This window comes from Lepidochelys olivacea (assembly GCF_965140295.1).
Source record: "Lepidochelys olivacea isolate rLepOli2 genome assembly, chromosome: 1".
NCBI lineage: Eukaryota > Metazoa > Chordata > Testudines > Cheloniidae > Lepidochelys > Lepidochelys olivacea.
In genome coordinates this window covers 257,330,017-257,402,105 of record NC_140411.1, presented here as the reverse complement: position 1 = coordinate 257,402,105, position 72,089 = coordinate 257,330,017, and the positions used below count along the sequence as shown (strand labels likewise).

General features: G+C 45.7%; 1 protein-coding gene across 1 annotated transcript; it reads right to left on the bottom strand.

Moving 5' to 3' along the window:
* Positions 1–28,804: 28,804 nt before the first annotated feature.
* ISX (intestine specific homeobox) lies at positions 28,805–61,056 on the bottom strand (the record flags this gene model as incomplete). The annotated part of the gene is made up of 4 exons (XM_084631908.1): positions 28,805–28,945; positions 32,049–32,200; positions 52,864–53,109; positions 60,879–61,056. The coding sequence occupies 4 exons, from the start codon at positions 61,054–61,056 to the stop codon at positions 28,805–28,807; spliced, it is 717 nt and encodes a 238-aa protein (XP_084488034.1).
* Between the last annotated feature and the right edge of the window lie 11,033 nt (positions 61,057–72,089).

Sequence of the window (72,089 nt, the reverse complement as noted above, 5' to 3'; positions counted from 1 at the left end):
AAGCACTGTAGATAGCTCTCCTCAGGAAGCGGAGTGTATACATGATTTTCTGGTTTGGTGGCTGAACCAAAAACAGAAACAAAAGTCATTTTGGGTCAACCCAAAACATCAGTGGGGGTGGGGTGGGGTGGTGGTTCCCCTCACCAAAACGAAGAATGATAAAAATTCATTTCGGGTTGAACTAGCTGTTTCATTCTAAATGAAACATTTATGGGTGGTTTTTGTCCCTTTTAAAGAGCTCAATCTAAGTGAATTTAGAACATTTTGAAAAGTTGAAACATTTTGTTTTGAAAAACAAACTTGTGGCTTTTTCAGAATTTCTTCCCCCTCCTCATTTTTTTTGGTCCAGGACTATGTTGCACTTGACTTGAAGTCATAAGATTTCAGTCAACTGCATTTTTTGGCAAATAAACTATTTGCTGAAAATACTTTGCCCAGCTCCATTTCTGAGTGCAGCTCAGTCATGAGAATGATTAAAGGATTAGAAAACGTACTTCATAGTGATAGACTCAAGGAGCTCAATCTATTTCTCTTAACAAAGAGAAGGTTAAGGGATGCCTTGACTACAGTCTGTAAGTACCTACCTGGGGAACAAATATTTAATAATAGGCTCTTCACTCTAGCAGAGAAAGATTAACACAATCGAATGGTTGGAAGCTGAAGCTAGACAAATTCAGACTGGGAATAAGGCATACGTTTTTGACAAAGAGTAATTTACCACTGGAAAAATGTACCTATGTTTGTGGTAGAGTCTCCATCACTGGAAATTTTTAAATCAAGATTGGATGCTTTTCTAAGACATCTGCTCAAGGAATTAATTCAGGGAAGTCCTACGGCTGATGCTATCCAGAAGGTCAAATTAGATGATCACAATGGTCCCTTCTGGTCTTGGAATCTATGAAACCCTCCACCCTACCCTCACCAAAAGTCTCCATCTTCCATTGCACAGCACTCCCTTGCGGTCACGGCAAACCTGGATTTCAGACACCTGGAAATTAGCTGGCTTTGTAACAGTGAATCTGTTCTGACCCTTTTTCTATAGGTCTTCTTCACACCTGCTCGCAATGGGAAAATAAAAACCCCTAAGATTTCTCTCTTAGCTGTCACTCCCTTTTTCTCCTGTCCATTATTTTCTCTGCTATTTGGAAGACAAAAATTACAGGCTTTTAGATTTCCTACTGAGAGCAGATATGATGGGACCCCATGATGTGGGGGCCTCCTATGACTGGAGGTTTGGCTTTGTCTGAACTAGCCTAAGGGCTTGTCTACACTTACAGAGGCACAGCTTAGTGAAGATGCTATCTACGCCGACAGGCGTGCTTCTCTGCCTCCCCGAAAGGCAGTAGCTATTCAACGGGAGAAGTCCTCTCATTGACAGAGTGCGGTCTACACCAGGTGTTAGGTCGATATAACTACAGCCTGGTCTACGGAGTTAGACGGGTGTTTAATTTGTAATGAAAGAGGTGCCAGGGCTCAAGCAATTAGGTGCTGGGGCTCAAGCAATTTTTTTTGCTTTCATAACGGACACAGCAAGCCCACAGGTGCTGGGACTATGAGCTGCCAAGCCTAGAGGTATCAGGGCTCAGCCCTTGCTCAAATTAAGCACTGGAGTTAGGTCAATGTAAGATGCCTTATGTTGGCCTAACTCTGTAAGAGTCTACACTAATTTGTAGCTCCCACCAATGTAACTCGCCCACTACACAGATTTCACTCTAACTTTGTGAGAAGCCAAGCGCTTAAGTTGATGCAGGTAGGTTGACACAGTGTCAGCGTAGATGCTGCATTGCTTAGTTTATTGCTGCCTTTCAGAAACCGTCCCACAATGCCCCACACTGGCAGTTAAATCGGTGCAAGCACTCCTGGTGAGGACACACACCACTGACACCAGGAGCATAGTGTGGATGTGTAAAACGGATTCAATTACTGTGATGGCTGTATGTTGACGTAACTTAGATCAACTTAATCTGGTTGTGTAGACTTGCCCTTTGTCTCTCTACACCCCTGAGCAAAGTGGATACACCGACATAAGTTGGTCACATAGACCAAGACTATGACTATGGCAGTGGGAAATTTTTCTGATTGTGACAGGATCCCCCTACATGCTTTGTCAGCATTACCCAGCATCAGACAGAGTCTTTGGATGAGGAAATACATAACTAAAATCCCTCTCCATTTAGGGTAAGTTGTGAATGGCATAAGCAGCGTTAACCTAGGGATGACAGTTTCCTAGGCAAAGGCCAAAGGACCAGTCCTCTGCTGTAAATAGATGCAGCTGCACTGAAACCTTGGCCTCACATCTTCATCCTTCCTGTCAAATTCTTATTACTTTGAATCAGGAATCTTTCTCCAGGACCATTCACCTCCTGTTACTCACTTGCAGTTGGCCTGTCAGCCCTGTTTCAGTCTCTCTCTCACACTGTTGCTTTTGCTCTGGGCCTGTTTTTTCTTCCAGGTTGTGACTGGATTCCTGAATGAAGCCAGAAGCCCAGAGACACCCCTCCCACCCCACCCGAAGAAGAAAAGGAGTGCCATGCTGTATGTGCTCCTGGCAATAAGATGTTAGCTTTCAGCAAAGTTTGCATTTGCCTGGGATCCCTGAATAGCCTGATTCCTCCAGGCTGCCTCATCTCATTCAGTCCTAGGGTCAGCCCTGACCAAACAGCAGTCATGACAATACAGTTCCTGCTGTTTGATGAACACTACCCAGGAAGCAAGGTATGTCATTGAGCACAGTAACTAGAGCACACAAGGCAAATGTTTGTATAACAAATTTAGAGCAGAATCAAACTGATTAGCATTAAATAGCATTTATACACCTCTTACCATCTTTTATACATACTCCTGCTCCTTAAAGCTCTTCACAAAAAGAACGAGTGAGCTGCTGGAAGGGCAGAGGCTGTGCAGGCAGAGAGGTCTACCCTTAAGCTCGGCAATAGCTCCCATCTCACCTTGTATGTTAGAACGTGGATACTGAAATTGGAAACAATATCTATGACATTGGGACTCTCTCTTACTATCTCTCTTAGTATGTAAAGTACCCAGGGATCTTTAGCATCCACATGGACTCTGGAACGACACATGTAGGTAAAGGAGATTTTAATGTGCTCAGGTGTACACTTCATGCCCATGATTGTGAGGGTCTTTGCAGTTAGTAACATGAATTACTATGCCAGGTCAGACCAGTAATACAAGTTATTTATCAGGCCCCATCTCTGTAGTATCTGAGCGCCTCACAGTCTTTAGTGTATTTCTCCTCACAACATCCCTACAAGGCAGGGCAGTGCTATTCTCCCCATTTTAGAGAGATTGAGGGTATGGCTACACTTAAATGGCTAGAGCAGCACAGCTGCACCACTCTAGTGCTTCAGTGTAGACACTAGCCCCACCAGTGGGAGGGGGTTCTCCAGTTGGCATAGGCAAACCGCCTCCTCCAGGGCTGGTAGCTAGAAGAATTCTCCTACCCGCCAAGCACTGTCTACACCAGAGGTTAGTTACATCAGGGTGTGGATTTTTCATACCCCTGTGAGACACAGCTATGCCGATATAAGTTCCCAGTATAGACCAGCCCTAAATCACAATCACAAGATTAGAAAGGATTGCAAAGGTAATCTAGTCTAGTCCCTTGCTAAGACTCAGGATGTGTTTTATCTAAATGACTTGCCAAAGGCCACACAGGAAGTTGAACCCAGGTCTTTTAAGCCTCAGGTTACAACTCTAACCACTGTGTCATCCTTCTTCTCCAGTCCAGTGTCCTATCTCTAGCAGTGACCAGTAAAGTTCAGAGGAAGTTGTAAGAATCCCCTAAATGGGCAATAATGGAATAATCGACCCACAGGGCAAGTTCCTTCCTACCCCTGTCAATTAGTGGTTGTCTATGTCCTGAAGCATGAGGGTTTATATCCCTTATATTTTGTATCCTATCTAATGTGACTAGGGATATTCTTACATCCAACCAGCGACTGTCCTTTTTTGAAGACATGTTTTAATTAGGTTTTAGATTTAATTCTTTGAGATGTATAACTTTAAAGACACATGTATGATTTTTTGGAAAAGGAAGCTTAACAAAATATGAATGGGCACACTGAGGGGTGTTTCTTGGGTAATTTAAAATAATTGCCTGTTGCTGTATTAGGGGAGTTGAGACAATCTTTCAGTTTTCCACAGAGCTATAGAAATTAAAAAGGGAAAAGTGCTACAGTGTTAAAATACATCTTGGCATTAGTCTCAGCACTGGCCCCAAAGGTTGGTTCCTTTACAACACATTCTCCACTCCAGTACTTTGTCCACTCTAGATTTAAAGGACTTTTGAGGCACTGATTTCATCCATCCTAAAAATGTGAGACTACCCTCTTGATCAGCAGAAATGGTGGGGAATAGCTGATGAGGGGTGATGTTATGGGATCATTTGCAAATAGACACTGCAACATAGATTAAGATTACTTACAGCAATGAAAATTTCTTTTCCCTTAGACAGGCTATGTTATGGTGGTGGATCTCTCCCTCTCAAGGTGGAAGCTTAGGGAAGGGCCTTTCAGGTTTAAACTTTGCCTTTCATTACCAGGTTTCCTCACTCAATTCCACCCCCCCATTTTCAGTCCTGCCAACACCCATTCATGGTTTATGGCCTTCTTCAAATAACATCTTAGGACTCTGGGGTTGATAAGAGCTATCACATAATTGCCTGGGAGCTGTAAATGATTTAAATTGGTTAGGATTCTAATTACTGCTAACTGACTTGATTGTCTCTCAGAAATAGCAGGGTTGTTCCCTCCCAGCCCTTGTAGGCTCATGCTGTAGCAGCAGGGGTCATACAGTGGTCAGGGCACAGGTGGTTGATAAAGTATGTACCAAGACAGTTGGCCGGCCAGCCAGCCTGGTCTGTGATATGCCTATTGTCTGGGGAAGTGCCAAGGAGTGGAATCAGGGTGGGGCACTTTGGAGTTGGCAGTGGGGGTAGTTGCCCAGCGAGAGTGGGGAGCATTGGAGCAGAAGTACAGCATGCCCCCTACAGACCCCATACTACACACAAAACACATTTGCATTTTAAAACTTTTATTGCTTGATAACGCAGCACTGCCAATGAGCCTTAACCACAGCATAATGTTAACTGTGCACTAAAGGTCACCGCTACATTGCTCCCTCTAATTAGAAATCATTCTGGATGATTCACTTCCTTTCCTGCAAGCCTCTTTCTCTTCTTCCCACCTCTCCCTGCAAATAGGAGGCATTGTTTCTTTCCCACGGATTAGGCTTGTGATATGCACCCCACTCGCAGTGGATGTTCTTAGAAAGGACCAGGCTGGCATCTTGCAATCTGACCTGAGTAACGAGCAGAGCAGATTTCAGAGTGGCAGCCGTGTTAGACTGTATCAGCAAAAAGCACAAGGAGCACTTGTGGCACCTTAGAGACTAACAAATTTATTTGAGCATAAGCTTTCGTGGGTTAAAACCCACTTCATTGGATGTACGCAGTGGAAAATACAGTAGGAAGATAGAGAACATGAAATGATGGGTATTGCCATACACACTATAACGAGTGTGATCAATTAAGGTGAGCTATTATCAGCCGGAGAAAAAAACCTTTTGTAGTGATAATCAGGCAGAGTTATGCTGCCCAATGAGCAGAGGAGGGGCTGGCTTGTGGCTGAATTACAGTGTGATTTCTACTTTCCCTTTGCTCCCTAGGGGAAGTAAATTGTGCCAGCCCTATGCCTGGAATAGCTTCTCCTTCCCCCCAGCTCACACTGACCAGTATTGCCTCATTGTTCAGTGTACTCCTCCACCTGTCTCTAGCCACCTGTGGTCTCTGGTCTTATACTGAGCCTGGAAGCTCTTTGGCACAGGGGCCATTGGTTTGTTCTGTGTTCGTACAGCACATGGCACAGTGGGGTCTCGGCCCCGAGATGGAGACTCCTTGACGCTCTTGTAATAAAAATAAATAATGGTGGACTAGGAGGGAGGATTCAAGCCTACCTGTGCAGGAGTGGGAGTTGTGCGACTACTCTCTCCCGGATTGTCACCCACACTGGGGGTAGCATGCACAGGGAGAAAAGGGGCAGCCTACAGCTCCTTACTCCCTTGCAAAGGCTTATAAGCCAGTTTGTGCCTAAGCCTTTGTAAACTAACCCAGGGCCTTACTGTGCAAACCCTCTGGGTGAGGGACCCTCAGTGAAGTCCATGGGTGTTCTTTGCACAGACAGTTTAAAGGATTGGGCCTTTATCTTCAGGGCAGGGTTATTTCTGTCTGGAAAACTCCATGCATGTGGTGCTGTGTCAATAAATAATAAGAGTAATTAATGATAGGAGGCAAACCAGGCAAGAGAGAGCAAGCAGCAGCCTTTGAACTATTCCCATCAAATGCTGGAAGGCTGGGGGTGTAGATATTGGCTCTTTCTCATCATTTACTACGGTGTATACAAAGTTGTTGCGCACAGTGCTGTTAAGGGCTTGCCTACCCTAGCAAAATTACACATTAGTGACAACAGGCATTAGCAATGGGTGCAACTGGCCTGATGCTGAATGTGGTTTACCTGCAAGCGTATTCATAGAATCACGGAATCATAGAATATCAGGGTTGGAAGGGACCTCAGGAGGTCATCTAGTCCAACCCCCTGCTCAAAGCAGGACCAATCCCCAACTAAATCATCCCAGCCAGGGCTTTGTCAAGCCTGACCTTAAAAACCTCTAAGGAAGGAGATTCCACCACCTCCCTAGGTAACCCATTCCAGTGCTTCACCACCCTCCTAGTGAAAAAGGTTTTCCTGATATCCAACCTAAACCTCCCCCACAACTTGCAACTTGAGACCATTGCTCCTCATTCTGTCATCTGCCATCACTGGGAACACTCTTGATCCATCCTCTTTGGAACCCCCTTTCAGGTAGTTGAAAGCAGCTATCCAATCCCCCCTCATTCTTCTCTTCTGCAGAAGACTAATCCCAGTTCCCTCAGCCTCTCCTCATAAATCATGTGCTCCAGCTCCCTAATCATTTTTGTTGCTCTTCACTGGACTCTTTCCAATTTTTCCACATACTTCTTGTAGTGTGGGACCCAAAACTGGACACGTTACTCCAGATGAGGCCTCACCAATGCTGAATAGAGGGGAATGATCACGTCCTTCAATCTGCTGGCAATGCCCCTACTTATATAGCCCAAAATGACGTTAGCCTTCTTGGCAACAAGGGCACACTGTTGATTCATATCCAGCGTCTCGTCCACTGTAACCCCTAGGTCCTTTTCTGCAGAACTGCTGCCTAGCTGCTCAGTCCCTAGTCTGTAGCGGTGCATGGGATTCTTCCATCCTAAGTGCAGGACTCTACACTTGTCCTTATTGAACCTCATCAGATTTCTTTTGGCCCAATCCTCTAGTTTGTCTAGGTCCCTCTGTATCCTATCCCTGCCCTCCAGCGTATCTACCACTCCTCCCAGTTTCGTGTCATCTGTATTACTAAGTTGAGCTCAGTTTCAGACAACCATAGTTAAAATCTGCTAGGAGACCAGGCTCCCAGGACTCTGACAAGGAAGCCAACACTCTTCCAACCCTCCCCCCCCAAATGTGGTAAGCTATTTGTTAGGCTAATTCTGCCCCCGCTGCACAGAAGTGAAATCTCAAGGTGACAAAGTGCCTGGCTTCCAAGTTCCCCTTGTGTTTGTGTAGCACTGCAGTGATAAAACCTAGCAATGCCTGCCGTATGCATAGACTTCAACCAATCAGTTTAATGAACTCTGAACCTCCAGAACATCACAGAGCCTCCAAAATTAGCAAAATCAAAGGAGGTCATGTGGAGGAGGGGGGCTGGGAGGCAGTGGGGTGGGTTCATTCCCTCACTTCACCAAATGAGTGATGAATTACATCATTTCTGTGGAATCCAACGGGCTATGTGCTGGTTTTGCATGCACTGGTAACTCTACTGTAAGGGACAGGGTACTGTGCTGTGTGTGTGGCACCACCCCCCTCCCACTCCCAGATCAGGAAGTAATTCGGAGAGGAAGTTCTAGGGAGTGTTTATGCTCCCTGCCTTTTGGAGGAAGGGGGAACTGTATGTAACTGCGAAACCCCAGCAGCAGCAGGGAAGCTGCCTCTGTACCCTCCATCCCAGTAATAAACCAGCTGCCGTTCATTTGTGAAATGCATGCCTGGTGGCCTTATTCAAGGGACTGGGTCTGCCTGTGCTGGCTCACCAAGAAAGAGACTGTGAGATCACAGAACTGTATTTACATGAAGAAAAGGAGTACTTGTGGCACCTTAGAGACTAACCAATTTATTTGAGCAAGTCCTCCTTTTCTTTTTGCGAATACAGACTAACACGGCTGTTACTCTGAAACCTGTATTTACATGGTCTCCCCCCAGCATGTTAGTTTCATCTGTGTCATGCTTTGAGTTTCTTCCTGGTTTGTTCCAGTCTCAAAGCACAACTGTAACACCAACCCGCGTGAACGGAAAGACAAACATGCTTTGCGGGAACTTCCTTGTGGGCTGGGTTTTGCACACAGCTCTACCCTTCACGTTTCGTGCGGGCTGCTGGCTTGTGGCTCATTGTGATGCTTCACAACTGCTTCAGGCCATGGCAAGATAAATCATTTTAATCACAAAACTAGTGGAGAATGCTGCTGCCTCCCCTCAGATTTCCAGGTGACCAGGGTGTGAAAGTGAAAGAGAGAATCCCTTGAAAGGGCTCATCGCTGCTTTTACAGCAAGATTTAATACACCACGAGATAGAAATATATAGGAAGCATCTGTCAAAGTGTCTGTGGTTTAAAACCAGGGGAAAAAAATACACCCAAGCAGATAAAAAAAGCCTGCCTCAGCAAGACCAGCATAGGCATTTCCTTGCTTTTACTTTAGATTTCCCAAGTCATGAACTGCCTTTCTTCTGTCTTTGTGATTCCCCCTGATCCTTGTTAACTCCTTAATACTCCCCAGTGACCTATGCTTGAAAGGCCAGAGGCACATTTACAGCTGGGAAATCGCTGACTCGCAGGAGGCTCTGTAGAAACCTGCAAATGGATCAATGGGTCCCAGATACTTAAATACTTTGATTAGGAGAGAGAGCCCTTTATGGAGATAATTGAGCAGAATCTACTCCTTTGGAGCCTGGAGTGGCATTTTTGAGCCAACTGGTCAATGCGCATGAACAGTGACCCAATCAGGAGACAGGGGGAGTGCACTGGTGGAATAACACATCGGCCCATGGAGCCTCGGCGAATTTGGGGTCTCCAGAAACTGGGGGGGGGCACCAGTGTCAGAACGGTGCCCCTGCCCCTGCTCTTCTTCCTGGGGCTCTGCCCCCTGCTCCTTCTCTCCCCCTCTCGAGGGCCTGCCCCCTGGCCAGGCCAGAAGCTGGAGTCGAGCTGTGATAAGAGCCACCCAGGGAGCCCGGGCTGCTGTGCAGAGCTCCTGATTCTCCACCTGCCCTGGTCGGGGTGCCAGGGTGCCCGCGAGCAGTCCCTGGTCCATATCCCCCCGGGGCACACTGCCCAGTGCAGATGGAGGGTCCAGGGCTCCCACAGTGTCCCAGGCTCCCTGGGTGTGTCTTACCACGGCCCAGCTCTGGCTTCCAGTCTAGCCAGGGCCTCAGGGAGAGAAGAGGAGCAGGGGCGGGGCCCCATGGTGAGGAAGTCTAAGGCCCACCTCAGCCCCCTACTGGGAAGAGGCTGGCAGTGCTAGAAGGGGCTTCACTTCATGGCAGAGCTGCTGATCACCCCCCGAAGCACAGCCCCTGCTGCCACTTCTCCATGCCTGCACAAGGCTACTACGCCCATGTTAAAAAGTGAGCAGGCATGACTCCTCTGGCCCTCTGGTTCTGGCATCCATGGGCTCCCTGGAGTGTGGGGGGCCCAAATGTTCTTTGTGCCCAGGGTCCCAATACATCTTAATCTCCCTCTCAGGGAGTGGCTTGGTAACCCATGCTCTCCACTAAACAAAGTCATTTGTGCCAGCTTTGGGTGAAGCAGGATTGCTTGGAGGGGGAAGGGGAAGAACCCAGCATTTGCATAGTGCAAAAAGAGTCAGCTCATAAATATATTATAACCTTTCTTGGTATGTCCGTGCTCCACTTATGCTGAGGAGAGCTGGTGTCTGAGAATTTGAGTGGTGCCAAGAACTTCCCCTAGCATGTCCCAGGTGGAAGCTCTGCTCCTTTGCAAAAGAATTCCACAAATAAAGGGACAAGGCACCAAGGAAGTCCAACAGTATCCCAGGGAAGTCTATTGAAAACAAACACATAAGCCTATCCCAGGAAGAGGCTAATAGAAGAGCGTGTACCCAGTTACCCCCAACTGGGATGTTTTGGGAGTCCTGAAACATCCCCAACTGGGATGTTTTGGGAGTCCTCATACACCAGCCATACATTATCCCTTTGGGTTCCTGTCTTTTTTGGAGAAGCTGCCCCTCTTCTAAGCTCTTCCTTTGGCCTTCCGGCTGCAGACTCCCTGGTGGGAAACACGTAAGTGACCAATCGTGTGGGGGAGAAGCTAGATCCTGAAGGAGCCATCCATGGAAAGAAGACCATGTCCTCCTTTATCAGGTCTTCCATCGATCTATGCACTGTCAGAGAGCTTTCTGCCTGCCTTTGTACCAGACAAGGCAAAATTCAACTCTATCCAGAGGGCAAGTGCAAGGCACCACTTAAGGCACCACTTAAGCTCTCAAAATATGACTTGCTTAAGTGGGACTTACATAGCGCATTGGCCTTGAACTGCTGCCTGAACAGAGGTGAAATTTATCCTCCCTAAGAAGAGGAGCTAAAAAGGGGTAGAACTGTCATGCATACTTACTCTGGGATGACAATAAGCATGAACAGTGAGTTTCACTCTGTGCCACGTCTTTCTCTGGGAAGGTCCAAATGTTCCGTCTGGCATTTTTGAGCTGTATCAAGAGGTCCACATCCAATGAGAAATTAGGATTTTTGTGTATGAGTCTGTTGTTTTTGGCACATCAAGAACACTCACAAAGAGTTTAGGTCCAGATCCTCAAATTCCTCCATGGGAATTGGGTGCCCGAATAGCTTTGAGGGGTTGGGCCTTCGAGTTTCAAAATTTTCAGATTTTTAAAGGCAGCTCTTCTTCTTCAGGGGAAGAGAAGAAACAAAGATGAACCAAATAAACCAACAAGGATCTGAAAAGCTCCGATTGCTGGAATCACTGTTTCTTTGATAGTATTCAAAAACTCTTTTCACGGCTTCTTGGACCTGTGCCCAGATGCAGACTGTGCGTAATGCTGAAAGCACTAGGCAGGCAAATTAGTTATTTTATTAGCTGTATTTTGCAGCCCGGTATGTTTGTACGGTAAACACATATTTTGTATTAAGCCACTGGCTGAAGTCCTGCTTTTTAGCATGGTGTGCTATTTTATTTTATTTTTATTTTATAGCTACTTTTCTAAGCACCAGCATGGAGCATTTGTTGGTGTCATTATCTGCGCTTTACATTGGTGTGTGTAGTAAGAGAAGCGTTAGAACGCTTTGTATTGTGGAAGGGCTGTCACAGCTATTTAAAAGAGATGAAGCTGCACTTTGAACATTATTCACTCAGCATTTGTGGCATTGGTAACGTTCAGTGCAATTTTATGGCATTGGTAAAATACTGTGATTTTAAGGCATTTGGAAAATGCTGTGATATCTATGAAAAATGGACTCGCCTGGTTTCAATATAAGGATTTTCCAAGGGTGTGGGGAAAAAACAACAACAAATTCCAAGCACAGAGGAAAAACTTTTGAGAATAACAGCAATTAGAGGGGGTTTTGCCCTGGGCTTGCAAGTGGGATTATTCCTTTTGTGGCAAACAGCATGCTTGCAGCTTTACGTGATATGTACAAGAGAAACATTAGAGCCAAAAACCCCTGTATAGTTAAAAGAGCTTTCATAAAGCAGAACCTACAGGAAATACATATTTTGCAAAGGAATCATGATATTCAGGAACTGCTGAGACCCTTCTTTCAATAACGGTGAAATTCCACCTCTGTGCAAGGGCCAGCAAAAGGTCCCTAGGTGCATCCCACTTGAGTACCTTTTTGTTAATTAGTGCCTGTTTGCAACATGTAGTGCTCCTCTGTGTAAAGGCGAAACCTTATTATTATTTATTGTAGTTGTTTTTGTTTTTGAGGTTTTATAGCCCTTCAACAACTGCCTCCCCGCCCCATCCTGCAGACTCCACTCTTATTGCATGCTTGGAGAAAGAAACAGAAAGGGGCTTGAGGTGAGATCTGTTAAAGTTGCTAATTAGCCAGTGCCATAGCATTAGAATTAAAGTACACTCTCTAGGACTCTTGAGTCTTCTTTCCCTGCATCCGAGATGCATGCTGGATTTACCGTCCGAGAACAGTGGCAAGTGAGTGATGTTGATAACCTCTGGTGCTCTGCTTGACAATCTGGCTGAAAATGGATTGGTATGAGAGCCTGGCTGGAACTGAAGATTCTGATCTAATCTTTAAAGTTTTTAACAAAATTGCCAAACTAATTCAACTAAATGTGAAATCTGATCAGGAAAATTCCCCCTCCGGAGCCCTCAGGCTGGGGAAGAAAAGAGAACAACAGCAGCACTGTTGATGACAAAATTCAATCAGCGTTGAACTGCCATTGATTGCTTTGGTTTGGTGTGTGTTTATCTTTTAATTAAGCCATTCTAATCTGTTTTATTTTGTTTATTTTTGTCCTCTTTCCCCATGCCTAGTTTGGTGGCAGCTGTTCTGTGGGCCTGACCAACTAATTCTACAGCACTCTAGCTCTTATATATAGGCTTGGAATGATTAGATTTTTTATCAGTAAATGTCAGCAGATGTCGATTTCACCGTAGACACACAACCAACAAAAAATATGTCCATCTACAATAATCAAAATTTACAGCTAGGCAAAGTAAGAAAAATGCTGTTTAAGAACTTATTAGAACTTGATTTAAGGATATGTACTTTGTATATTTTGACGTGATGTTGACAATTTGTGTTTTTATCACTTATAAAGCTTTGGTTTTGAACCTCCATATTTACTATGATCATATAATTATTGTCTGACATCACCACCCCGTAATTTCTCGCAAACGGTGTGAAAATCTGAATAAATCAAAGGAGAAAAAAAAATGCTTAAACCCCATAATTTCCTGCAACGCTGAAAATTTGAATAGATAAAAATTGAAATAATAAAAAAATAATAATAGAATTTGGACAAGTTTACTGATAGATCAGTGATTTTCAACCTTTTTTCTTTTGCGGATCCCTATAAAATTTCGAATGAAGGCATGGACCCCTTTGGAAATCTTAGATATAGTCTGCATTCTACGGCAGAGGTGAGCAAACTGCGGCCTGCGGGCCCCTCCTGTCTGGCCCTTGAACTCCTGGCCGGGGAGGCTAGCCCCCGGCCGCTCCTATTCTGTCCTCCCTCCCCTGCAGCCTCAACTCGCCGTGCTGCCAGCATGCTGGGCAGTGGGGCTGCGAGCTCCTGCCAGGCAGTGTGGCTGCAAGAGCTGCCGGCCTGCCCCGGTGCTCTGGACTGCGCGGCGGTGTGGCTGGCTCTGGCCAGGCAGTGTGGCTGCCAGTGCTGGTGCTCCGAGAAGCATGGTAAGGGGGCAGGGAGCAGGGGGGTTGCCTAAGGGGCAGAGGGTCCTGGGGGGCAGTCAGGGGACAGGAAGCAGGAGGCGGTTAGATGGGGCAGAGGTTCTGGGGAGGGCAACCAGGGGATGGGGACCAGGGGGGGTTGGATAGGTGTGGGAGTCCTGTGGGGCCTGTCAGGGAGCGGTGGTGTAGATGGGGTAGGGGCAGTCAGGGGACAGGAAGCAGCGGGGGTTGAATGGGGGTGGGATCCTGGGGGGGTGTTTAGGGGCGGGGGATCCTGGGAGGGGGTGGTCCGGGGACAAGGAGCAGGGGGGAGGTTGGATGGGTCTGGAGTTCTGAGGGGGGCAGTCAGGGGGCGGGAAGTGGGAGGGGGCGGATGGGGGGGGGCAGGCTGTTTGGGGAGGCACAGCCTTCCCTACCCAGCTCTCCATACAGTTTAGGAACCTCAATGTCACCCTCAGGTCAAAAAGTTTGCCCACCCCTGTTCTATGGTAAAGACAACCTTTTGTGGACCTCTTAGACATAGTCTGCTGACCTCAGGTTGAAAACCACTGTCGTAGAGCATGCTGTAGGGGAGATACAATGGTAATAGCGGTCTCAGAAGAAGACAGATATTATTAATATTAGTTATGGATCTCACAGTAAGCGCTAGAAGTCTCACCTGAAATCGGGGGCCTTATGCTATGCACTGTCCAAAGAAGTACTATAGCTCTTGCCGCAAAGAGTTTATATCTACATAGACTAGACAAAGAATGGGAAACAGAGGGTCATGCAACAGGTCAGTAGCAGGGCTGGGAATATAGCCCAGGTGCCTAGAGTGCCCGTCCAGCTCTATCAGCTGAAAGCAGAGTCACAGAGTTTAAGGCCAGAAGGGACTACCAGATCATCTAGTCTGACCTCCTAGATCGGGCTAGATGCAGATGCCCACTTTATACACTTCCTTTCCTTGATGAGGCTGCCATGCCATGATTAAAACTTTGTTTCTTTTCTGTGTCTGGCATAAGCCTCTGCATACAGAATTCAGCCGGAAGCGTGGAATTTCACTTCATATAATCACAGTCTGTTTCCTCATGGAAAATTGCAACAATGAAGAGATTGTGAGTGGGATGGATGGAGACCCGAGCTCTACTGCAGGTTAGGTCAAAAGTGTTGCAAGTCTGGCACGTTTCAGTCTAGTACCAAGAGGTGCTTGTCTGCATCATAATACCACAACACCAGGGGTTCTCAAACTACATCTTAATAGAGTAATAAGGGACTGAGATGTTACTGTCACACCTACTAGTCGCAATTATATACACTTAAATTGTTAGCTCTCAGGAGCAGGGTTTGTCTTTTTCTTCTGATTGTACTGGCCTAGCACAGTGGGGTCCTGGGCTCTGACTAGAGTTTCTAGGCACTACAGCAATACAAATAAATAGGAATAATAATATAGACCAGCTCCCCCTTCATTCAAGGAACTGCATGTAGCAGGCATTGCTCAAATGGCAAAGTAATGTTAGGGAAATATTTGATGTGCTTGTAGCTGTCTTTTAATGCCATGTTATAGCTGGGAATAATGAAGAGGAACCAGAACCATATGACCTGCCATTTCTTTCTAAACGATCACCAGGCTCTGCATGGATCACAGTTGGAGAACTGCTGCACTAGCCAATTTAGTATCCTGGGCTATCGATCCGCTGGAAGAGGCCCTGGGCTGAGAGGACAAGGGGTGTTGTAAGTCAGGTTTGAAATGACTTGTGTGGAGGGAGCTTGCACAGCACTGGACATTACTGTGACAAGCACTAGCTATTTCTAACAATCCATCAGTTTTAGGAGCACGAAATTCACTTTGTTTCTTTAACAAACAAGCAATCATACCAAACAACTAAGGCGGACAGGTCTGCAGAGAAGAGAAGCCCAAACATCATGTAGAAAGTACAGCGAGGAGACAGAGGTGGGGGTAAGGTCTAGGTGGGAAGACAGATAAAAGGGAAGTTGCTGCTACATGCAAAGGGACCAAATTGCACCCCTGGGTGTGTATGCGCAACTCCAGTTGAAGTCAGTAGGAGTTGCGTATTGTAACCAAAACGCAGAAAACCCTTTAATTCACTTTCCATTTCAGTCTATTGAGATCAGCCGTGGGTGTTAAATAAATACCAGGTGATAATTAAAAGCATTAAGGAGTAAAAGCTGTGTCATTCTCTAATAGTCAACTATTAAAAGAATTAAGTCCTGACTTGTAATGGGCATGGTATCTAATATCGTTGCTGCTGCAGCATTAGCCTTTATGTCGTTTTGTGTTTCTAATAAGCAGGGATGCTGCTTTATTATGCAATGGCTAATCTTTGCATATGTTTTTAATCATGACTTGGCATTTATAATCCAGTGTTGTATTAAACCTAAAGCACTGAATTAGAGAGGTATGTTTGATTTGAAAATGATGTGATGTTTTGGGGATGGAGGAAGGAGTTCTTCTAAGATTTCCCTCCTTCACTCCTCCTTTATGTCATGGTGAGTGAGCCTCTCTCTGGAACATGACACTGCTGTGCTGCGTGCTGGCCAGTGGAAGCTGCCTGAGAACAGGGTGCAGTGCTCCCTTCTCCCATGGGCTGACTACAGTGACTTTGTGGCACCCTAGCCCTTGATAGGCTTGGATCATCCACACAGCTCCTCGAATCAATCCTCAAGGCTGGCTGAGCTCTGCTGGGTGTAGAACATGAGAGGGACTGGAAGTGGGGGCAAAGTTGGCTGTATGTCAACTTTGAGCTTCCCATATACCTATAGCTGTCACTTCAGCCCTTAGCACAAGTTAGAGCAGCCTCAGCGATGCTCTAACTTACGATAGACTTCAGTGCCACCAAAGGTCCATTGACAGGAATGTCCAGAGCATGGTGCTACACCATGGTCCTGCTGCCCTCCCTGACATGGGGGCTGGTTTATGCCAACTAGGGATTTCCCTCACATCAGGGAAATCCCCAGCTAGCCACTTTGAAGGCTCCTATGTGCTGCCAGTGGTGCAAAGCAGCCTTGTCAAGGACAAACCTGGCCCCTAGATGTGATTATTTGACCATTGTAGAGATATGGAATTGGTGGGGTTTTTGATTTAAGGTTTAGTTTGGGCCTCTCTCTAGTTTTCAGTAATCACTGTTTTATTTTTAATAGCAAATCATAGCTCAAAGTGTTGTCACATAAACCTATTAGAGAAATCCATTGTAAATGAAACCACCTCGCCAGAAAAGACAATGAAGCAGGAAAGGACGAGTCAAGTAGGATATCACCTGTCCATGTTTTGCCAGCATTCTCTCTTTTTTTGAGGTAGCTGTCCCTGGACATCTCTCAGGGTGCTCCATACACACTGCCAGCTGTTCAGTTTTATGAGCTCAGGACATTTCTGAATGTCCTGGTTTTTTGTACCTCAGAGGTGGCAACCCTAGGCGCAAGTGAGCAGTGTGAAAAGGCCCAAAATCAGTTAGACTTCTTCATGAAAAGATCTGAACGTTACTGAGAGTAAACTGGGGGCCAGTGACTCCTGTAAACCTCAGTATTTGAGGAGAAGCCAGAGCTATTTCCTTGCTTTCTTGCTGTCTTGAGCCTGTTTTTTAAAAAGCCACCAGGGTGCAGGGCTCAAAATCAAAAGTCTGGAGTGTTCTGCAGCAACTTTAATGCTAGGCCACAATAAATTGGATGGAGGGACATTAAGGCTCTTATCCTATATGGGTGCTCCCACAATGTTCTCAGTGTAGGATCAGGGCCAGAGGCTGTAGCTCCGTTTAGTGAGCAAGCACTAGGGTTGCTTTTCTCTCTCAATAGGTCCAGAGCTGCTCCCACTGAAGCCAATGGATATTTTGTCATTGAGGACCAGCACCTACATGTGCATGGATGTGAGTAGGAATAGAGCAGAAAGAGACTCACAATTCAGCAACCTGGGAGTGGAAGAGGCTGCAACTGAGAACCTAAAGAGAAGTGGGGAAATCATGGAGAGAGCCATCACAGTCTATCTCAGTTTCTGGCCTATGATGATTGAGAATGGGCACAGCCAACAAGAAATGCAGCGGGGAGAGAGAGGCTGCCATGGGGAAACAAGGGCATGTTCAGTTGTTTACATGAGCCAACTAAATACACAGCGTACTAGCACAAAAAAAAAACAAAACCAACAACCCATGGAGGAACAAGGCATTCCAATGTGTGATTGAAAAACATTGCTTAAATCATTTTATAAATGAAGGCTCCCATTCTGCTGTCCTTCCTCACACTGAGTGATACCTTACTCCACGAGCAGTCCCTTTACATGCAGTCACTCTACATGTGAAGTAAGCCACTATTCAGCTCGAGGAAGGGAAGCAGAATTGGCACCATCTCCCATGCAGTGGAGGCCAAGTCCAGGCTAGTAGGGTGCATTTTTTAAAATGGATTCTTCCAGCTCTAAACAGCAGAGACTCACACCATGGAGCCTAACCATAAACAGGTCTCTTCATGCACCCAATCAGCTACCGTACCATTTGCTCTCTAATGGGCTTGTGTGCAGAACCTACACTGCATTCCAAGTTTTTCCCCCTTGCCCCTACTTTTATCATGCGGCAGTGGAAGGATTGAGTTAAAAGAAGCAATTAAGTATTTAACCGTTGGAAAAACTTCCCAGATTTCTACAAAAATAGGCAATTTTACTAACAGGATCAACTTTTGCCCAAAAGAACATGAAGGGTCCCTTTAAGGAAAAATATTTATGAAGAACCAGTCATAGAACTGCAGATAGCATTGGAAAATACCTTCTGAACCGGCCAGCCCAATCCTCTGCATCTGAGTCAATGACAGTTGAGGGCACTCAGCACCTAGCTGGCTCAGGATTCATTTCCATGCTCTTTCACTGTCTTTTACACACATATTACATTAAAAGACCACTAAGGTTGCAAAGTCAAGCACTCGAAAGTTAGGAATGCCAGCATGAAGGTTGCCTGTGCAACCTTAATTTGGCCTCCTAGTGCTATGCATTATGATACAATCTTTACCTACACACTCTCAGCCTGGCATATCCTGCAGCAGCCCAGAGCTGCAATTGCCAGGAGAAATCCTGCTCAGCCCCAGGCTGGAGCCTGCCCCATCTGGACAGAATCTTTGTGGATTTTAGCTGCTAACATCTAGGAAGTCTCTACTCAGAGGTACAAACTATGATTTTTCACAGGCTTATAATTTGGCCAAATTTGGGCAGCTTTTCATGAGACCAGAAAAAGGCACATCGCTGACACAAAGACTGCTTCCTTCTAGGTTTCAGTCATTGTTCCATCCCTGGGGAGTGCTAAATTTTTTCAAAGAAAAGGTCACCAGACTTTTTTTATGCAGGCAAATGACCTTCTTGGAAACAGCTAAATCATTTTGGCTGACATTTTCAAAAAAATAAATGCAGCTTCAGGCAGACACCTGGCATGGAAAATTTCAGCCTGAAGAGTTAAAGTTTGACAAAGTCATAAGCAACTGAAAGGGGATCTGATAACGGGAAGTGTCAAACTACCTGCCTTTTATAATTAAATCCCACCAGTAAGGGGTCAATTGTGGCTTTATGAGAGGCTGTGGGGCAGCGGGGAGTTGTGCTGCTCCAGGAGCAGACTAGGACACAGATTGTGATTTGAGGACTCACAGTCTACATACTGGTTTCCTCGTGCCCCAGCAGGGGGAGGTACCCAACCCCCATCTCACATCTGGTGCAGCGTGCAGCCCCTGCTGCACTGGCCAGCATGCTGGGGATGAGAGTGCCACGGCTCTGCCTCTTCCTCCCCCACAGGCCACTTCTTCCCCTCCCACAGGTGATCATAGCAGCTTTTCACGGAGGTTGTTCTCCCTTCTGCATAGCTACTGGTGATATGGGTAACCACTGCAGGGGAAGAAAGGGGTGGCTTTCATCCCCTTACTCCATTGTGTGCGCATGCAGGATGGCCACAATCCCACCCTGAATTTGAAAGCAGCAGAAGATATTGGACAAGCAAAGTAAGTCAAGGAAAAGCAGCAGCTGCTCTGTTAACGCGTGTGGTAAACCAGAGACAGGCGAGAGCACTGCAGGGCTGCTAAAGGCCCAGACTAGAAAATTGGTGACAGACAAGGTTGCTATTACTGAGAGTCCCAAATGATTTCTTTGCCTCAGCAGACACACATGAAGCAGCAGGTAACATCCCAGACATAGAAACGTGTTTCCTGGCGAGAAAGAGGGAGAACTGTTAAATTGGCTCTTCCTATTGTACTGGAGCAGATGAAATGGCCATTACAGCTGATAGAACCATTCAAAACCTCCAGAAACTAACAAAGACCCAGGTCAAGAGGGCTGCAAATAGCAGTGCCTATATTTAATCCAACAATAAGGAAGGATTCAGGGAACTGCTGCCATAAACTTGACATCAGCTGTGTGGCAAAGACACTGGAAGTAACAATGAATGAAATTATTAGCTCGCATGGCAATGCAGCAGTCAGAGTCAGTCACTGTGGATTCCTGGCATGAAGACCCTGTCCGATCACCTGTCCGATTCTTTTCATAGGCCACAGGATAGTTCAAGTATCCCAGCATGGACCACTGAAATGCTGGTCTCAGGAGGGGCCAGTGCAAGCTAATCCATAGGGGGCATTCTATCCCTGGAACATTTATGAAAACAAGGATCATAATGATGAATTCTTGGCTATATTGAGACCTGGGATTTATCTGAGATGATAAAGAAGTTGATTTGGTTTTTTCTTTTTAAAGCATTTAATCTAAAATCTCCTGTAGATTTGACTCTAAGTTCATTTTTTGATCATAGAAATGAAACAATTCTGGACTTTGCTCCTTTCAGAAACTACTGACTCTGAAGAGGTAGAATGAAAGCCATTCCCCTTCCCCACCTCTTATGTTCTCCTCAGGGTGACCAGATAGCAAGTGTAAAAAACTGGGACAGGGGGTGGGGGGTAATAGGTGCCTATATAAGAAAAAGCTCCCAAAATCAGGACTGTCCCTATAAAATCTCGACATCTGGTCACCCTAGTTCTGCTGGCTTTCAAGAATTCCACAGAGGCTAGTTTAGAATGCTGGTCACTTGAGATGACACTAGGCTGGATGGCTATCCTTGGACAGACACTGGAAATGACCAGTTTCAGCAAAAATCAAAGGGAAGAAAGTTTGACATCGTATGGAAATGGGTTATAAAAGTGAGTGAGGGACAAAGAGCATCAGAAAAAGGGAAGTCAGGTGACACAGAATGGAGGAAGCGCTGCAGGAGGCTGTATTGGAACTAGTTGCTTGCCTTTGCCAAATTCTGCTCCCAGGGACTGATCAAAGCCCATTAAACAATCCCATTGGCTTTAGTAACCTTTGGATCAGGCCCTCATTTGCATGCATTCAGCACTGATGACCTCCATGGGGAGTATAGGCAGGGCATAATCTGGCCCCTTGTCTATAAATTGTGTTTGAAGGTGGTATAATTTTCTGATAGCACAAAAATTGGCCAATGGCGACTAAAAGGAACGGAGACAGCAAACACCATGACCTGCTGTACAGACTGAGGAATTCAGCGTGGAGGAGAAACGTAAGGGAATAATAACTCTATCTATCTCTTATAGAGCATTCCTTAGCAACAGCTCCCAAAGTAGTTTACAAAGGGAGGTCAATATCATGATGACACCCTTTTACAGATGGGAAACTAGACACAAAGAGGGAAAGTGACTTCGACAGAAGTGGGTATAGAGCCCAGGTCTCCTCTGTTCCAGTCTAGCCTCTAGGCTAGGGCCTAGAATGATAGTATACACCGACTCATGCATTGCAGGTCAGAGCACACACCAGGAAAGAGACTGGGAGAGTGCTCTTCAGTGGTAGCATAAAGCAGGCAGTGCTGTATAAAGTGCAAGGGATGACGTCCTCAGCTGCTATAAATTGTAGCTCCATTTGGCCCAAGGCTTCAGTGAGTACATATGGGTTTAGGAAGCAGGCAGAAGCCTCCGCAGCATCCTGATCGTGTTTGTGGGTAGTAGAGTGGACAAAAATGGAAATAAACAAGCCCTCTGGAAACCACAATGCTCTTTGGCTTGGGCTCTAAAAACTCCAGCTGTGCAAAAAGTTTCACGCATAGACTGAAAACCATCACTGCACACATGCCTTCCTGCTCAGCCCACTGCTGTGAATTTCAGGTTGAGAGACAGCATGTTTTCCACCTTAAATTGTATAACAAAGGCCTGGTCTACACTGAGGAGGAGAGGGTGGGAGAGGAATCGATCTAAGTTACGCAACTTCAGCTACGTGACTAACGTAGCTGAAGTCAAGGTCCTTAGATCGACTTACCGCGGTGTCTTCACTGCGGTGAGTCGACTGCTGCCGCTCCCCCGTCGACTCCGCCTGCGCCTCTTGCGGCAGTGGCGTACTGGAGTGACAGGAGAGCGCGTGGGGGTTGATTTATCGTGTCTAGTCTAGATGCGATAAATCGACCCCCGTTGGATTGATCGCTGTCCGCCGGTCCGGCGGGTAGTGGAGACATACCCTTTGACACAGACGGGCTCTGTTTTTATCTGGGTCCCTTTTTAAGTCCAGTCTTCCTTTTCTGATACTGGCATGCCTTTTCCATGTTCTCTGCATGCTTACAGTGCACTCCCTCTTCTAAGTGACCAATGTGTCAACAAAGCTGGCCCCCAAACCAAACCCTGCCACAATCTGCTCAGCCCATTCATCTTCCTGCCTATTTACCACCCTATGTGTGCTTTGGATTGGCCCCTCCCTCCTGATTTGTGCTTATTTACTGCTGTTCTCTGACCTTGGTCAGCAGTCCAATAGTTTTTAATCCAATTGCAAATGTCACCTTCAATAGGCTATGCACCAGATGGATTTATGAGCAAAGATTAAGGGAACTAGATATACAGATTAGTTAAACAACAAATCAGGAGAACATGATAACTTTCAAGTATCTGTGGAGTGTAAACACCAAAGGCATGATTCTGCCTTCCTTTTGCTGTAAATGAGCAGCCCCATTGAACCAATGAGTCTGTTCCCAGAGGCAGGTGTTATTCAATGCAAGGATGGAATAGGTGGGTCAGGAATTGTTCAGGGTGCAAAGGGTTTTAAATAGGATTAAAAGGATGAAACTGACAAATGGAACATTTAGGCTGAATATCAGGAAAAGTTGCCTAATTCTGAAAACGATTAGATTGTGGAAGAGTCTCCCTATGTAGGTGGTGGGAGCATTTTAAAACCAGGTGGGACAGAACTCTGAAGAATATGCAACGGGGAATGGTTCTGCATTCCCAGGGGACTGGATGAGGTAACCTCTGAGCCCTTTCCATCACTCATTTCTGTGACGCTATTAGAATAATGTAACCTGGTATCTAGTACCGCAGCAAAAACCTTTCAGGAAGTCCAACTGTATCATGTCTGCAGCTTCATCCCTGTCATCTCTCATTGTCATTGCCTTGGAGAAGTTAATCAGAACTGCTAAGAGAACAGATGTTATTGTTGTCAGTTTCGAGTCCATGTTCTCTGCCAGGCCCTTTGGGTAGATTTTTTAGCCATATTTTATCCTAGAAGTAGTTTGAGATGGCTGAGATATTTCAAAGAGTAATTTCCAGCTGACATAAGCGTAGGACAGCTTCAGGGCAATCAGCCGGATGAGTTTACTGTGAGGCAGCATGGTGAGACAAAGGGACTGGGAATCAGGAGACCTGGCTCCTGATTCCCAGCCACTGACTGAATGAGGCAAGTCATTGAAACACTCTGTGCCTTAATTTTTCCTATCTGCAAAACAGGGATAAAACCAACCATCCATCTTGGTAAAAGACTTTTAGATCTTCGCACAAAAGTTGTTATATGAATGCAAATGACACATTAATTATTATTAATAGGAATGCCTCAGACAATTACTCTGAAATTAGGACTAAACAATGGTTGCATTATAATTAGGCAGCTTGCTGATCTCCCCCGAATGGTGGTTGCCATCCTGCCTCAAACACCTCCTTCCCCTGACAGCTCCCTGACAGCCAGTGTCAAGGCGCATTTAGGTCCAGTGCAGCACTACAAGCCTGAGACATTCCATGGAGTCCGAAGCACCCCAAAGTTCCAGTTTCACACAACCTGGCCTGTTCCTAAAACACCAGAGTGCACAGCCGTTCAAGGGAAAGTGCCATATCGGGGCTGAGCACAGACAGGACACAACTGGGCCTCTTTCCCTCTTACTTTGAAGATAGGTAAGGGCTGTAGGGGAAGGGGAGAGTTTCATAGTAGGAGGCGGCGGAGGCCCAGGGGATGGAAACAGGAAGGCCAGTGCTTGGGGCGGTGTCATAAGCAGGCCTCCTCCATTCAGCGCCCCCCACACTGTAGCCTCCTAGAAAGAGCAGTCCCCTACCTGATTCCATTACTAGACAATAAACCGGGGTGGCCAAACTACAGGCCACATCCAGGCCGTCAGACCATTTAATCCGGCCCTCAGCTCCTGCCAGGAAGCGGGGTAGGGGTTTGCCCCACTTTGGCACTCCAGTCAGGGAGCTCACAGGAAGCAGCCGGCATGACCGCACTCCGGCTCCTACGTAGTACACAGAGGCATGGCCAGGTGACTCTGCATGCTGCCCTGTCTACAGGTGCCGTGTCTGCAGACACCGCCCCCACAGCTCCCATTGGCTGGGAACCACAGCCAATGGGAGCTGCAGGGGTGTCACCTGTAGATGGGGCAGCGCGCAGAGCTGCCTGGCTGTGCCTCAGAGCTGGAGTGGGGACATGCTTCTGGGAGCTGCTTGTGGTAAGCGCCGCCCGGAGCCTGCATCCCTGAGCCCCAGTTCCCTGCCACAGCCCTGATCCCCCTCCCCCCCTCCAAACCCCTTGATCCCAGCCAAGAGCCCTCTCTTGTACCCCAAGCTCCTCATCCCAGGCCCCACCCTAGAGCCCGCATCCCCAGCCAGAGCCCTCACACCCCTCCTCCATACTCCAACGCCCTGCTCCATCCCAGAGCCCTCATCCCCCATACCCCAACCCAGAACCCCCTCCTGCACCCTGAACTTCTCATTTCTGGCCCCACCCCATAGCCCTCACCCCCAGCTGGAGCCCTCACCCCCTCCCAAACTCCTATCCCCAATTTTGTGAGCATTCATGGCCCGCCATACAATTTCCATACCGTGATGTGGCCCTCAAGCCAGAAAGTTTGCCCACCCCTGCACTAAACCCTATTTCATGACAATTTTAAGAAAGGAATCCCCTCCATAGAATCTAGTCACTTTTGGCTTGACCAGGGAAAGGCTTATGTGGTAGAAATATTACCTATAGACTACAAAGATCCTGTCACAGGATGTCCCTTAAAGAGAATCCTACATGACTAATTGGCTGCCTCCCGGGTGATGGACCTGAGGGCAGGGATCAGATGATAGCCTGCAGGCCACCTGGTCTTTAAAATAAAAGGCCAACAAGAAGCTCAACTGAGAGTGAGACCTGCAGGAGCCAGAGCAGGTACCTGGACTGGATCTTGCTTTATTTATGTTGAACTGGTTTGATTTGGAGAAATAAAACTCAGTGCTGAAGAGAAACGACAGAAGCCCTGCTGCTTCTGGGAGTGTTGTTGATGCACTTGCCAGTGAGTTGGCCGGCTGGCTTACATATCTCAATTTCAGTCTCAGCCCATATAGTGAGCCTAGCTACTAGACCCAGAATGCTTCTGATTAAATGTGATCTAGCATGTGGTCACCAGTCAATGGACAGAAGAAAACGGAAATGCTCGTGGCATCTAGCTATTCACAGGCATTTCTCAAATAAATGCTCTGCTTGGGATGACCAACTTATCTGCAAGCCCATGAGCATGCTACAAATTACCCAGCAAACCTATGGGTTAATGGCTCCCATTACTTCTTAGCTGCCATTTTGAATAGTGTCACTAGTGAGTGATAGTTCTGGGAGTGAGGTCACAACTCCGGCCAATCAGTATTTTCCACCTCCAGGGTGTAACCCTTATGGTAGCCACAGCACTGAAGATGGCTGTAACAGAGTTCTTCGTGGTTCCTCCCTCGGGGGTGGGCAAACCTAGCCACACCCAGTTATCTACACTGGATGGTCATAACACCAGCCCCACTTCCCTACTATTTGCAAGGGGCTGTGTATGTGTGTATTCTTCTCTTGCTGTGCTTCTGTAAATATCTCCAGCTGGGGGATCAAAATGGAAGTCACAGACCCCCATGTCTTCAGAAATACTCTCTCCCTTTGGTCCCAGCAGAAAGGGGCAAGGTGGCAAGTCTACAGTCCTGCCATCAATCCAGCCCCAATATAACAGGTCTAGGGAAATTGCTCTGGCTGGGTCTCTGAGACAGGCTCAGCCTGTCTGTCTTACCCTGGGAGTCTGCTGTATTCTCCTCAGGGCCGGGGTTAAGGTCTCCTGCCTAAGAGTTGCCTCTGCAGTGTCAGGAGTCTTCTGCAGTCTGCTGCTTAGAGCAATCCTGCTCCTTTCCTCCTCCCGCTGACTGCAGTTTCCTCCCTTTTACAAGCCTCCTCCCTATCGTCTATGATTGACAGATGAGAGGGGTGGGGCTAGCCCCCACTGCCAGGGCCGCTCTGGCCCCTTCCTCATCTGTGTGGGGCCTATACACCCTGTCACAGTGTTGCTATCTATTAATCTGGCAGGGAGTTCAGGGAGTCCTGCACCCTGCACCACTGATTTGCCCCTGGAAGTTTTGCCATTGATTTTAATGGAAGCAGGACGATACACCTAATAAGCATGAAAACCAGCCATATCTTAGATGTATAGTTATATTATGTACAGTGTGTATGAATATGTAATATGCAATGGTGTTGTAGTCTTGTTGGTCCCAGGATATCCTAAAGCTTTGCATAAGATCAAAAACTCATCTCTCTCAACAACAGAAGTTGGTTCAGTAAAAAATATTATCTCACCCACCTTGTCTCTCTAATATCCTGGGAGCTACAAAAAACATTGCCTACAACCATGCTATTCTGTCTAGTAGATTAACCAATTAGCCTGTGTCTTTTTAAGTGTTGTTCTTGATGGGATTTTAGTGCTTTCTTAATTCAGGTGAAAAAAGAGAGGTTTCCTCTTAAACATTTTAATTAACCATCTAAAGAAATCTCTCAACCCCAGAGGCTATGTTATCAAATATTCAACTCAATATGGATATCCCTCTCAGACTGTTATGGTCAAGCACAAGTTGTATTCATCCTCTTTTATTCAAGTCAAAATACAACAAGCAAATCAAACCCTTCCATTCCAGAGAAAACAAGTTAAGGTTGATCTTTGACCAAAATCTTCTTCAACCCAGAGAAACAGGACCAATGTGAAATTTGCAAGGAAAGAGACTCACATCTGCTGGGGTCAGCCATTTTGGTCAGTGGAATAGCCATGGTTTTTGTAGTGACCATCACGACATGCGCCTCAGCACCAGGGCTGGCTCTAGGTTTTTTGCCGCCCCAAGCTCAGGTGGGGCTGGGGCACGCAGGCGGCGCTGGAAGTGGAGGGAGTGATGTCACCTTCTCCCAGAGCCTGCAGGGGCTTTACCCCCTCCTCCACCCGGCTGCGCAGAGAAGCCCTGATATAAGGGGTGGCACAAGGCAGCGCAGCAGCCAGTGCGCAGATGAGGCGGTGCAGCCCCGGCTCCCCGGCAGGTCTCGCCCTCTCCTCCCCAGGTCGAGGCTGGGCCCTAGCAGCTCAGCATCCCCGGGCTGGGGCTTCCCCTTTCCGCTGTGGCCGGGGGTGCAGCGCCCTCGCCCCGTCTAAGTGGCGCAGCTCCGAGAGCGCAACTGCCCCCCAAGAAAAGGACGGCCGGAATGCCGCCCCTGGAAATGTGCCACCCCACGCACGTGCTTGCTTTGCGGGTGCCTAGAGCCGGTCCTGCTCAGCACAAGAATTCCCCTGCTAAAATCTCAATGCCTCAGATCATCCCTGCAACAAGATCATCCGGTGTTTTCTCAGGGCTGGAGAAAGCTTCAGCTCTTCACCAGGACTGCTTAGTGCACTATCCCATTAGGTACATGACCTCTGGAAAGTCATATTGTTTCAAAGTACACTCTTCTTAAGGATGATAATAGAGCACTTTCCAAGGGCCAGCAGTGCTCTATGGTGTTAGCTTGGCTTTGGCTTTCCACTACAATATTACTGCTATGCCAAGCTGGCTTCGCACCACACGCCATCCAAAGGCTGAGCAGCCCTGTTCCAAAGAGAACCCTACCTGCCCATGAATACGATCTGTCAGAAATGACCAAAGGATGCCTCCAGAGTCTCCCACTCCTGCTCCTCCTCTTTTATGTGGAACTGGCACAAATACTGTTCCATTCAGTCTTCTGGGGCAGAGGGATGCCATATGGAGGGAGGTAGTCAAAGAACAGATAACATTTAGGGAAGGGCAGCGGGTCCAAGTGTGTGGGTGCAAAAGGCAATGTGTTGGGCAGCCAGGCTGACGTCAGATACCCTTGGGCTGGTGAGAAATACTCAATGGCGGGGCCTGCAGCACAGATGTTTCTGGGCATCGGGCTGGAACCCTGTCATAAGTGGGGGAAAAAACAGAAGAAAATTCTTAAAAAAAAGTCAGTGCAGACCTTCAGTTAGATGTAATTTACGAGCAGCCCAGGAATCACCTAATGAATTTTCCCAGTGTTTAGCAATGAAAACTAAGGACTGTAGACTTTAATGTCAGAAGGGACCATCTTGATCATCTAGTCTGACCTCCACATTGCAGGCCACAGAACCTCACCCACTCCTGAAATAGGAGAGAGATATCGTGTGTACCAACCTGGATAATGCTGTCCAGTCTAAGAAACAGTACCAGGGCAAACAAGCACAGATTAACACAGCAAGGGGTGAACATAGCAAGAATTTTGTGTAGAAATGAGGTGGTATGGTTGCCTACACTGAAGTCCTTATCTAGTTCTCTTCTAACCTATGGCTTCTACAAGGTGTTCCTCCTCTCAAATGGTTGCTCAAAAACTGATATAAAAACGGTGAGGGCCCCAGAGACAACATATTCAGCCTCTGAAGGGATGAAGTGCATTGTATTACTCTTGATTGATCTCCATGTGTCTAATTAAAATACAGCTGGAAGGACAGGTTGGTCCAATGCAGGCTTTTTGGGGAAAGGGCTTGGAAATAAAAGGGGGAACGATATTTCAGCAGAGAGACACCTCCCCAAATATGCACTGAATAGACTTAGTTTCAGGAAGAATGGCACAATGTCTCTCTCTGAGAAAAACTGGTATTCTTCTGGGTCACAAAGACTCATTCTTTCTTTTCTTCCCCCTCCCTCGGGTAACACCTATACAAGGGCATGATACTGAAAAGGGTGAGTCTCTCCGTCTTGCTCACTTCCTTTACACATGGCCTTCAGTACTCACTGTGATTTCCAACTTTGGAGCCGGAATGAAATCGGCTTCAGTCAGATGCTGGAGGCCACCGAAATAGCCAAATTTTTCATGTTTCCTCCACTTTGCTCGCTGGTTCTGGAACCAGATCTGGTTGCAGGAGAGGAAGGAGGGGAGGCAAATGAAGGCATGGCAGGAATAAGACAGGTCAAAAGAAAGGTTCACATCTGTTTCAAAGAGCTATTTCTGATACTCTTTGAAGACTTGATAGAGAGTGACAAGCGTCCAGGGTGGAGAGGCCTGTATGGCCAATGGCCCAACCTAAAGAAAATAATTTGTTTTCACAATACACCTTTCATACTATAGCTAATGGACAGGCTGTGTAGTATCTTTGTTTGGACAAACATGGCAACCATTGTTTGATCAGCAATAGCTCACACTGAGTGAGGTCTGTCAGCCAGGATACGGGGGCTTTCCATTATCCTTTTGAGAAAGTGATAAGGGAATCTATAAACAGCAATCAGAGACATATTGAAGGGTCCTTATTTTAATGCATTTCCTGAAGGGCATAGCCCCTAGTACAACACTGCTCCTTTCCCCAGCATGGGAGAGCAGTTTCAGCAGTGGACATAACGATGAAAGGCCTGGTGGAGGGTTCAGTTGGATGATCTACTGGCTCATGGTGAAAGTGTTACCAACTGAACTATATTGATGACACTTCTTTCTATACTACCAGCTAAAATTTTTGAAAGCACTAGAATGATTTAAGGAGTCTGTGTCTCACTGGGACCTGAGCTTAGGTCACTCAAGTGCTTTTGAAAATTTTACCCATAAAACCTGCCCTAGCTAAAAAACTCCTACTTTTCTCCAAGGAACATCTGTCTGCCAGGTGACTTGATCTTTCTGGCTAGTTCCAGAGACATAGCTAAATTTTTACAGACTAACCACTACAGAGGTGTATCATTGGTTGCATTGCTTGGTCAAAGGTAGCAGCAGGCATGACCCCCCTCTGGCTCCTACCATGGTTCCCAGTCAATGGGAGCTGCAAGGGTGGTGCCTGCGGACCGGGCAGCACGCAGAGCCACCTGGCCGCACCTCGGAGCCAGAGGGGGACATGCTTCCGGGAGCTACTTGCGGTAAGTGCTGCCTGGGGCCTGCACCCCTGAGCCTGCCCTGTGCTCCAATCCTCTGCCACAGCCCTGATCCCCCTCCCGCCCTCTGAACCCCTCGATCCCAGCCCAGAGCCCCCTCTTGTACCCCAAGCCCCTCATTCCCAGCCCCACCCCAGAGCCCGCACCTCCAGCCAGAGGCCTCACCCCCTCATGCCCCAACAGCCTGCCCCATCCCTGATCCCCCTCCTGCCCTCTTAACCCCTCAGTCCCAGCCTGGAGCCCCTTCCTCCACTCCAAACCGCTCATCCCCAGCCCCACCACAGAGGCTGCACCCCTATCCCCAATTTCATGAGCATTCATGGCCCGCCATACAATTTCCATACCCCGATGTGGCCCTCAAGCCAAAAAGTTTGCCCACCCCGGCCTATATTCTTTGTTCCTAGCTGCATACATTTACATTTAGCTGTATTAAAACACATATTGTTTCCTTGCACCCAGTTTACCAAGCGATCCAAATCGCTCTGTATCAGTGACTTGTCCTCTACAGTATTTACTACTCCCCTGGTCATTTTGTCATGTGCAAACTTTATCAGCAGTGATTTTATGTTTTCTTTTTGGGTCATTGATCAAAAGCGCAGGACCCTGCAGGACTCCACGTGAAACACCGGCTCAGAGATGATTGTACAATTACATTTTTAGACCTGTCAATTAGCCAGCTTTTAATCCATAGACTAGGTGCCATGTTGATTTTACATCATTCTAGTATCTTAATAAAAATGTGCAATGCCAAATCAAATACCTTCCGGAAGTCTAAGCATCTCACTGTTACTGTTATCCACCAAACTTATAATCTCATTTATATAATGGATGCAAGTGCATCAGTGCTTGAGTTAGGAAACTGTCATCTATAATTATGAGAAATTCTAAGAATGTTTTAGTGTTGGCAGCATGAAAGCTCCATTATATGCCACTCAGACTGAAGTACTCCATGACAATGCAGCTGTTTCCCTACACATTCTAGATAGGTAGTTAAGCAGCCGGTCGTCCTGTTCTCTAGTGTGATTTGGTGGTCTACAGCAGACACTAAATAGTCCCCCTTCTTGTGCTTTATATATTGGTCGGGCATTGTGAGTAAACTGTCCCTGCCGATGGCTGTGCTATGGCCGTTCCATTCTAATGCCTTCTTGTCATCTAAACATTAGGCAATAAAACTATAGCTTGTTGAAAATTAGTCCCAGTCATATAAACTGTCCTCTGTGTTAAACGTCATGTATTATACTGGGATTTAGTTATACTGATGCCTCATAGTATGGAAACCCTTTCCACACAGTAGGAGAGAGATCCCAGAACCAGCATCGTGCTGAATAGATTACCCCTGCAGATGGAAGATTTACATTCAGAATTGGGCTAAGCATGTTTCAGTTATAAAGTACGTGGCATTCCCCTCTAGTGTCTTGTAAACAGCATCCGAATCTGCTGCACGCTCATATATTTTAAATGTAATAGAACTCACATGCAGTAAGGTTATGGCGTCAGATCCTCAGCTGGCATAAATTAGCTCCATTAAAGTCCAGGGAAGATATGCTGATTTATGCCCCCTGTGAATGTGGCCCACATATAGTATCAAACAGAGAACTACCAAAGGTAACAGACTGTGTTTCCATTTGGGCTAATTTTTGAGATGGCGGGGAACAGAAATGTGGGTCACAATTCATATTGAATGTACGTAAGTAGTTTGTAAAGGATTGATAAATGATGAGTAGATATTTTAATAAGTGGCCAGTCAGTTGTTATAGAGTCCAGCAGGTTGCTTATTGCCATTTATAACACATTACTTATGTCTGTGATATGCTGCTTATTACATCTGTTATTTATTAACCATTTGGTTAATCCCATCCAGGGTGAAAGATACTTTTCCCTCCCATCTGTAAAATGGGGATAATGATACTGAGCTCTATTGTGAAACATTTTGAAATCTAAAGATGAAAAAGTACTGTATAAGAGCCAGGAATAATAATAATAATGATTAATAATAAATAATAAACAATTTATAAATGTACCTTCAATAGAAGGTATGGCTGCAGTGTGTGTGTGTTTGGGTTGGTGTGATGCATCTAGCATTTTAGGGGCACAGACTGTACCTGGACCCTGGCTTCGGGGAGGTTGATCTTTGCTGCCAGTTGGTTGCGAATGTGAATGTCTGGATAGTGAGTGACCTGGAAAATCTTCTCTAGCTCCTGGAGCTGCTCTGCTGTGAATGTCGTCCGAATTCTCCGCTTCCCTTTCCTCTCATCTGTACAAGCAGTGAAAGATCAGTCACGCTGTATTAGAAGGGTACATTTATAGATAGTTTATAAAGGGTTAATAAATTATTACTGTAGATGTTTTAAAATCGTTAATCAGTTGTTACAGAGTCCAACAGGTTGTTTATAACCATCTCTACACTACTTTCTAATAGTGTGCTTATAACCATCTATATCACATAGCGCTCGAGTATAACATGCTTGTAGTATATATTGATGTAAAATGACTGAATGATTCATTCACGCAGCATCCTTTTCACCTGTCCTTGTGCCCATCATAAAACCCAATCACAATCTCTCTGTTACCCAGATGGTCTTCCAACCCTAAATTTACCAGTCAGACTCATCTTGCTGTAATTATCTATGGCCTTCTGCTCTGAAAATAGAATACTCCCATTAAGGGAGTCTGAGCATACAGGTTTACCTACTTGTTTAATTTGAAACAAGCATTCAAAGTTCTCCCCTGACTTAAATTAATTTCTCTGTTGACCAGGAGATCTTGAGTCAGGCTGAAGAAAAGTGGCACAATGCATGAATGCAGTAGCCAGTTGCCTTTGGTGAACTGTGTTTAAATCTTGTTTTAAGGTCCTGGGTGAAGTTTTTTTGCTGGTCTCAGCTTAGTTCCTCTGTTTGTCTACTACACAAAACCACTGCACACAATGAGGCTGCTGTGACTGCTATGTCTACTGATTCGTCAGTTTCATTGTTAATTTGTGTTCCCTTGGTTTGTCTGACCTAGCTTCCTGTTGCCATTTGTTTTTAAACGTAGGTTAAGCTATTTTGGGCAGGGACCATCTGTTATGTTTTTGTACAGTACCTAACGCAACGGGGCTCTGGCCTCTAGGGGCTACTGAAATATCTACGATAAATAATAATAATAATAACCACCAGTTGGAATATTTGTCTTACAAGCTCGATTGTATGCATGTTTATACGTTTTTAGAAGTTACAGGTCACGTGGATGACCACTCGGCTTGATTCTGACTTTATACTAGTTTTGCATCAGTGTAACTCCATTGAGTTCAATGGAATCACTCCTTATTTACTCCAGTAAGATCAGAATTCTGTCCAGAGTCTACGTATGATCTCCTGTTGGCGGTGCAAGCAGACCCCTCCAGCTTGGATCACTTGTTCCTGCTCTTTCTATACCATTCTTTCAGCATTACATACCGCTAAATAGAAGTCTTGCAACTAATAATGAGCAGGGTATTTGCTGAATTTTTAAAAAGTCACCTTGCGGAAAGCCACGTAGTGAACAGTTCTTCAGAACACAGCCATATCTGTTTCTAGACATTGTAATGGTAAGTCAGATTCATGGTCAAACGCCAAGTTACATGGTCAGATATTCTGTTATGGTGTGGCTACTATGTGCCAAACTGCCAGCACAAAGTCGTCTTAAAGCCTGCATAACAGCCTCAGGAAGTGTTTGTTTGTGGCGTAAGTTAGAGTAACCCTCAGGCTGCTCTAACATGGCACAAGGAGGCAAGCCCTGCACAGAGCAGCGGCAGCAGGATCAGGGGTCTGCAACAGTCAGTTTTGAGCCAGCTGATTTGCAGTATGTGCAGTTGGACCTGTGGTTCACAAATGGAGAACTCTCCACCTAAATAGGATGTTGTTGACCGATCAGCTTGAGAAGATACACCCCAAGTATTGCGATTCATGTTTTTTTTCTGAACTTGTAAAATTGAAGCATGATAAGAACATACCATTTCTAATCTCACGAGTGACTATGATGATCTTGCTACTCTGACCTGAGGTGATTGGCAGTGAGAGCACTGGTATAATGCATGTTGCTGGAGGAAAACAACCTATCTGAATAGTAGCTTTTGATCTTCCATGGTCTGGTGACAACTGCCAATTTAATTATAAGCAAACCCCTCCTAATGGGAAAAGTTATCTGGAGAGGGCTACTGCATTCTCTCAAAAACAGTTACTTTTTCTGCTTTGGCTGAAGATTTGACTGTTAAAATAAAACTTACCTCTTTGGGGCTAAAACATTTGGAAAGATGTGATACAGCTTCCTAACTAACATAATTGTTCTCTGAGCTACAGAAAAAAAATTGCACAGAAATGGTCTGAACTGGAATCCAGTGTACTGCCTTGTCACCATGCTGACATAGAAAACCAATGAGTAATCAGTTCTGAGACCATACCCTGGCAGAAAGGCTAATGGGAGATGAGGGGATTTTTGAAAGGCTAATGGGATATAGTTTTTGGAGACTGGTAAGTGAATTATTCCACTTGAAACATGGCAGTTTTTTTGGCACATTTCAGGTACTTTAAAAATGGATCCAGTTATGCAAGAATATATGAGAAGCATCAGTTGTCATGAACTCTGCATCTCATTCAGAATGAACTAATACAGCTCCCATCTCAAAGAATTAAATCCAAACGATTGGACTTTTCACGAGCATATCAGCCACCACTCATTAGACTGCATCCTTGACATTAGCCCCAAGGAGCAAATGTCATTTACACTGAGTCTTTTTGACATTATTGGGGCAGTGATCTGAAACGAGAAACACTTTTGTGCACATATGTTGCAGGTAGCAGTAGTCAAGATCTCACAGAAGCCCTGATTATAGCATTGCATCAACTTGGAGTCTCCATGGAAAATAGCTGCTAAAAGGGATATAACAGCAATGGTTCAAGCATGAAGAGGGAAAAAATATGGGTGTTTTGTGCTGAGAATATGAATCTCTAGGCATTTTATGTTCCATGTGGATGTCACAGTTTGAACTTAGTTTTTGGATTCTCATTGGAGGCTTTTCACCACACAACTCCATGAGCCTGGCTGGCCATCAAACCCTTGTGTGAAATACAGCAGAAAAGAAAGAGCGACAGTATTGACAATATTCTGCTAAGCCGGTGATGCTTTCTCACTCTGTAATGAATCCACATGCTACTGATATTGTCATTTAACATTTACATTGTGATAGCACCTAGACAACAGCCAGGTCAGAGCCCCACAGTGCTAGGCACCACACAAACATACAGTAAATGATAGTCCTTGCTTAAAGAGCTTATGTATAGACATCACGGTCATCACTTATACCCCATAATGTGGAACCAGGGCTAGAACCTTCAGTCCTCAAACCCCACACGCCTCTACTACTACAGCTAAAAGAGAATGGCCATATTAGCTGACCTAGTAGCGATAGGCTTTCTATTTATGTTCTCTGTGAACTGCTCCTTAGAGGATAATATGTTCACACACATTTGAGTCAGTAACATTATGACAAGAAACTGGAATTGGTGAAGCATGAAGCCTCTAGTCCTGGATGTCAGCTTAAAAAACTTCCAGGTGCTGAGTACTGTGGCTGTCTAGCATGGCATCTGGTGCAGCATTAACTGGGTAGGAGTTCATCAGCTGATCTGGACACAAGAATCAGGCAGCTACATGAACTTCTCAAAAACATCCAAAGAAACAATGCCAAGCCTACAGAGGAGGATCAGCTATAGAGGGCAGTACTGTTCCAGAATCTATAAGATTGGTTGGAACTTAAGGTTTCATTCCAGGAAAAGGAAAATGTGGGAATAGGAACGATCTGGAGAATGCTGGGCCATAACCAGAACTGGTGGAAATCGGTGTGGCCAAATTAGTGGAGCTATGTCAGTTTAGACTAGCTGAGGATCTGGCCCACTGCCTGGGATGTTTAAGTATTCTCAAACAATGCCAGCATTTGAGCAGTTGAAAGTGCCCCCCTGCAGTGTCCATTTCAATGTTCTCGGTCACATCAGCGGACGGCGAAGTGTCCAGGAGCACAGGGCCGGCCCACAACATTTTGGCACCTGAGGCGGGGAGCTCAAATGACGCCCCCATACCCCTTTACTTGGGCCAAAACTTTGAAAGGTCTGAATTCTACCTTCTTCCTGTTCTACTCCTCTCATGGTACTGCTCTGCTACCTACCCCAATAAGGAGAACTAAAACTTAAAATGCCTTGTTCAAAATTCTTAAGTAACACTTAACTTTCAAATGCCCAAACAGCAAATGTAGCTTTTCTTGTCTGCATGGTAAACACTGGCATTTTATCTGTTTGAATAATCAAAGTGGTGCTTTCTGTGCCTTCTTGGTTGCAAAGATTTGAACTGCTTCCTGAAGGTCCACAGTCTGGGCCAGCTCATGCTCTATTGAGATGGTAGCAAGGCCGACCAGCCTCTCCTGTGTCACTGTGGAGCGTAGATGAATTTTTATTAACTTCAACTTGGAGAAGCTGCATTCTCCACTGGCAACTGTTACAGGAAGTGTTACAAGTATGCACAGAGCAACAAAAGCATTTGGAAAGAGGGCGGTTATCTTATTTGTGTACATATATTCCAGGACAGCCTTTGGAGTTGATCCTGCTGAAATGTATCTTGAAGGGGCTTTCAGTTCATCACTTAAATCACTCGCATCAATATCGCACATGTCATCATGTGTCAACACTGTCTCTAGTGCCCTGCATTGCTGGTGTAGGTCTTCTTCAGGTATAGTGAGGAGTTTTGGAATATCCTACAAAATCCCAAATATACTGCTGTGTTCCTTGACCTGCATGAAACATTCTTCAGCTGACTGTATTGCACAATCTAGCACCTGGTTAAAGAATTCAACTTTGAATTGTTGTTTGGGGTCTCTTATGGGATTATCCCGTGCCTCGTAATCAAAATGTCATCTTCTTCGGTGACTCTTGTATTCTTGAATGGGTGGGAAAATAGCTTCAGTCTGAAGTTCCACTGCCACTTTCTGTGCACTCTTCAGAACGTTTTGAAATCCCTCATCTGACCGGTAAGACTGTAGGTATGACTTTGCTTTGTCCAGTGATTCCTTTGCTCCAGATATATCAAGGTCAACACCTTGGAGTCTCTTGCTTACAACATTTATTTCAAACAGTATGTCATGCCACAACACTAAGCCACACAGAAATTTGAAATTATGTATATTTCTGGTGATTCCATTTCCCTCTGCTACGGTTCTCCCATGAACAGTTCCTGTCATAGCATTATCCTCCATAATGGCAAATATGGCATCATCTATCTTCCCAATTTGGTGTTTGATAGGCTTTATTGCCTCCACTCGACTTTCCCATTTTATGGCACTCAGTCATTTCAGTGTCAGAGAGGATGTTCCCAGATGTTGCTTCAAAATTTGCCATCGATGAGTTGATGCAGAGAAAAATACATAGATGCTTTGAATTACATTAAAAAATTCAGCAGCCTCACTAGAAGCTGATGCTGCATCACTGACCACCAAGTTCAATGGATGAGAACTGCGTGGGACAAAAAAAGCTCGAAGGTTTAACTCTTGGATCCATGTCTGCACTCCTCTGTTCTTTCCTCTGATGTTGGCACTATTATCGTAGCCCTGACCCCTCATGTCAGCTATCACAATTCCTGTATCTTCCAGCTTTTTAAGAAGCACATTTGTCATACCAGCTCCTGTAGTATCATCAATGTCAATAAATTCTAGAAAATGCTCTTTGGCAGTCACCATTTCAGGGACATTTTCACTTGGTTCTGTTGTTGTTACAAAACGCACCATTAAAATCATTTGTTCCGTATGGCTGATGTCATGTGTGCAGTCCAGAAGAACAGAGTAATATCCTGATGACTTCAGATCTGCCACAATCTTCTGTTTGACTTTTGTTGCCAGTAACTGTATGATCTCATTTTGAATGGTTTTTCCAAGGTAGTGGTGTGTGTACATTTCTTGGATGGTGACTCTTCTTAGATGCTCCTGGAGTACATCATCAAACTCAGCCATCAGCTCCACAATTTTAAGGAAGTTTCTATGGTTTGGCATATACAGCTGATCTGAAGTGCCACACAGTGCTAGGTTTTGGGTAGCAAGCATTCTCACAATGCCAATGAGCCTTTTCAGAACATTTTGCCAGTAAAGATACTCTGATGCAATCTTCTCTTGATGCTGACCATCTATGGTGGTCTTTAACCTTAGTCTCATCTCAAGCTCTTTCCACCTATGGAATGCTCTCTGGTGATTTGCTGCCTTCTCATGGCATACCAGATTTCTAGCCAGATTTTTCCAGTCCTTTGTTCCTGTATGGAATATTAGACTGGAAGAGTTTGTAATAAAAACAGTATGCAGCATTCTGGGTTTTTGAGTACATAAGCCATGGCCTCTCCACTTTGTCACCATTGGGGATTTCACATCAGTAATGTGTTGGATGGAAACTTCTATTTTCATTGTCTTTGGGGAACATGAAGTTTTTCACTTGCTGTGGCCCACGCAGTACAAGGAAGTTCCTCAGGCTACTGCTCAAGTAGGTCCACAGTCCTGGATCATCTAGACTTAAGGAACTAAACTCAGCAGCAGCTGTTTCTTGCGCCTCCACCACACTCTTCTCTGATCTACACTTTTCTTCAGGAATGTGCATGGTTACATCCATTTGAGATGGAGATAAGGATGTTGCAGTAGCTGCCAGGTCACCTGCGCTCTGACTAACTGGAAGATCAGGCATCTCCTCACCTCTCTCATCCTCACTGGGGCTGAAAGGCTCACCGTGAACATTTGTGTCTATGTATCTCAGGAGAGCTCCTTCCTGCTTAGATAGAAAAGATTCCTTTGCTTTCTTTCTTTTTCTGAATGCTCTGGGGCGTTTTCTTCTTTCACTCATGACTGCTGTTCTGTGCCAGCTAGTGTGGCTCTCAACACTCAATTGAAGGGGACAAATAAGCAGGCTGGTAACAGGGCCTGAGTGAGGGAAGATATCAGCATCTTAAGGGCCTAACTGGCTCCTGCTACTTCAGTTGACTGCCTGTTCTCCTCAAGTGGGTTCAGGGAAGCAGTAGGAAACAGGAAGCTCCCTGAGAAGCTGGTGTTAATCAGTCCAGGCTCCTGGGGGTGCTAGAGAGGTACATAAGAGGCTCCTCCTCCTCTCTCTCCTTGCAGCTCTTGCTGCTTTCTGTTATTCCCTCTCACCTTTTCTCCTGCCTGCCTGTTATGTCTCTTGTGCCCTCCTTCCTCCAGCACAGCACTCCACCATCTCTGTGCATCTCGAGCAGAGAGAATACATATGCACCAGCAGCAGACACAATTTTCTACACTCTGGGTCCTAGTGGCGCCCCCCACAGTCTGGCACCTGAGGTGGCCGCCTCAGTTCGCCTCATGGTAAGGCCAGCCCTGCAGGAGCAGTATGTCCTTCAGAAACAGAAGGCTTTCTTGAGCTTGTGGTGTTGTATGTCAGTTCCTCTGAAATACATGATTTTGGGCTTTGTGATGAGCTGAAAAAATCTTTCCAGCATTATTCTAAGAGCCCTAACCCTCCATTCTGGTATCCCTCTTGAAAGGGCTTGGCGAACTGTTTTCCAATATGTGTATTGCACGGGGGAACATACACACAGTGCCTGGGAGTGTCACTTCAGCTGAGAGCAGTTTCTCAAAGCTGAAACTCATCAAATTAAATAAAATAAAATAACCTGAGGTCAACTATGGATCACATAGAGAATGAGTGGACAGGCTTTGATTTCAACTGGAAGTGAAATTGCTGGCGAAATAGAATGCCATGAACTAATCAAGGACTTTGCCACTAGGAGAGCTAGAAGACTGCATTTTTAATTAAATCTAATCAGTCATTCTATTTATGTTTTCAAACAAGATCTATTTTTTAAAAAATCTGGGACTGTACATTAACATTCTCCCCTGCAAGATGAAACTTTCTCTGACTGTAGTTTCATTAGATTTTTTTTTTCTTTGGGACCTTAGCTTAGAGATCCCACAGCAAACAACAGCATTAAAAATTAGTCTAATAAAGAATGTGGGACGAAGATATAAGACAGAACGTTTTGGAAGTGTAACATTGGCTTTACAAATTTCTTTCCAAAGTCTCTGGGGAAATAAGAATACATATGAGTTTTCTTGAGCTATTTCTATATGTAAAAGCTGGCAGTGGTGCCTGCAGCCCTATGCACGTTATGCATGGTGTTTTCCACTGGCAGGGCCAGAGAGAGGCACAGGAAACCTATTAGGCCGGCAACCCTATTCATGGAGGTGGCCCAAATGGAGTTCTGACTGGTGTGATTCAGGTACTGGTGCAGGAGCCAGCCCAATGGCAGTGGTGAGGAGCAGCAGCACTGGCCACCCCACTACCCACTCAGGTTTCGCCCCGTTGCCCTCCATCATGATGTGTGGCGGTGAGGCCAAAATTGACCAGTGTGGCGCCCCCTCATGTACCAGGTCGCAAAGCTACTCACTCAGATATGCCCCCAACACCCCCAGTCATGGTGGAGGGCCGCGGAGCCAAACCTGAGTGGGCAGTCAGGAGGCCAGTGCTGCTTCTTGCTACTGCTGCCATGCTGCTGGCTCCTGCACCAGGCTCCCCCAGGGGCCTGCCTGTCCTTGTTTTGCTTCCAGCAGCCTATGTCCCCTCTGCTCCACCCGCAGCACTCACTCAGCCACAGCATCAAGACCTGCTACAAATATGGGGAGCTGCAATAAGCACCCACACAGGAGAGTCGGCCGGGAGAGGGGTGGCAGGGAGACCTGAAGGGGGAAGACCTGAGGGGGGTTTGCTAGGGTTTTGCCTAGTGTAAGATAAAAAAGCATACAGGTAGACGCCATGCTAAGTTAAAGTGAGCGTGATTCATAGCATGTGAAAAATTTCTGGGGGTGCCCCTGGAAGCCGGTGATATTCAAGTGGGCAGCGTGTCCTGAGAAAGGTGTTCAGTCAAAAGTTCATTGTCTGCTGAAACCAACCCCACAAAATGCAGGCAGGTAGATATGTCAGCATTCGGAGATGCTGCAGAGATATAGCTGTCTTTAAACGAACATATGGTTAACATTGAAAGGGCCAAGTCATGAGCTAGTGTAAATCAATGTAGTTGAATTAAAATAAATGAGAACACACCAATTAACACCTGCTGAGGATCTGACTGTTTATTTATAATTGGATTTGGGATAAAACCAGAACACCAGAGGAACTTTGTGGAAATTTAGATCCCAATTCCCACTTCATCTCTGCTGATAATATAGAGTCACAGAAATGCAGGGCTAGAAGGGACCTCGAGAGGTCATCAAGTCCAGCCCTCTGTGCTGAGGCAGGACCAAGTTAACCTAGACCATCCCTGACAAGCATTTGTCCAACCTGTTGTTAAAAACTTCCAAGGCTGGGGATTCCACAATCTCCCTTGGAAGCCTACTTCAGAGCTTACCTGTCCTTTCAGTTGGAAAGCCTTTACTAATAGCTAACCTTAATCTCCCTTGCTGCAGATTAAGCTGATTATTTCTTGTCCTATCTTCAGAGGACACAGAGAACAATTGATAATTGTCCTCTTTATAACAGCCCTTAACATATTTGAACAGGTCCCCATTTTGTAGTTTACATTTGTTTTTTCCTTCCTAACTGTAGTACTTTGTCTTGATTGAATTTCATCTTGTTGATTTCAGAGCAATTTTCCAATTTGTCAAGGATCCTTTTGAATTGTAATCCCGCCCTCCAAAGTGTTTTTGTAACATCAACCACTCGTGGTGGAACCCGGGACCTCTAGAGCTTAGTGAATGAGCTCTGGCTCTTAGCTAAGGCTGCAGAGCAGACTCATTTAACTCTCCCTAAGTGGTCTCAGTGCCACTAGATGGGACAGACCATCAAACTCAGACAGTGTGTGGGTTTCACGTGCAATCCCTCCCAGCTTGGTGTGATCTGCAAGCTTTATAAATGTACTCTCCACTCCATTATCCAAGTCATTAATGAAAATATTGAATGATACTGGACCCAGGACAGACCCTTGTGAGACCCCACCAGATACATATCCCCCATTTGACAGCAAACCATTGATAACTGCTCTTTGAGTATGGTCTTTCAACAAGTTGTGCATCCCCCTTATGTAGTTTCGTAGTTTCATCTAGACCATATTTCCTTAGTTTGCCTATGAAAACATTCTATGGGACTGTGTCAAAAGCCTTACTAAAATCAAGATATATCACATCTAAAGCTCCGCCCCAAACCACAAGGCCACCCAAAAAATTCCTTTCTTAGGACCCCAGTCCCTCTAGGCTAGTCCTGCTCACAACTCAAAGGGCCTGAGTCACATTTACACTAAGGCCCCTTTACACCATTCTGCTTTTAAGGCTCCTTTATGCTACCAGAGCCATGGAAGGGTTTCCAGGGCTATGTCCAGGGATGAAAGTAAGTCGAGTGACTTACCGGTACTCTGGGACCAGCTCTGGCCCCCGGAAGGGGCAAGGTTGAGGGGGTCAAAGCCAGACCCAGCCCACCCTGTAAGGTAAGTGCCCCCCCCACCGGGGTAGCAGCAGCAGCTCGGGGCTCCAGGGGCTATTTAAAGGGCCCCGGGGCTCCCCTCTTCTACTGCCCTGGCCCTTTAAATAGCTGCTGGAGCCCCAGCTACCCCAGGGCTCCGGGTGCTATTTAAAGGGCCCGCGGCTCCCCTGCTTCTACCACCCCGGTCCTTTAAATAGCCGCCGGAGCCCTGGAGTAGCGGCGGCAGAGCTCCAGTGGCTATTTAAAGGGCCCGGGCGGTAGAAGCAGGGGAGCCCCGGGCCCTTTAAATAGCTGCCGGAGCCCTGCAGCCGCTAACTCAGTGCTCCAGCAGCGGGACTCTGGAGGCAATTTAAAGGGCCTGGGGCTCCAGCCACTGCTGGGAGCCCCAGACCCTTTAAATTGCCCCCTGGGGAAGCCAGGCTGCCCCAGTACGGTGCACTGGCTCTTGCCGGTACGCTGTACCGGGGCGTACCGGCTTACTTTCACCTCTGGCTTTGTCTACGCTACAGACCTTACAGTGGCACACTGTAAGATCTCCCATGTAGCTGCTCTGCTGGTGGGAGAGAGCTGAGCTCCCCCGTCAGAATAATTAAACCTCCCAGAACGACCGGTGGTAGCTATGTCGGCAGGAGAGCGTTTCCCGCTGCCATAGCGCTGTCCACACCAGTGCTTTTGTCAGTGAAACTTATGTCAGTCAGGGCTGTGGTTTTTTCACCTGGCACTTTTTACCGACAGAAGTGCTCGTGTAGACATAGCCGACACGGAAATGATCCCTTTACACTGCCTACTGTAAAGAGGCCTTAGGGTACAAAAGAATCAGGGCCCAGTCCTCACCCTGCTTTGTGACAGTTTGGAAATAGTTATAAAAGAAGGGGTGGGTTTAGTTATAGTTATTTTGAACCACTTTTTCTCTGTGTACCTGAGCTGGCTGGATGTCTGGTGTCTTAGAAAAGAGATTTCATACTGAGCATCGCTGTCTTGTTATTCTTGTTTTTAAAATCCTTTAAAAAGACTTCCCCTCTCTTTTTCTCCTCTCTTTTTAATCTGTTTTGATTACAGGATGTCCAGTCTGGTCCTTCAAGTCACTTTCAACGATGTTTGTCATGGTGACACTTGGTTAATGTCAGCCAACACCAGGGTGGAAGTGATCACTCTTCTTTAAAAGAGCCAGTTATTATGTTGCACTTCACTGACGGTGTTAAAACCAAATTTGTCTGTCTGGGTATGGAGAGATGTCTGTGGGGGCTCCCCTCTGACTTAAAGAAACTGCTTACTGATTTCAAAGAGCTTGTGCTGCGGTTTTTAGGTAGACATATGGCAGCATGGCTAATCTTTATTAAAGTGCTTCCTTATCCCTTATTAAAAGGGACTGGCTAAAGCAGGGAGACTGATTCTAATTGGGTATGTACAAATTGCTCTTGGTAGAGCCTTCTGCTAGTGAAGTGAAGCATTTAGCATCCTGCTGCTATCTGTTGAGGCATTGCAGAAATGGAACAGCAGTACATAGGAGCTTTTAAAGGTTTGATTTCCCTTCCCTCCATCCAAATCACTCTGGATAAAGTTGCCTTCACCCTGGCACTGAACACAATGCTTAATTAGCAGATAATGTGGCTGAAAAACTGATAGGTGGGGACCCTAAGCCGTGTGAGCAGGGAAGCTAAAAATACCAGGTCAGACACATCTTTAGGCAAGCAGAATAATGAGCCCTTTTCCCCCATAATGAGAGACAATTAAATGTGGACCATGTTTTGGAACAGGCCTTGCTGAGCTGCCACTGCAGCAAAAAGCCGTGGATTGGGGGGCAGGGCGGGGAGGAACTTTTGAAGACTAAAGTGATCAAATCAATTACCATCAAGAATTTTAATGGTAATTGATAGCCTGTTTGCTTTGGGCAAAATAGTGGCAGCTTTGTTTCGGAGAAGTCACAGAAACTTGAGGAACTGTTAGAGAACTTTTTTTACCAGAGTTTGTTGACGGTTGGGTTCTGTTTATTTAGACAGAGGAGCGATTTCAAGTGCTGTCCACCAAACACCTGCCATAAAGATATATATGTGTGTATGTATATAAATGCACACAGGGGCATGTGGTAATATGCTAGACGGAAAAGCCACTCACTTCACATCTCCACTTCCTTCCTTCAAAATCAGCAAAACAGTGCTAAATAATAATAACTGATTCTCATATGGTGCTTCTCCTCAGGAGATCTCTAAGAGCTTTACAAAGGCTATTAGTATCATGAGCCCTGTTTTGCTGATATGGGCTCTGGAGGGACAGAGATGTGAAGAGACTTGCCCGAGGTCACCTGGCTAAACTGCTGATCACATGGGTCCTAAGAAATTAGAGTTGGTCAAATTATTCATTGCAAACAATTTCCTTGGGGCTAGGTTGTGACTTGGACTATACACCCATACAAGGGAGTAGGAACTCCTCTTGCCCCACGACACAGCAACCCAGACCTCCGGTTCTCAGATGAGTAGGGCTATGTGCCTTTTTAGTTCTTCCCTGGAGCAGGTGGGTAGGAACAGTGGATGGAGGGGTGGCTCCACCTCCTTACTGGCTAGCCACTGTAGGAGTGTCACAATGTGCTGCTGGTATAGGCCAGCTGTAAGTAACTACCACCGGGGGAAAAGAGGAGTCAGGGGAGGAGTTGTGACTCAGAGGGGCTACTCTTGGGGTCATGCAAATCACACACCACTCTTTGCTCAGGGCTGTGCCTAACATCAGAATCTAGCCTGTGATGACTTTAGCCCTTATTTTCTGCTTGGCTGCAAAGAGATCATGGCTCCGCTAATTCCTACAAACATGCTGGAGCACTGGATTGTTTGTGAAATGCTTGGAGCGAGTATTCAGTCCACAGGTGGATGTCATTACCTGAGCTTTGTGACTGGTTGCCTCCGTCACATGGTATTGTTTCTGTGCCCCAATTGGATGACCAAAATGGTTGTAAACTACTTTCAGCCAGAGAGAATTTTGGTTTGTTATACCAATAATTTCCTTTCTTGCTTCAATAAATATCAGCTACAGGCTTGAACTTTGCTTTCTGTGAACATCTGTGTAAGTCAAATGTTAGTCCTGAGGATGGTCACAAACAATGGCTAATAAAGGGATAACAACAGGCCAAATCAAATAATGGTTTCCAGTTTGGCAAACAGGTTTTTACACTGTTCAGCCAGCTCTGTAGGAAACACACTGTTCACACAGGGATGAGAGCTAAGTCTGTTATTGGGGAGATCTCAGACAAATCCTTCACTAGCTTGTTTTTGCTAGTTGTTATTACTTGCACCTGGAAACCTTTACACATCCGGCACACTTGCTTACATTGCTGTCTCAGTCAGGGTCTCTGCTTCCTCCTCTGCACTCTGATTCTGTCATTAACTTGTTATGTAGCCTCTGCTCTTGCCGGATTATAGGCTAAAACTCTTGTAAAAAACTATAGAGAGAAGGCATGCCCTCAATTTCCAAGTGGCAGTATTAAAAGCCCAGATCCTGGTGTTGTGATGGAAAGTTCTCAGACCAGTTTGCAAAAAGCCAATAAAAAACACAGAAGACCTTCAAGATAAATTTATCAGAAACGCCCTTAACCTACAAATGGTCACATCACACAGGTCCTATTACCAGGAGCCTATTGCCCTATAGCCTCTGGAGAATGTGCGTTATAGATGTACCAGGCTAGGAAAATGGGGATTGGAGGAAGGAAGTACCGAATCCTTGCTTAATGGTCTCAATTTTTAAAAACTGTGTTAAAAAAAAACCATAACAACATTTATGATATTGAGAAGCTCTGTCTACACGTTTGCATGCTTCAGTGCTCACTGACATCACTGAGAGTTGCTCGTGCATGTGCTGAGAAGCAAGAGGGGAGAATTTAGCTTTAATGCCTTCCATTAAATAGGCAGGAGGAGTAGTTAAAAGCAGCATTACCCTTGCAAGAGTGAGAAGAAAAAGCACTAGCTTCCAACAGCTCCCAGCTGTAAACCCAACAACACATGGAAATATGAATATCACATTCCTACCTGTATATGTGAGTGCTATACATTAACAACACATATAATGCAGGAATTATTATATCAGTGTGCAGCAAACTAGTGAGCTAAACAGTGGCAACAAAATGTATGTATAAACATTTACTCTTTTCTTCCCTGTTTGCCCTGTTCATTGGGAATTGCTCCCTTTTGTTCAGCGGGGTCGGGTATTGGTTTTACCCCAGTCCCAGATCCTTGGACTCTGGTAAGCAGTGTAGTGTATGTTGGCTGGACAATATTTATTTGGGATTAGAATGGTTTGCAATGTTTTACTGACTGATGCTTTGATGTGGTTGGACAAGCACTTTACACATTTATTAAATATAAGAATGTCTTAATAAAGTTCCTGTTTGAGAGTGAAAAACTATGACATCACAGGTATTTCTGAAATTGGACTGCGTGATCCAGGAAGGGCAGAAACTACAGATGATGAGGTTTGGGAAATTGAATAATATGCTCAAGCTGTAAGGTAAAGAAATTGTCTGTGTCTGACATCAGTGCGGACACTGAGATTTCTTAGAATGTAAGCTCTTTGGGGCTGGGCCCATCTTTTTGTTCTGTGTTTGTACAGTACCGTGCACATACAGTGAGGTCCTGTTCCATGACTGGCGTTAGTAGGTTCTACAGTAATATACTACGATAAACAAATTTTTTATGTGTGATGGAAATCCATTCAAGAGTGTGGGTGTGACTCTACACAAGGATTCAGAATACTTTTCAGTTTAAATAAGAAAGTCAGAATTATCGTCATTTACCAGTAACTCAAAAATGGCTCCCCTTTCCAACCAACATATAAGGCTCATGCAGAGATGATGCAAAACATGGCAGGATCAGTTATTCAAAGTGACATGTAAGGATCATGCCTAGTGAAGGCCCCACTTACATGTTCCATGCTTGATCCTTGAACTATGCATTCATGCCTTTTATCCACTTACCAGTCCTGTGGCAACCCCCACAAAACCTCAGGATGTGACTTGTACTCCCCATGACAGAGCCTCTTTGCAAAGTTTGGTGAAAAAATAAAATAAAATAAAATAAAATAAAACGTGTTTGTGCAAATGAAAAATCACTGCTGACCTGTTCAGTGGGTATCTATCTGTTAAGATTTTTAGCCTGACTTCTCCACGGTTAGGCTGCTGTGAGCAGATCAGACCTGTGCTCAAGTCCTTCTGGTGGCTACCAGTCAGTTTAAGGCTGTGATCCTAATCTTCAAAGCAAATCATGGACCAAACACCAGCTTCATCAAAGGTTAAATTATGATCTATGAAACACCATGAAATCTGCCCTCCTCGGGGACAATGCAGATCACAAAGCCCCGGACAAGGTGGGTGAGAGCTGCGGACAAAGTGTTCTTTGTCGAGGGGATCCAGCAATGGAACAGTACAGGAGACCAGCAACTCCAGAGTCTGATGGTCTTTAGGGACTGCTGCAAAACCCCTCTCTTTGAAAAGGCCTTTCCACCATAAGAACCACTCCAGCTGGAACCCCTAATATCCCACTCAGCCCCTGCCCCCTCAGACTCACAACTTTGCAGCCCCTCCCCGCACTGTGGAGGCACTAGGATCCAGGTGGTGTCTTCTTCCCACCCCCATGTGGGCTTGAGAGAAAGCTATAAAGGAGCCAGCCAGAGACTCAGGTTGGTTAAGGGCAGAAGCTGCCAAAGCAAGGACCCTGGTTCGGTCTTTTGGCTATTCTGAAAACTCTCTACAGGTCTGAGTGGACTTTCTCTGCCCTGTGCTGATTGGCTGTTTGCTCTAATCCTTCCCCTCCTCCACAGTCTCTCCACCTCAGTTTCACTCCACACCTGCCCCCTTTACCCTCTTCTCCTGGGCCCTGTCCCCCTCAGCTGCCTTCCCTTCAGTTTTCTTTCCCTTTAGCTGATCCCCTCCAAAGTAAAGCCACAAAAATAAAAACATGGCACTAAGCTGACATTTGCCACGGCCACATTGCTCACTCTGCCTGTGTGTTCTACCTCTTCCCACACCCTGCCTCTGTCTTGTCTGTTGAGATTGGAAGCTCTTCGGAGCAGGGACTGTCTACTATTCTGTGTTTGTGAAGGGCCTAGCACAGTGGGGCCCCATTCTTGGTTGGTCCTTGGGCACTGCCGTAATACACATGACTAATAATAAGAACCCACTACAGCATGACCAAAAATAAATAAACAAACAAACAACATCTTAAAAAACAAACAAAAAACTCTACCCCAAGTAAAGTTATCATCCTGGAAAGGGAGAAGTGCCAGAGACTCCGTGAAGCCCACTAAGCAATTTGCTGTTGTTATCAATTTTACATGGGAGGTGCTCAGATACTTTGGTGATGGGTGGCAGTATGAAACCTTAAGGTAGACAGACAGATAGAAACCTTGTTCCCCTTTTGTAATGTAACATAGGAGACTAGAACCAGGTGCTGCTGCTCTCACACTGTTGGGCTAGTTTTCCTGGGAGAGATTTAAATGTCTCTTGGAATGAACAAACTATCGAAAGAACTAATCTCCTCACTGTTTTCCCCCTGAACATTAAGATTATGGATTTCAGCCCACACACATGAGGAATTAGAAGAGAAAGCTCTCACAGTAGCATGAACTCGATCACTTTGCCCATTTTGGGCCAAATTTTTCTCCTGTCATGGGTGATGGGAGAACTTTGGGTGAATTTGAGCCACTGAAGCAACTTCTACGCCATCCTCCATCCATAGTCAGTGCAAGAGGCATGGCTGGGGGAAAGGAATGTGACCAGGTTGTCCCTGTGCCCCAGTCATCTTCAGTCCTGTGGGGCAATGAGTAGCCAGCACAACTTAGAGAGACCTTCAGACTGCTCTACCCTGGGCCAGAAGTCTAGCCCAGTGAAGAACAGCACCAGAAGTAAGGATGTAATGGTGGCTTAAAGTCATCTTTACTCTGTTGGACCTCTGCACTAAGTGCTCTTTAGTGGCAGCAGAGGATTGGGCCCACAGTACATATTTCACAGACTAACAAGTAATTACAACACTGGGCCTGTTCATCCACTGCCTTGCAGTTTTGCGTGGATGTAAATGGTCACACAAGGCACAAGGCAGCAGAGAACCAAGCCCAGTATGTGTACGGAACTCAGCAATTGCCATACTGGGTAAGACCCCAGGTCTATTCAGCCCCTATCCTGCCTTTGGCAGCAGTAGAGTTGTGGCTGAGTTTGTGTGGGAAACTTAACGTAATCATTTCCTGACTTTAGTGTGGTTAAATCCATAACTGTAACACTACTTTATTTAAGGGCAAAATCTCAAGGGTCTTACACAGTCAAAGCATTGATTTAAATCAACGGGGGTTTGTCTGAGGTCAGCCTGAATTAAAACTGAGGCAGGAGGTCAGGATTTGGCCTGTAAATTTGGAGCGATTGTTCTTTTTGAATTTATTCAGTGACGCTGGGTTAATTTACACCAGCAGAACACTTGTCCCACTTGTATTTAAGTTTTGTATGAGAACCACTGCACTCCTGGCCTGTTTTGATAACTGTTTATAGTTGCACATAGCCCAGTACCAGTTATTAATCATCTCACAAGGAGCCACTACTATCAGCATTCACACACAGCTCTAAAGCAGGGCCCTTCCCTATCTTGTCACTTTCCAGAGCAGATTCTGGCTAAACTACTAGCGCAAACTGTTCTGAGAAAGCACTGCTGAATTTTTCACATAGCAAGCAATGCGGCGAAGTCAATCACATTATAACTGGCATCCAGCTGCGTGGTTAGCAAAATTAAGAGAGCTGTCAGTGTGGTAATTCTGACATATCTGGTCCCAACCTCCAGGATATGAAATCAATGGATAGGAAATCACTTTTCTCCAGAGTGGGGAGAATTGGGCTCTCATAAAGGAATATTCTATCTGTTTTGCTCACTCCAGCAGTCTTGTCACTGTAAGTAAATTGTAATAAGGTTATAATTCTATTTATTATAAATGACACAGTATTTCTAACCCCTTATTGGCAGTGGCCATCTTGCTAGACAGTTTTATCACTTGTAATGCTGTGGTGTGAGGGGTTCATAGCAAAACACGTGCTCTCTCCAGACTCAGGATGCATTCAGGGTTCTGTTGCAGACATCAGCCTCTAGTCTGTGAATGTGATACTCATCATACAACCCCATTGTCCTCTTTCTCCCTCGATGCCCCACAGCTTACCTTTACAAGTGGCTTGATATCTCTCTCTCACACGTGCACACACACACAGAGTTGCTTTCTGGGGCCTGGTGGCATCCTTCCCGGATTATCTGGGAGTTCTGGGAAATAGGGTCTTTGAGGTGGGGTCCCAGGTAAGGATTAGTGTCTCCCAGTGCAAGGCTCTTCGGGGGGCAGGAAGTGCATGCCCACTCCCACAGGGCAGCAGGACCAGAGGACCTCCCTCCCCCCCGCATTCCTGCTACAAGTGCTGTTGCAATGAGTTGAGATGCAGAGATGATTCAGAATCCTTGGCATTGTAGCTAGGGAACCCCTAGCTTGACAAAGCCCTGGCTGGGATGATTTAATTGGGGATTGGTCCTGCTTTGAGCAGGGGGTTGGACTAGATGACCTCCTGAGGTCCCTTCCAACCCTGATATTCTATGATTCTATGATTCCCTACCTACCACACACTGGGGATTATTGGGTGTACCAGCTACTGCATTGCGAGGTAATCCCTAGTGGCTGCCTAGCTAGTGCATCAAAAGCCTGCTCCAAAGCCCGCTGACGTCAACAGAAGTTGAGTCAATGGCAGTGGAATGGAAGTGCAATGGACACTGGATCCGACTCCAAGGAGGGTGGGTCTACACTTAGTGGCCCTTGCCTGTCTGCCTTTCCTAAAGACACTGTTACTGCATAGGGGAGCCACCACCTCTAAAGAGGGAGCTTCTAGACCATAGTTGAGGGCAGGAGAAGATGGGAGAAGGCCACCAGCCCCTCTTCCTTAAAGACTATACAGCTAAGTGAAGGAAGAGTTCCTGGGACCTTTGGGGGTGTGTGTACAGTTAGAGTGGGATTTTCTACAAAATCCAACCCCCCAAGCGAACCTGCTGAGGCTGATTTAGTGCCATCCCCTGTGAAATAGATCCTGTCGAGCCTAATTTGTGTGCACCAGACACTCCATTAGAATCCGTTCGCTGCCTGTGGTGGGTTTCTACAGGAGGATCAGCTGCTGCAGGAACCACTAGTCCCAGGAAGTGGCAGACCAGTAGACCCACCGCTCTGTTTCAAAACCCAGTTACAGCTGGGATCAGAAGGCATTAGTTTAAAATCTCCATCAGGAATTCCCACAAGGATAACCCACACCAACTTTCATCTAAAGTATCTGACTAGCCCTAATCGTTTCTGACACTGGCAGCAATCAGTTTCCTGATTTAATAGTGGTTTAACGTCAGCAGAAGAACGCTAATCTTGTGTGACTAAACTAGAGATGGTGCTGGACTGGAATGCTGGACCAGAACCCCCCATTAGCTTTGGGGAAATTGTGCTCCGGCTCAGCATCTAGACATTGCAGTTTAGCTTTCCCTCTAACCTACTGAAGTGTTTATTTTTAACCACTCATAGTGAGTTCTTCCTGTGGGCATAAAATCAGTGCTAGTGAGACAGAAACTGGCTCACAGCTTCCACTACTGGGCTCTCCCTACACCACCCCATTACAGCAAAATGGCCTCCTCTGGCAGGGGGTTCACTACAAATTGTGGGCCTGATTCTGCTGTGTGCCACAGTCCATGGCAAAGCTCCCATTTAACGGAATGACAACAGGAGCCAGCCCTTTCCTTCAACGGCAGGTCACAGTTTATTCAGTGAGAAGCATTTACCTTATAAACATTAGAATATGGGCTGAGAAAAACGAGTGGAATTTTCTTTCAGCGATGCCAGCCTCACAATCCCGCGTCCTACAACTTCCTTGGCTTCACTTGTTCACACACAGGAACTAAAAAAATGCATAGTCCCCTGCACTGGCATTTTAAAAACACTACACTGACTTTTTAAGACTATCCACACACCACCCCTGAATTTCTCATTGCTGCTGCCAAGAACCAGCCCTTCCTTCTCTATCATATGTGGATCTCATCTTTCTGGTCACGCACCACCGAGTGCGCTAGGAGGAAATTGCAACTTGTTTGTTAAGAAGGTCAATGTTTCCCACACAGCTACCACCAACCCTAAAAATATGTGTAACGCACAGGGTCACCCTGCTATTGCAGAATCACAGATTGCTCCTTGCTGTTGCCCGTGGCCACTGAGGTCGCTCCTTTAGCTCGAGTGGTAGAGCTCTGCTCTTGGAAACAAAAGATTCTAGGTTCTGACCCACACAGGGGCTGATGTTATGGAAAAAACTATTGTGATGGCTAGTAATGGCTGACATTTAATGGTGACCCCTGTATGTAAGGCACCATAACCACTGTGATTTCAAGCACCCTTCCAAGAGGTAGGACCTGAGTGTACTCACCATGGAGTGGATAGTCTGCTGGGAAATCACACAGCTGATCTTCCTCATGTTTTCTCTTGCCTCCTAGGTGCTCATGTACCTCATCCTCACTGAGAAAGGCAGTTGGGCTTGTACCAAGGGCAGTGGGTCTTCTGCAGTGAACTGGCCGCATTGTGCTGGCCTTGGCCACAAGTGCAGAGGGTGAGGCTGAGCGAAGCATCTTTGCTGAAGGTAAGGCATTGTCTGATTTCCACATGCTGCTGGAATCTGTGAAGAGCATGGTACATGAGTGCTTTGTGTCAGGGATGGGCACCCTCCACTTCTGTTGCAGTGAAAGCCAGAAACATGGGCACCTAGTTCAGACCAGCATGCAGGCAGGGAGAGAGGTGAGAAGTCTGAACTAGTCAAGGTGGACATTGGTGGGGATGGGCTTGTACCTGCTGAACTGTGGAGCAATGCTAGAACGACATGTTCCATTGACATTTTCGTTGTGAATACAGGTTCAGGTGAAGCTTTGAGCCCCAAGGAGCCAACCACTCTTTTCTACTATCCTCCACCCCTTCCACTTTCCAGGCCCCCTGGGCAAGATTTTCAAAAGAGTGCCCTGCGTTAGCGCTAGGTGGTCACTAGATCTCAGCTCCCAGTGAGGAACCTAAATAGGTGGCCAGATTTTCAAAAGAGGTCAGCATGCTGGAGGCTGCGCTGTTTTGAAAAACTGGGATCATAAAGGGGGCTGTTGGATGCCAAGTAGTTTCAATAAACCTTAATTAGGTACCTAAATGGGAGCAGGGCTCATTTGAAAATCTGCTTCCAATTGGGGGTGCTGTGCACTTGAACACCAGGCCCTGAACTCTTTGGAAACTCCAAATGCACATTATATGAGCATCTTCCTGATTTACAAGGATTGGATGTAGCTACCTGCACAGTCTGTCAACACCATGCCTCATTGGTCTAGAAGGGATGCTGCAGAGCTGTGTAAGTTTTGCCTTTGACCTCACTGCTCCTCATCCACACACCTCTGGCAGCCTTGAACTGAGCGTGAGTCCGGAACTTACATTCCCCCTGCATTACTGGTAGCCCATCACTCTGGATTCTGGTCAAGATTTTGTCCCATTATCAAGCTGCCCCTGGGTATTGTTCCTTTCCTGTCTCAGCTTCTGAGCTGACAGTAAAATGAGGTTGTGCTGAATTTTAATCTGGTCTAGCTAGGTGAGGCTGTTCCCATAGCAATATACTTTTCACCTGACTATTTGCACGGAAAGAAAATTTGGCTTTTAATATGTATTTTATTTCTGGCCTTGACAAAGTACCTAATGCTTTAGGCTTTGTGGAGTTTCATTTTTGAATACATTTTACTCTGTTCTATTGATAATCACCCACATAGTGGCAATCATTATATTACCTTGAGACAAAAGGCCAAGACACAATGACTTCAACGTGAGTTGCACAGAAGTATCAGAGGGCAGAAACTGATCCAAAGAAAATACAGTCAGAAAAAGCTTTGGAAATTACCCAAAGCTTCTTAGCAATAAGGGACAATTGTTCAAATGTTATCTTTTTCTAATTATCACAAGTCTTTGGAGAGACTTCTACAGACAATCGAATACAGCCCAAGCGTGTTGACCTTTAGACCCTGGTGCAAGGTCCCTCTTCTTCTCTCAAACATGGTAGGGAGGGAAGGGGGAGCACTGTGTGGGTTGATGTTTACTTCATTCCTTTCTGGGCCTTGGAGGAGTCTGAAGTTCTTGACATTGGTGATTAAAATTAGTCTTTTTTTAAATAGACTAATTAAGAAGAAGAGCTCTGTGCTGCTCAACAGCTTGTTTCTCTCAACAACAGAAGTTGGTCCAGTAAAGGATATTACCTCACCCACCTTGTCCCCCTTATTTTTTAAAATAATTTTATGCAAACAGGAGGGATGGTCCAGTGGCTAGGGCCCTAGGACATAGAAGACCTGCTTCAAAGTCTCTGCCCTGCCAAAGTCTTCCTAGTGACCTTGGGCAAGTCGTGGAGCCCAGTGGCTCTCAACCTTTCCAGACTACTGTACCCCTTTCAGGAGTCTGATTTGTCTTGTGTACCTCCCAAGTTTCACCTCACTTAAAAACTTCTTGCTTACAAAAGTGTCATAGCACGCTGTTACTGAAAAATGGCTCACTTTCTCATTTTTACCATATCATTATAAAATAAATCAATTGGAACATAAATATTGTACTTACATTTCAGTGTATAGTACATAGAGCAGTATAAACAAGTATGACATTTTAGTTTATACTGACATTGCTAATGCTTTTTATGTAGCCTGTTGTAAAACTAGGCAAATAACTAGATGAGTTGATATACCCCCTGGAAGACCTCTGCATACCCCCCAGGGTACACATACTCCTACTTGAGAACCACTGACCTAGAGCCTCTCTTTCCCATCTGTAAAATGGGGATAATACCGCTTCCCTACTTTACATAGGTGTTGTGAGGAGAAATACATTAAAGATTATGAGCTGTTCCAACTAGAAGTATCTAAGAGAGAGCGATTCACTTGAGGGGGGAGCAGTTCAAACATTTTATAACTAACATAATACAGTAAACTTGTATTTCATATGCTGTCCCATCCTTTAAGTCTTTCACACACAAAAGATCACAAAGCACTTCACTGAAGTACTCAGATACCACAGAGATGGGCATGATATATGGCCCTCAATAGGATAATCATAGGCCAAAGAGGAGAAAGACTCAGAGGAAGAGAGTGACAGACAGGTGGAAGAACACCTATACCTGTGGAGACTGAAGGAAAAGACTGAGCAGGCAGGGAGCAGGCAGTTATGAGATCAGAGAGGCAGAATGGGGTGGAATTAAGCATACCGAGAGTTTGGAAAAATCAAGAGAGTAGTTTTGCAGTAGGATTGAAAATGGAGAGAAAGTTACTAGGAAAAGAAGGGTGGAGGGAAGAAGGCTGATATTTTGTCTGTAGGGAATGGAGCTGGCAGTAAAAAGACCTGGGTTCTGTTCCCACTTTTGCTGAAACTTCCACTGTGACTTTGACGTGCCTATTATTTGGTCACACTTCCTAGAAGGAGTGAGCAGTCTGGCTGAGGTGGTGGCGGCATTCAGAATGGCCAATTTTTGTAGGGAATATTCATGAGAGAATTTTAAAAAGTATTTATGAATTTGAGCCAGGGAGAAATTTTCTTTGGCAAATGCAGCTTTTTGCTACAGGGATGGTGACATTTCAGCCTGGCACAACCCGAGAGGAGCATTAGTCATGTGCAGAGAAATGGCCTTGACAGCTGGCTCAAAACAGCCTCTCTGTCCTGGCTTTCATTCTCACAGCAAGTGGTGGTGAAATATCGTCGGGAAATGATTTTTGTCAGCAGTATTGCTAACTGTGGTGAGAGGGTTGTGGCTCCCCCCCCCCCCCCGATTCTATATCTAACTATATAAAAAAGTGTTTTTTATGGATTGGGTGATTTGGCAATGTTGAACAGATGGTAGCTACTCAGTTACATGCCTTAATCTAGCCTCTCCTCTGCAATAAACTGGGTGGAGTGCAGTTATGGGTGAGATAAAACAACCAACATATACAAGTTTCTCTGGACAGGGGCAGTGAGTTCCTTGATCCAGGCTGGGGACTTTTTTCAGAGTAGCAGCCGTGTTAGTCTGTATTCGTAAAAAGAAAAGGAGGACTTGTGGCACCTTAGAGACTAACCAATTTATTTGAGCATAAGCTTTCGTGAGCTACAGCTCACTTCATCAGATGCATTCAACTGAATGCATCCGATGAAGTGAGCTGTAGCTCACGAAAGCTTATGCTCAAATAAATTGGTTAGTCTCTAAGGTGCCACAAGTCCTCCTGTTCTTTTTACTGGGGACTTTGGGCACTATAACAATACAAGCATAATACCAATATTACTGTTTCCGCTACTATTACTAATTCCCCAGACCCAAACTCTCCAGCCCGAACTGTCCTGGCAAGACAAAGAGGCTCCTGATGTTGGAATGCTGCTGCCAGAAGTATAGGCCAAATTTTTTATTTCAGGCCTGCTTCCCCGCCTATTGCAATCAAGCTCCTTTGAATGTCAGCAGAAGAAAAGTCAGGCCGCTAATCAGCTCACCCACCATAAGAGGTAACAGGGCTCCCTCTTTCTGAATTAAAAGGATCCAACACACCAGTCGTTCTTGGCCAGGAAAAGTTGTCTGACTCGAGGGAGTCTGCTTTGCAGATGGCACCCAGAGCTGTCTGGGGAAGTGGAGGAGTGGGTCATAGGGGAACATAGGGCTAATGCCTGGTGTTATTTGGTGCCCCTACAAAAGGTGATGATTACTCCATCCGGCCCAGTGGGAGGATGGGGAGGGAGAAGCTAAAGACAAAAATGCGGTAAACAGGATGAAACTGGCTTCTACTTCAAAGTCCTGCATCTTTAATGCCGTAGGACTCTTTCAAACACATGCTATGGCCAATTCTAATGTGCTTTGGATCCCATACTGCAGTTAACAGGCCATCTGGTGGGAATTTTTGCAAAGTAAATTCATTAAATCTAAGCACCTAGGAACCTGAGGGATGAAAAGCAGGTGGTGCCTGATCCAAATCCCATGGAAGTCAACTGAAAGATTCCCATTAACTCCACTGAGCTTTGACTCAGATCCACAGAGCTAGCATGCTGTGGGCAGGGGCTGTGGAAACTTTTCAAAAGGTCCTGGCGATGGATTTCACGCCTGAGCTGCAACTTCCGTTTCTCTCCCAGAGAAGGGTTCCCACATCAGATCTGCTAATCATTTCTGATCTACTGTATGCTGTGTTATTCTGGTCCTGCTTGCCCCTCTAGCTCCTTTCTCTGTGCAGCTGCCCTCTGACCTGCAGCAGTTCTTACTGTTCCACTCCTAGGCACTCACACGGTTCTCTTAATGCCACTGATTCCTGACCTTCCCCTCTCCTGCCATTGCAGGCCGGCTCTGCAAATACTCATTATGCTGACCTGCAAACCCCACTGCTCTTCCAGTCCTGGAGTCTCCCACAAGTTTCTCAGTGCACTGCAGTTCCCGCCTGACCAGCAGTAACTCAAATCAGGAGTGGGCTGAGTCATTATGTAACATGCCCCAGGCCAGTGTTATGTGGCATAAGGTTGAGTGACTTTGATGAAACACAGTAATTATCCTGAAATGTACAGCCGAGAGTGTCACTGCTGTTATGAACTAAACTTTACACAGAAAATACTGGTGGTTCTGCTGGAGAAGTGGAAGGGCAATTAACTCATGTATCTCCTTGGTGTTGTTAACATGCATGCAATGTCACTGCCTGCCAACCAAAAGCTTCATTTTTGTCCTGACTTTAGAAGCCCCATGATCAAGGATGGCAATGAAGTGGAACAAGAAACAACAACAAACCCACTTGATATGTTTGTGTAGAGGAGGGGACATCTATATAATTTACATAGCTTGTCCATGTTTCAGTGATTAATTAGCTTGTGTGTGCATCTAAAGTATTAAGTAGTATCATTAGTTAAAGTATATATTTTATATTGCCATAAACATATGGGTAATGCCATTAATTTAGCACACAACAGATGGGCAGACTCTATTATTGCTTTTCAGTAATGGGTTGAAGAGTCATCACATTCTCTCTCTCCAGCCACATTTGGTTTCTGAGCTGATACAATTTCCTCCGCTTGCGCTTGATTTTTTTTTTTAAACAAAAAGGAAAAACAAATTACAGTTCATCAAGTCAAGGTGTGGGCCTTGCTGTGCTGGCTGCATCATTTACAAGTCGAACAACTGACTGGGCTCTCAGCTGGAACCATTTGGGGTGAAAATGTGTTTGTAGTGACATGCAGTAATGGAATCCCTGACATCCTTGGAGTCCCGTGCAAGGACTTGTCAGAGCTAGTACCAGGATTTGACAAGCTCAACAGGGATGCAAATTGAAACAGAGCTAGGTTACTCCAATGTCTGCCTCAATTCCAGACGCCACAGTTAAGACATAAAGGTCCAGCCTACACTGTGGACATGGACTGCGTGCAAGTCCCACTTACAACACAGAAGAGCCCAACATTGTTAAAATGGAGTTCAGTCCGGCTGTACGGATGGGACTGCATTGGTTTTTAAGCATGTTTCAGAACTGAGCTAAAGAACAGGCTTTAGCATGATTCAGGGCTACGGTTAGAACATGGTATGGTGCTGCCAATGCTGAGGCTTCATCTACGCTGGCAATTCTTAGGAAATCTCCCACCGTTGCACTACAGCCGGTGGTATGGATGGTGGGAATGCTAATGGAGATGGGCCACTTGAAATTTTACCACCATCGATGACAATGATTAAAAAATTGGTAGCTGATTGACACTAGTGTTTCCACCCTCACTGGTGGAGCTGCACTGGTGGTACAGCCATGACAGAGGACGTCTCAGACACCGTCCGCAAAGATACAGCCTGAAAGAGCAGACCAAGTTTTAACCAGGTCCAGACATGATAGATATTTTTGTGTAACAGGAGCCAAAATTCCAGTGTATGATTGAGTTTAACCATTGTGCTAAGTGTGGTTTAACCATGCTAAGTATGGTTAACACTCAGCTGCGGCCAAACCGGATTCCAACGCAGTTGGTCAACCAGTGTGGACAGAGGCAAAGTGTGCTAGGCTAGAACATATTTTGTGAATATCATTCTGAATCCCCACCTAAGCCAGTTGTGCTGCCTTGGTTTGGTCCTGTTCATACTGGCCATCCAAGCCGTATTAGAACCTACTTTGGACCCAAAAGAGTGGAAATCATGCTGAAGCCGAGTTCTTACTTAGACTGTAAGTTCTTTGGGGGCACGGACTGTCTCTTACTATGTGTCTGTACAGTGCTTAGTGCAACAGAGCCCTGGCCCATGACTGGTATCTCTGTGTGCTGTTGTATTACAAATAATAAATGATAATTATTGAATTCCATTGTAAGGTGTGTCAATGGGGCCAAACCATGGCTGGTCAAAAATGAGCTGTTTTTTGACAGAGAATTGGGTATTTATTTATTTTGGTGGAAAGTGGCTGCTTTCTGTAGAAAATTTCAATGTTTTGTCAAAAACCTGATCAAAAATATTGATTTTCAATCTTTGCAACAAAAAGTTGAAATTTTCTGCAGGAACAAAATAATTTCTGATTAGCTCTATGCCAAACTGACCAAAGTCAAGGAAATGAGAGTTAAGAAGGCCAACACACTCGCTGTTCTGTAGCACTGGACGTGTTTGCTGCTAACTAGCTCACTCCAGGAGTTTATGAAGGAGCCCTTCTGTCTCCCATGATAAAGAGGTATTTTAAAGAAAAAGTGCTCTTTCTTCCTTAGTTCTAGTAATTGACTTCCAACACCACTCAGCTACCTTTTCCTTACAGTCCATTGGTCCTGTTTCTGTTTGAATCTGGGCAGTTGAATTTATCATGGCAAGGCATCTACATGGAATTTGGCTCTGGTCTCGCTATGCACCTGGTTGCATTAGGACTGAATTTGGCCCTCAGGCCTTTTTTACAGGAGGAGGAGATGTGTATGTCAAGTAAATAATAAGGATATTTTTTTTTTAGGTGAAAGGTCCCAGGATATTTTATTTGGTTGTAATTTCCAGGTGTTCTTGGACTTCACACTGTTGCTACGCACAGGTCACATGGACCCAGGTCCTCAAAGGTATTTGCATGCCTAACTCCCATTGAAATCAGGTGAGGCTTCAGATCAATGGGAATTAGGCACCTAAATACCTCTGAGGATCTGGGTCATTGTTTCTTGCCTGTTCAAATAGTGCATCTCTCTGCCCTGGGGCTCTGGAGCCTTTGTGGCCTACTGAATCCCCAAAAGGGGTGGCAGTAGACGGCCATGGCTATAAGCAAAGTAATTCTCAAAATCTTTTTGGTTTCAAGTTAAGATTATATTCATATGTGTGTATCGAATGTGCTGGGCCCGATACTCTCCTGACCAATGAATTCCCAGATTCCTGAAAGGGCACAACTGGTACAAATTCTACTTGGTCACACCAAACAGACTTGGAAAGAGGGAAAGTTTTCATTAAGTAGGAGAAGTGGTGCTTACCCAGGGCAAGTTGCAGCTGTGGCCCTGATCCCATGGCTGGAGCTGCTTTGGCATGGCTACGGCTAGTCCTTGGTGTACTGTTTAGGCAGGTCCTAGCAGAGGGTTTCTTTAAGATCTTCTCAATAGAAAAAGACAGAACAGGCTTCCCCCGACTGTCACATTCCCCAGAGTCACTCATCTTCATCCCACTAGGAGGAAAGAAGACCAACTCCAAATCTCTTTTTGGGTGAAAAAGGGAAGAAAAATCCTCACCACTGGAGCGCTCTCTGCTGCTTGCTTATTCCAAGAGCAATACAGGTGAGTGGGTGTATTCCTCTCCTTACGGGCACCCTCCTGAACTAAATCAGTGGCAGAGGCAGCAATAGAGACCACTGGTGTGTGAGAGAGCCCACACCTTCTCTTTCTGATCCCAGGAACCCACTTCAAGCACAAGAATAGCTCCTTAGTATCTAGCAAAGTAACACCAGATGACAATGGGGAAAAAAATCTGAACAGCCCCCAAACCGCTGCAGCTTTAAAGGGCTCTGCACAATCTCACTGTAATCCCAGGAGGAGGAGTGTTCCCTGCAGAGTCAAGGCAAAACTGCCCAGGAAAGAGTCGCTTCACTTAGGTGAATAATGTTTGTGGGGTGATGATCTTCCTTTTTACTTTTCCGCAAGAATCCGTTAGAAGTCCCAGTATCTTTTTTCTTGTACTAATATGATGTGAGAAAATAACCGAATGCTAAATTAATACATTCCTTTGTGCCCAGTTACTAGCAGGAAGGGCACAATGTAAACTTTCCAAAAATATTAGACTGTTTGATGCAGAGAGAAAAGGACCTTCCCCAGCCTGAAACTCGCAGGTTTACTGCTGCCCCTTCAGCCACAATCTTTGAGTCAGGTTTTCTCCTCTTCCAAACACAGAACCCTTTGAAACTTGCACATAGGCCTTTTCAGCGTCTTCCTTTCAAACCAGTCATGCCAGAAGGAGAAATCCCTGTCAATCCGCCTGCACAAAAGTGCTCCCCTTTTTCTCAGCTCTGCAGCAGGTTTGGTTGAGGAACCTCCCACGAGTTGTCTCCTCCTTCCAGCTGGGGTGTCTAAACCAGGGGGAAAATTCCTTGGATAACACTGAAGAGTTCCAGTTATTCCTCTCTGCCCCACTTCTTTGTTCTCATTAACCTTTATTTAACGAACAACAAGCAATTGGTTGAACCTTTTTGTTTTAACCTTGGTTAATCCCCTTGGGATTTCCCCTTGCCTTCTACATTTTTCCAGGTCTGGCTCCCTTTTTCTGCTTATTCCCCTTTTGTGCTTTCCTTATCTGTCTCCTATAATTGTATCCACAGGCCCTTCCTTATTTGTCCAATGAACTGACAATCCTTGAGCTGATTTCCCATCATGAGATCCCTTGGTGGAGCTAAGACCAAAATTACTGTGTAACCAGGGGGCAATAAAACACGCCTGATAAGATGAAAGACTTGCTTTTTCCAGGGATTCTGGAGACTGGGCAAGCAGCGAGGGCAGGGGGGAAAAGGGTGGTGGAAAGACTGAGAATGCTGCAGTGAGTCACACTGAAGCATATTTAGTGACCTGACTTTATTATCAAATTTCTCCACAGGAGGGTGAGCAAGCAACTCTTTCATACTGATAAAAAAGGGAGGAGTTGAAAATGGGTAGTGTTTGTCTTTCTTCCCGCACGTCCTTCTCTCTACTGTATCACCGGATCTGTTCTTGTAAAAAGATGCCCCTACTTCTTCCTGGGCAAGGGAAAATCTAGCCCTCCTCATATGAGACAGCTCTCTGGTTAAGGGAACCCTTGGATTTCTTTCTGTGTAAGGGGTACCTCATATGGGATACCTCTGTAGGAAAGAGATCATAGAATCATAGAATATCAGGGTTGGAAGAGGCCTCAGGAGGTCATCTAGTCCAACCCCCTGCTCAAAGCAGGACCAATCCCCAACGAAATCATCCCAGCCAGGGCTTTGTCAAGCCTGACCTTAAAAACCTCGAAGGAAGGTGCCTTAGTTATTCTCCTGGAGAGTACCCTAACATCCTAGCTGTCTTTGCTTGTTAACCACTTTGCTTAAGGGCGTTGCCATGTCTTTCTGACCTGCCTTTTGGAAGGTTGGGTGAATGCGTCTGCCCAGTCCAGCACACTAGCTCCATCAGAAGCTCTGCCTGAGCACACTGAGCATGGGGGTTTCATGTCAGCTCAGTGTTTAACTAGAACAGCGCTTTGTGATTCAGGGTAGTCTTGTCTTTGTGGGCCGGGGTGGGAGTGTGTTTGTGCAAGGGGATGGGGGCTACCCCATATAGAGTGTGCTTGCTCTTTCCCCTGGGATTCTTGACCTGTAAGTGGGAAACCAGTTTGAATGGATTCTGTTTCGGGAGAAAGGGCAAATGCAGTATAAATGCTCCATTGGTGCAGTCAGTGACACTTTGATGTCTACTATGCCAGTTTTATCAGGCACAGGGCAATGGCTCATGCACCAGTAGTCTTAGGGTTCATCTACACTGGAATAAAAGACCTGCAGCATGGCTGCAGGTGGCCCTGGGTCAGCTTATTTGCGGCTGTGGGGCTAAAAATTGCTGTGTAAATTTAGACTTGGGCTGGAGCCCGGGCTGAAGGACTCTCCCCTCCCATGGGGTCCCAGAGTCCAGGCTCCAGCCTATGCCCAAACCTCTATACTGCTTTAAAAAGCCCAGTAGCCCGAGCCCTGCTGCCCAGAGTCAGCTGACACAAGCCAGCTGCGCATGTTGAATTGCAAAGTAGACATGCTCTTAATATTGTTCTTTGCGCCAGGTCTCCCTCCACCTTTATCAAGGACTCTCTGAACTGGAGCAGCAAAGATCAAAGCACACTCCAGTGGATTTGCCTACCTCCTGTAGTTGCTGGGAGAAGCCCAGGCAAACCTTCCTTCCAGGGCTCTGGCAAGCTTGTCCTGGGTTTGTAGCTGTAAACATCTCTCTTTGCTTCCTAAAGGGCTGATCTTTGGAGGTGTGAGAAAGGTGGGGAATTGCAGGGAGATGCATGATTCATCACAAAATGCCTTCTCAAAGGGTCTGTTAATACAGAGGACAACAGCTGTGTGAGCTAGGATTATTTCAGGACAACAAATGGCCCACCCACTGGTCCCTCTCCTCAGCCAATTTAGTTCAATACACTTTTTTGGCAGGACAAGAGGTCAGATCGTCAGGTGGCATCACTCCATTAGTATTTATAGCACCTGAGGATCTGGCCCCAGGAATAACTGAACTCCTGTGTACATGGCCCTGTCATCTCTGTAGCTATCCCAATGAGCCCGTACATTAGAAATGTTAATAAAGCAGCCCTGTGGGTTTGAACTGATAACATTTATGATGTTTTATTTTACGACACAATGATCATCGACTGACCTTGGAGATGGCATCACCTGTCCTTGAGGTGAAATGGTCTCAGAGAGCTATTGTTCCAAGGTAAGGAAGTGAGTGAGTAAATAAATAAATAGTAACAACAACAAAGGGATTGGAAGAAAGAGAAGAGCAAATAGATTGAATCTAGGATCTTGATTATTCAGTTTGGTGATGGGCTTTAACAATTTCAGTTCAAGTTGAATTTATTCCCACCCTTTGTAATGCTGAGGAGTTTTTTTCCCCTAAAAACTTTATAAATGTTTCCCCTGGGGAAAAAACCTAGTAGAAATCCACACAACTTTATTTAACCTGCTGCTTGAGTTCAGGTGCCTTTCTGTGCTGCACAGCTGCTGTTGTTATGTATGGGTGGGTACAGCTGGAGAGTTCAAAGGGTCACCCTTTCCGTGGTAGTGCAGGGCTTTGAATGCTGATCAGAACACTGCCTGCTGCAGGTAGAAGCCGGGTCTGGTTTTTGTGCTGTTAGGTAAATGCAAAGTTATATAAATAAGAACAGGAGGACTTGTGGCACCTTAGAGACTAACAAATTTATTTGAGCATAAGCTTTTGTGAGCTACAGCTCACTTCATCGGGCTTATGCGCAAATAAATTTGTTAGTCTCCAAGGTGCCACAAGTACTCCTTTTTTTTTTTTTTGAGGATACAGACTAACACGGCTGCTACTCTGAAACCTGTCATAAATAAGAACGTATTTGATTAACACGAGCTCTCCTCGCAGTAGTATGGAGAACACACATCTGTCTTTTGTTATGATATGGAGGCTCTATGTATGGTAACAATGGAATCCTCGAAGGTAATGGCCCAGGGGATTGATACTAGAATCAAAGAGGAAGCATATCGCCTCTAACTTATTATTTCATAGTGTCATAAAGTTTAAGGCCAGAAGGTATGATTAAATCATCTAGGACAGGGCAATTAAATTTCACTGGGATACCCCTGTATTAAGCCCAAAAACTTTAGCTAGACTAAAGCATTTCTGTCCTCAGGAGACTAAACTATGTGGCCTCAGGTTGGTAGTGAATAAATGTGTTTAGTTATGCAAGCAAATAAGCTTTCCATGTCCTGGAGCAATGCTGCATCACCCAGATGTGTAGAGGACATTCAGCATCTCCAGCCACCAGACCCGTTGTGCTGTGCTGTCATTGTTATTGTTTGTATTGCAGCTGCACTGATGGGTACCAATCAAAGATCAGGGCCCCATTCTGCTAGGGGCTTTACAGTGTAGAGCTAGGCTACAATTTTGTCCAAACCTCTTTCTTGGCAAAATGTTTCAGTGACTGAAACGTCTTGGCGCTCATGTCAGTTTCATCAAATTGTTTATGTTAAGAAAAAAAAACCCTGAAAAAATTGCAAGGTTTCATTTTGATATTTTTGAAATGGAAAGTTTTGATTGCTTGGTTTGAAACAACTTTTCATTTCCAAATTTCCTTTAAAAACATCAGCAACATTTTCAAATGCTCCAAATCAAAATGAAATGTTTCAGGATTGTTGAAGCCAAAGATTTTGTTTCACCTGAAATGAACTTTATTTTCAACTTTTTGATTCACCAAAAATCTCAAAACATTTCATTTTCAGTTTGACCCAAAATGAATCCCCCCTCCACCCCAGTTTTTTGGACTTGCCAGTGATCCAAAACATCTGTTATTTGCACAGCCCTAGTACAGACACAATAAAAATGTCTCTTCTAGTCCAGTTCTTATATCTCCCTCGTCACTGTAGCCTCTGAGCGCTTTCTATTGGTGCATTAAGCAACGTGACTCACATGTGTCACGTGTGTTTCACCCTCTCCTCAGGGGGAGAATTATACATGCAGGGAAATGTTTTGGTGTGGTAGGATTTTTTTTTAATGTGAGTGCTGCTGTGTGTTCATGTTAGAGAAGGCAGGTTGAAGACGTGCGCCTTGCACTGGGAGTGGAGGAGGGTGAGGTTTGTGATGGCCCTCAGAACCTCCTGCATTGATGAGCTTTACCCTTATGGCAGAAATTTCCATTGTGCCAGAGGAATGGAGCTCTCAACCATGGTCTTCTTCCCACTGCTTTAGGCAGCTGTTCAGAATCAGCTTACTACCATGTTAGGATTTGGCTTATGCTGCGTCTTTCATGTGCTAGATTTTCTCAAGCAATAATTTAGGTACTGGTTGTTAAGCAACCGTGAAGGCAAACAGAGCAGCCATTATGTGACCTTCAACTTCTGTCACCACTGCCAGATAAGCTGAAGGCTGTGTCAAAAGTTAGCATCACATCCAAAGTATAACACCGCCCAACTTTGCTCATTTACTTCTCAGCCAAACTAGCATTTGGTATATTCCATTTCTTTCCAACCACTGTTATTTTACATAGGGCTGGGCAAACACGGTGGCAAATAGATTCTGCTCTCATCCCTGTCACAGAATGCCTGCCCAAACCTGTTCTTATTGGTGCACTCTTTATGAGGGCTAATCCCTTGTAAAGGTGCTAGAGAGTCTAACTGGTTGAGCAAACAGTGCTTGTTCTATTTATAGATTGTTAATGCGTGACTATGTCTGTGACTTCAGAATGGGCTTCTGGGGCTGGTAGAATGGTACATGCTATAGGAAGGATTTAGTTGAAAAGAAAGGACTCTTGAAGTATTAGATGAAGTAATTTTGAGCGTCACCCATGTTTACCTTCGCCTTTATTGAATAATCATTACAGAGACAACCTGGGCTTTGGAGAGATTATAAAACTCAGCACAAAGGGTATATTGACAATCACCGGAGACAGGGAGAAGTCAAGGCAGGGTGCATTTTCCAGGCTTCCTGGTAAGCTCTGGTATGGAGATTTGGGGGTGGACTGGGGTATGCCTATGACAGTCATGTGAGTTCCAAGGAGGATACCTCTGATGGTCATGTGATGTTCAGGGGACTGCATCTGCTCACTGAGATCTAGAGGGATCACACTGGTGACTTTGTGAAATCCATGGGCTATCCTCTTCTAGATCCATTTGTGATCCATGCCTCAGGCTCCCTTTAACTAAAGATTTGATTTTTCTCTGTTATAAACTTGAGATGTTGAGGATGGGAAGCCTTCCAGGGGCCATATGACTTCCAGAAGTATGGGACACTTTCTGATATCCATATGATATCAAAGGGATTCACGTGGTGGAGGCGTGAGGGGGACAGGGAATGTACCTCTGATAGCAGTATGTGACTGGGGGAGGATGAGGGGACTATCTGTTTGATAGTCATATGTGATCCAGGTGTGCAAGGCTTCCTCTGATATATTCACATAAGATCCTAAGCTGTCAGATGTTTCTCTTATTTGCATGAGATCCAGCGGCATAAGAGCCTTCTGATATTCATGTGAAATCTGGGGAGGGGTGGGGTGAGGAAGAGATGGCATCCTTTTGATATGCCAGAGAGATTTTGTGGGGGTGGAGAACCATATGTTCCCTTTGATGTCTGCGTGAGATCTGAGGGCCTTGCTAATATGCAATGTTTTTATTTCCTCCTTCTGATGTATACAAAAAATAAAAGAGCACAGTTCCGGGATCTTGTCTCAGATACTGCGGTGAGGAAAGCCATGTAAGTGTGTAGATAGCGACATACCCTTGTCAAGTATTTAAAAATTCACTTTTTATCAATGACAAATTCAATATCTTCTAACCCCCCATGGCCAGAAATGACCAAGCGAGAGAGAAGGTCCCCCTCTCTCATGACTTAAACTTCACTGCTTTCCCCCCACTTCCTACCAAAGCTAGAGAGAATTGATGGGCTTTGCCGTATGTCCTGTAGGGCAACACATCTGGGCTGTTTCAAACAAACTGGGGTGTGATAGTGCCTTCCTTCAGCTGCCTCCATTTTAAACCGAGTGAGCTACAGCTGGAATGGCTACACTGCAGCTGGATGGCACAGGGAGAGAGGGGGATCCCTCAAGCAGCTGGGTAGGTGCAATTCTGGATTCCCTTGAAGTCCTTGTGATATTCTCCTGTAGCTCCTTGGCATAACGAGAAACCCAGAGTCTGATCCACCTGCCATGAAAAAGGCAGAACACTCCTGATCCTCACACACCAGCTTTTGCAGTTATGCAGGCCATACAAGAACTGAGAGAAAGAGAGGGCTATTAAAGAGTCAGCACTTCAGTCAGATAATAGTAACTGAACTTCTGTGTACATGGCCCTTTTCAGATTGCTGGCTGTACAGGGTACAACAGGAGCTGGGGACTGTCCTGACCTCTTTACACCCCAGTATCTCCATGTTCTGAGATGTAACTGGAACAATTTAAAAGAATTTTACAGCATGTAAAACTCTGACGTTGATGTTTGTCTTGGTGGTTGTGGACATCCAGCCCTTTCCGAAGCACCGTGTGGTAGCGAATTGCCCTTCTCAAAAGGATGGCAACTAATTCATGCTTTCTTATTCTCTGTCGAATAATGGGTTCAAATTCTACTTATGCCACAAATGTAATGAGTTGAATGTTCTCATCCTAGTTTCTAGAGCATCAGTTAAGCATCAATGGCTGTCGCTGGAGTGGAGAGACCCTACATTGGAATATCCGGGTGTGCTGCAAGTCAGGGGTAATCTGTATTGTCCAAGTTCACCTGTAGGTCTTGGCCAGGAATAGCAGGGAGTACTGCAAGGGAGGTTTGAGACGCTTTGGCAGAGTCATGTGGTGGCAGTCTCAGAACTGTAATAGCAGAGGGCGCTGCGGGGCTAGGAATGGGAGGTATCATGACAGAGCTGTGGAGGGGATCCAGGACTGGGACTTCTGGGGATGCTGCAGGGCAGGAGTGAGGAGCGCTGGCAGAGCCATGTGGGGTCCCAGGATGGAATAGCGGGGGGTTCTGTGGGTCAGAGCCCCATGTGATTCAGTCTTGCATAGGGCTTATCCACACTACGGATGGCAGCCGCCAGTGCTGTCAAGGCTTCACTTTCAGAAGTACTAAAACTCAGCTGAAATTCCAAGAAGAAACCAAAGAGATTGCACTTTAGTGATTCCATTAGTTCTGCTTATGAAAGCTCGAGAAAAATGTCACTTCCAAATGTAGACAATGCATCAACATTTCAGTCTCTGCCAGAGAAAGTTATGTCAGGCTGACCAGCTGGCAAACTGCCACAACAAGAAAGCCATCCACTACCTTCCAACACAACTTGGGAGAGAACTTTGTCTTTAAATGGCAATTAAATAAATTGTAGCGGATCAGAAAGACACACAAACAAACCAAAGGAGACTCTTGTCCCTTGCTGGGGAGAATGTGCATCTCTCGGTTGCTCTCTTCATAAAGCAGCCCCCCTCTTCCTCCTTTAGGAAGTTCTAATCCCCACAGCCTTTCCCTAGAGATGTTCAGAAGAATGTGAAGTGCACAGTATTCCTAGACTCTCAGTGTTTTGTTTTCTTGGATGGGTTCCAGCGGGATCTCCTGTTTAGTCCATACTAGGGAGAAGACCCTTTTCTTTTTTTGTCCCCTTCTGCCTGAGGCAGATCATGAATTATGTGCTGACATTTTTCCTCACTCCTGCACCTCCCTGTAATATCCCATGGGGGGCCCATTAAGCAACTTCCTTGTCTTATCTCCCCAGGGAGACAGATCACATGCTGAAATGGCAGGGGCAGGAGGGGCTCTTGTGGCTCAGAGGATCACTGGCTGGAAGCAGCATGTCACCACTCCTTGGGATAAGGGCAAGCCATCCATTTAAATATGAAGAAGCACATGGGTCAGTTGAGTGGGTATGAATGGTCCGGCTGCGTATGGAGGCTCTTGATGTAACTGATTAAGGGCAGACTTGGGTTTTCACTTCTGTTGGCTGATTATGTTTTGCAATATTTGCATTCATTTAATTGCCCATATACTTAAAGTTTAGGTAGGTGCGTCTGTGACCCATTGGTGGCTGTGTGTTGCATGTTCCGCTCTGCCCCTGCTCCGCAGAGGAGGTGAGTCTGTTACAGCTGCAGCTAAAAAGCCGTGGCTGTAGAGTTCAAGCTACAGCTGCTCACGCTTTTAGCTCTGGAGGTCCCTGCTTCAGTTCCCGGCATGTCAGCCAAGAAGGCTGCCGTCACACATTCTAAACATGAAAACACGTTCAGAGCAGGAGCCAAGCCGCCCCTATTTCTATAAGAGCAGAAGTGAGTGAAATTAGTTTCCTTTGTACACTTCAGGAGCTTCACCCTGATGAACCAGCCGCCCGACCCAGGCTATGAAGTTGTGTAGGCATCGCAGCTTCCCCCCCCCAACCCCCAGATGCGTCCGCTGAAGTGAGCTGTAGCTCACGAAAGCTTATGCTCAAATAAATTGATTAGTCTCTAAGGTGCCACTAGTGCTCCTTTTCTTTTAACAGAACGAAGGTTGCCTGTACACATGCACTATGATACTGTCCTTAGTTACATGATCACATGCCGACTGGTCGTGGGGGTGGGGGGGGGGTCAGGCTAATATGGAAGGGAAAAGTGCTTGCTCCACAGCCAGAGCCAACTGAGTGACTTAAGAGTAACTCATCTGCATGTGCCCTCCATCCTCCACAGCCCAGAGAAGCCCCCTCTGTGAGTCTGGGGCCCTTCTCTTTGTCTGTTTAGAGCTCCCAGGGGTTACTGAAACCATGTGACTTCAGTAAATGCCATGGTGCTATTGCGGTGGGTGGGAAGAGAAAGCAGGAGAAGGACTGGATTCCCCAAATAGGTACCCTGTCAGGCAGGGGGAAGGCACGAAGGGATACTGCAGGGCCTGTGTCCCCCCTCATTTGATATGGAGGAAAGAGTGTTCTTCAGCTCGAAGGCCTCAAACCGCGCTCCTGGCTGACAGCTCCATTTTGGAGCAGTTGATTGGGTGACCCCTGGGCAGGGCTCGGTGGCCTATTCAGTCTCTTTAAAGGACTGACAGCCCAGGAGGAACCCATCGCCCCTCCCTAAATCAGGGAGAGATTGCACACACCCAGTGCCCAGATCTGTGATTCTGCGTGTGAGCAAGGGACCATGCTGGCCAACCACAGTAGGTCTCTGTTGTTCCCCCTGTGGGGGCACAGGGGGGCAGCTGGGAAATAACTAGGCTCTGTGGCCACGGCGTACAGGACAGCTGGACTATGCAGGTCCAGATTAGGGCATTTTGGGGGCCCTAACCACACCCCCACATGGAACTCTAGTGGTGACAATGGCTCCTTCATGCGTGGCAGTATTGGTAGCCAGGTTCCCTTTGAGTCCTGGTTTGCACTGCTGGTGGGGGTGGGGCCGGGGCCACGCAGCTCTAGTGGCTGCTGCTAGAGTTGGAGGAAAATGTTTTGTCCAAATGTTCTTTTGACGGAAAATTGGTTGTGGGGTTTGGGGTTTTTTTTTTTGACAAAATGGAAATTTTCACAGAAAATGTCTGCTTTCATCAAAAAGAAAAAGGGGGTGGGGGTGGGGGGAGGAGCGTGTGAAAAATGAAAACCTGAAGACCAGCAACAGTTTGGTTTTAGATTGCCAAAAATAGAAAAAAATTGGCCAAAAGCCCTAAAATTTTAAATGTTCGGTTTTCATTTGCTTAAAACTAAGAAGTTTTCAGATTTCTGAGAACTCCTGAAAAATTTCAAAGAACATTTTTGATCTAAACAAAACCTTTTTCATTTTCATCCTTATTTTTTGTGGGGGGGAAAAAAGTAATTTCCCAACCAGCTCTAGCTGCTGATTCTCCCTCTACTGGAGGCTGTCTGCAGACTCAGGCAGACATCACTGCATCCAGTTACACTCAGCTTGCCTTTTCAAGTTTCTCTTCACAACCAGGAAGCCCAGAAACCATTTTTCTGCAGGAAAGTGGAGACTCTGATGTCATCAAATCAGAGCTAAGGCCCTAGGCACATGCCTGTGTCTTAATTTGGTTCTGAGACCATGCA